The sequence below is a fragment of the Eleginops maclovinus genome, chromosome 11, assembly GCF_036324505.1.
Source record: "Eleginops maclovinus isolate JMC-PN-2008 ecotype Puerto Natales chromosome 11, JC_Emac_rtc_rv5, whole genome shotgun sequence".
In the NCBI taxonomy this organism is placed as follows: Eukaryota; Metazoa; Chordata; class Actinopteri; order Perciformes; family Eleginopidae; genus Eleginops; species Eleginops maclovinus.
The window spans coordinates 24,661,546-24,728,645 of record NC_086359.1 but is presented as its reverse complement, the minus strand read 5'-3'; the positions used below and the strand labels follow the sequence as shown (position 1 = coordinate 24,728,645).

The window sequence follows — 67,100 nt, the reverse complement described above, 5'->3', positions numbered from 1 at the left end:
AAAACAAAAAAATCTGACTAGTATATAGCCTATAGTCAAAGCTTTACAATGATATTTGACTAACTATTCTGCACAGGTTACACTAAAGCAGTCAAGTGGTGAACGTAAGGGTGAAAAATATGGAAGCCCATTTCCGCCAGAAAAAAAAAGTAAAAAAGTCGAAATTATGAGATAAAAAGTCATAATTATGAGATAAAAAAGTCGAAATTATGAGATAAAAAGTCATAATTATGAGATAAAAATTATGAGATAAAAAGTCATAATTATGAGATAAAAAGTCGAAATTATGAGATACGAAGTGCGCATGCGCCTCAATGGCAGTGTTCAATGGTCCCTTCATTCATCATCTCGCTGCCTAACCACGCTATATGCAATCCTAAATGAGGTAACTATAGGTGACTTTAGTTAGATCGGATGTTAGACGTAATCGTTAAGTCTTTTAGTCTGTCGTTGCTGTTAATTTAGCTTCGGATATGTGAATATGTCATTGAACCCATAAAGTTTCGTTGTAACGTTCACGCCACTAAATGGTGTCCCTGAAATGACAAGTGTGTGTTAACCGTGTGTTTACTGCGGCAGTGAGTAGCTTTATTTTACTCGAAGGCGGTTACAATACCATATCAGCCTAAACATATCTCTGTAACCAAGAGTTGGTAAGTCAAATATTGTCATAGCTATATCCTACTGTTAATTAAACGTGACGCTGTGAAGACCTAAAGCATGCGGCAATACAGATATTTTAACGTTACGTGTGCACCGAGTTGTCCGTCGCTTTGGATGAAAGCGTCTGCTAAATGACTGTAATGTAATATAATGTAATGTAATGTCCCCTGTTGCACCCACAACACTTAAGCATATACTGGTCCTACTCAAGCACACAAGTGCACTGTTCAACATTAGCTGCACTGCAGAAAAATACATTTAACAGGTATTAATATTGTGTGCCAACCTACCATATTACAACAAGAAGACAAAGCTTAAAATGAAGCAAATCATGTGCCAGGATTAATTAACAATCCCCAATATTTTTACACACTCTGTCTGACTGAATATTATTTACCTCCTAGGTAGAACTTAATGAGGTTGTATTGACTTGGAACAACCACCGAGTCCGCCAGGTCGACAACTCACGATCACCTCATGGACGTCCCTCCATATTGCATGCAGTCCCTCAACTGTACGGAGGCAGGGATTGTTTGCACCATGTGGACCTGGAGAAGGTTAATGTATGCCTTGAAGAGTGTGTGTTCAAGGACTTCCCATGTGATGAAGATGTGTTCCATATCTGCGTGGACCTAATGTCAGAGCATAATCTGATACTAACAAATGATGTGTTTGAAACAGTTAACCTGTATATTGAACTCAGACAGCTGATATCCAATGAACTAGACGTAGATCCTTAACTTACCTGGGCCTGTCACATTTTCTATTTGTTTCATTCCAGGACAAACTGAAACTTGTGCACTGACTGAAATTTGTCATATATTCACACATATTTTAACCTGTGATTGAGAAAAATATAATTGTAGCTATTTTAGAGACATTAAAGATGTACCAAAGATGTTCAGTTCTGTCTAACAAAATGTATGTACACACAAAAGTACTGTGTTGTTTTTACATTGACTATAAAAAAATGCAAAATTCTCACGTGTTAAATGAACTTTTTATTCAAATACTTAAACAATCACAGCATACAAAACTGCACTTGCTTTTGGTTTAAATGCATTCAACTTGCTTAAGTAGGGAGCCTTAAATAATAATCCATCTAAAAGTCTTGTGGAAAGGTTGACAGTGCCAAGCTGTCTTTTGGTACATAACATCAGCACCTGAACAGAGCATGGTGTGCTTGAAATATGAAATTTGAAAAAGAAAACGGAAATTATAACAAGATAGGATTACTATGTGATGTGAGAGAAGAGGGAACTTTGTGAACACAAAGTTCTAAATCTATCAAGTAAACATAGACTCAAATTAATTAAATTTTCTCTCATCCCAAATTAACCTTTGACATCACAATATTTGATTCCTTGAATAACCATAACACTATGTTCTCTGAAATAGCAATGCCCTGCTAGATTCAGACTTGATAGTTGTAAATAAATTCCCTCAATTTTTCTCTCCCAAATTACCCTCAGCATTACCAGATGTGATTCTTAATAACCACAACACTTTGTTGTCTGAAATAACTCATTGGTTGTTTGTGAGGTCTAACAATATAAGCCATCAATCTTACTGCTTAAAAGAATGTGCTCTGTAACAGAAAACAATGTTTAACAAAACATAAGTGAAAAAGAAAAATCCTAAACATGAACCTGTGATGGCAGTCCAAGTTCCAGTTGGCTGAAATCTTTGCATCTTAGACTATGTCCATTACCCACACGTTGCTTTCCAAGACTTGGTTCATTTCATGTCGAAAATCTGGGTAGTTGTCATAACTGACTGGCAACTCCAAGTAACAGCCAAATGTATGAGCAACAGGTCTTCTCTGAAATTCCTGAATTTGTGTGAAGCTGACAGTGATGCTCTTTCCTGTGAACAAGTCTGATCCAGTGCAAAATCTGAGGAAAAAGGAGAGGTGCTGGGTGTCTGACTCTCTAAGGTATGCACTTACATACTTGACTATTTGTTTCTCCTGGGCATTCTGGGTACTGGGGTAAATAATACACCTCATAATCTTCCTTGATGTTGGTTGTAGCTCTTCATAGACTGCTGAGATCCCTTTCAGCTCTGATCTAACAGGTGCAAGTGTGTTGGTCCACTGTTCAATCACAAAAGCGGGCTCTTGAATCAGTTTTTGGTGAGCAAGCTCCCTCAAGATTTGCTCAATGTTATCAGCTGTTGGAAGTCTCCGGCAGTTGTGAATGTCCATGATTTCCAACAATTCTTCCTGGTCAACACTTTCAAAATCTGAGCGACAAGATTCAAAAATCACTCGCTCAGACTCTGATACATACTTGAAAAAGCAGTCCACAAGATTACTCTCCACAAAGCCCAAAACAGCTTGCTCCAGAAGTACAGGTGCAAGTTTTACAGGAAGGTACTTCTCCTTTTGCCAGCCAAATGTGATTATTCGGCCTACACTTTCCCATTCTTGTTTACCGAAATCGTGACGTAGGTATGGCACTTTGAATCCATTTCCCATGGTGCACTGCTCATAGAAGTCATTCCAAAATTCTGACAGTACATCCCTCAAAACACCTCCATCATCTACAGCGTTTTCAAGCTTTCCATCAGGAAGAATAACTTGAAAGTGAACATGACCCTCCATGATACTTTCTTCAGAAAACACTTGAATAAGTTCTTTGAGAATCTGTCCACGATGAAGGGCAACAATTTTTTTCTGTCTTTCTCTCTGATTGGCTTGTTCCTGCAACATATCTGTGGGAAGAGGCAAAGGTGATTCAAAAGGTAGTTCCTGAGAGAAAGGCAAGGTATCCTCAAGACTTGAGTACTCCATCCCAGCGATGCTTTCTGTGTGGAAAGTTACAATGCCACTATCCTCTAAAGCATCCATGTGAAGTAACGTTTCATGTTCAGTAGACCCACATGTATCAGTTGGGTCGACTATGGTGTAAAGAAGGGAAACACTGTCACTGCTTGCATTTGCAAATACTGTGCTGCTTCCAACATAAATTACATCTGAGGTATTAATCTCCACAGTGTTTGTTGCAGTGCCTGGAGTGTGGTGATCGGTATCTTGTCTGTCATGTGTCTTGTCACCTTCTTGTGCAGTTGCATCACTATTCTCCTCCTCCACATTTATGTCACTGGTGATGTCTCGCTTCTTGGTTGTCAAATAGAAACGTAACAGAGGTAACTTTGTCTTTTCATACAGTTCCCCAACTGTGACGCCCTCCACTAATGGATGCTGCTGAAAGTCAGTTAAATCTATGTCAAAATCAGAAAGACTCCCCTCTGCACTTTTCCCATCTGGAAAAAACAACTGCACAGCCTTTTCAATCAAGTTCTGTTTTTTACTGTCCTTTGGCACACTCTCTTTTCTGGTCCCCCCACCCTTTCTTGTGCGTACCTGCACAAATTCCCCCTCTCTGGAATGCAGCCATCCCAATTCTATTTTTCTCTGGTTCTTCTGAGCATTCTTTGAAATGGTTTGATGCTCTATCTCAGGCACATGATCCCCTTTGTTTCTTGAGAACTTTCCTCGAAGTCGCTCAAAGATTTTTGACTTGCGATTACTGGGTTCTTTTTCCTTCCGTCTGCAGTATCCAAAAACAGCCAGTCGATCACCATAAGATGGCAGATACTCTCTTAGCTGGTCATCTGTCATGAGGTGTATGACACTGGAGTCAATCTAAAATTAAGAAATATTTCATGAATTCTGAGGTCAAGTGCCTTAAATTATAACAATGCATATACAGCACGAGATATTATATACAAAGCTCTTTCAAACTTTGTTTTTTTTAATTCCTGATTTGTCAAAATTAAGCATTTCCTATACTAACTACCTTCTCCTGCTCCATTCGCTGTATGTCTTCCTGAGGCACATGTCGTGACCTTAAGTAATCACTTAGCTCATCCATCTTGTGACATTTCAGGAAACCTCTGCAACTCTGTAGAATAAAATTAAAACTTAAATGTGACCTCAAATAAATAAATAATCATCTATTGATTTTCAAAGTCTTTGATGTTTATGGATTTGGTATCCAAGCATCTTCAGTTATTTCATGTTTAAATAAGACACAACCTTTCATTATGGTCTAAATGTTCAACTAAGAAGAAAAGGAGCATTGTTTCAATTTATTTTTTCTTTAAATATCTAAAATCAGTCTCTTGGTTTTCAGATGTAACTTTCGATACTTAGTAAGTTCATAAATAATCACTCCATTTGATGTAATTGTGAAGAAGCTTATGACAACACTGGATGATCTAGTACCGGTAGCAACTGTAGTTTATAATAAATTGTTCGGCTTGATGCTGACTCAGTTATCAGCCTGATTACTAGATTCAGCAATTAGCCAAGATAACCGTGCAATAATCAAAACTATCCACACGAGCTGAGCGAGCCACCTATTCATTCATACGGGATGTTTTTACTGAGTAATAATCGGTATGGCTTTAGCATGTGCCCCATAAGAGCTAGCTAAATTGGAAAGCAACAGGGGACATTACATTACATTATATTACATTACAGTCATTTAGCAGACGCTTTCATCCAAAGCGACGGACAACTCGGTGCACACGTAACGTTAAAATATCTGTATTGCCGCATGCTTTAGGTCTTCACAGCGTCACGTTTAATTAACAGTAGGATATAGCTATGACAATATTTGACTTACCAACTCTTGGTTACAGAGATATGTTTAGGCTGCTATGGTATAGTAACCGCCTTCGAGTAAAATAAAGCTACTCACTGCCGCAGTAAACACACGGTTAACACACACTTGTCATTTCAGGGACACCATTTAGTGGCGTGAACGTTACAACGAAACTTTATGGGTTCAATGACATATTCACATATCCGAAGCTAAATGAACAGCAACGACAGACTAAAAGACTTAACGATTACGTCTAACATCCGATCTAACTAAAGTCACCTATAGTTACCTCATTTAGGATTGCATATTGTGAGCGTGGTTAGGCAGCGAGATGATGAATGAAGGGACCATTGAACACTGCCATTGAGGCGCATGCGCACTTCGTATCTCATAATTTCGACTTTTTATCTCATAATTTCGACTTTTTTATCTCATAATTATGACTTTTTATCTCATAATTATGACTTTTTATCTCATAATTTCGACTTTTTATCTCATAATTATGACTTTTTATCTCATAATTTTGACTTTTTTATCTCATAATTATGACTTTTTATCTCATAATTTCGACTTTTTATCTCATAATTATGACTTTTTATCTCATAATTTCGACTTTTTTATCTCATAATTATGACTTTTTATCTCATAATTTCGACTTTTTATCTCATAATTATGACTTTTTATCTCATAATTTCGACTTTTTTATCTCATAATTATGACTTTTATCTCATAATTATGACTTTTTATCTCATAATTTCGACTTTTTATCTCATAATTTCGACTTTTTTATCTCATAATTATGACTTTTATCTCATAATTTCGACTTTTTTATCTCATAATTATGACTTTTATCTCATAATTATGACTTTTTATCTCATAATTTCGATGTTGCAAAACGTCAGCAATGAAGTGAAGTATTGATGTGTAGCCTTTTATAGCTAGTTCACATAAAGGTCTGAGCTTTATGAAGTGCACTTGAACGCACCATGTGTGAGCTAGCGTTTCTCTGGAGCAGCTCTTCAAAGCTGTGAAGTGTATACGTGAATGATTGGCATACCCCTGCTTAAAAGATAAAGATCTGCTGTTGGTTTGTTGCAATTTTACTAGGCCCGCTGCCATCTGCCCCGCTACAGATGATCTGGTCACCTACTGTATTTTTGCCGTGAAGGAAAGTAGTTTCCATGACGTGGTTTTTGAAGTAATTTAAAAAGGTCTGAGCTTTTATAAAGTCACATGAACGCACCATGTGTGCGTCTGCGTTTCCATGGTTACTGTTGTGGAGTTGTGGCAGGAAAACAGGTGAGTTCACTCCTCTCCTCTCTAGATGTTTAGCACTGTTAATAGCATATGTTTGTATGATATGTTAGTTTGATCTGAATTCCTTTAGTTTGAATCTAAATGCTATAAGATAGCTGCTCAGCTAGCAGACGGCTGGTGGTTTTATCCGAGCCGCTATCGGTATTAAATATTTGACAGCGACAGACATAACGCTAACATGTTCTACAAACACCATGCTTCAGTTAATGATACACACCTGTTTGTCTCCGCTCCACTCTCCCCTCTGAAAAACCGTGTTTGCTTGAATCCAGCCCCTTTAAAATAATGTATGACATACCCAAAGAGTTTTAATGATCTACCTCATAGGAAGAGAGGAGGTTGGTGTAATGCATAAACAATGGGTGTATCAGAGGAAAACACAAATCCAGGCCTATATCTTATAAGCAGCAGACATTTTGCTGGTCTAATCACAATGCTGATGGCTGCAACCCAGTGTTCTCTGCAGGCCATCAGCATTTATATTATCCATGTCTTAACTGAAAGCTCTGACAGAACGGAGCCATGGTTACTGTTACAACTGCATGTGAATATGAAACGTTGTGCAATTTATACACAAGTGCAAAAGTAATTCATGCATTCGAGACAATGCTGTCACAAGGTAAGTGCAGACATTCAGGGACGTGGTCAAATGCCCTTTGTGAGCTCCGCTTCTTTCTGACTTTTCCTTGGAGGTGTCATACAGATGCATACTGCAATATCTGAGACATGAATGCTCAACATCTCGTTTTACAACTTTACAACTACTGTTCATGTTGTACAATCAAGATATTTTTGTATTTGTCTTTAGTTGCAGTGTTACCAAGCTGCTGCCATTATCACCAATATAGATGATCCATACTCCACAAAGCACACGTTCCATCTACAAAAAGGCATGGATAAAGACCTAAAAAATGAAAAGACATCTCAAGAGTGGAAGACTGAGCAAGATAAGCATCCTTCCCTGAGACACCAGTGGGACTCAGTGGCGTCGGACACAGAGAGCCTGGCCCAGGAGAGAGCCTACCAGCAGCAGCTACACATGCATATGATCCGCCACAACCAAAACAAATACACACTGCCTCAAAAGCAAAATGCAGACAGCTCACAGCAGGGATATCAAGAGGATGAAGATGCAAGTGATGATGAAGCTGAAGGTGTTCAAGTCGTTGATAGTCTTAATGTAGCAGAACACCACCATGCCGAAAGGAGCCCTGCCCTGACACAGACTGAGTATTTGGACACGCAAACGAATGAAAAAGAAGGAACTAGGTAAGTTACTCAAGTTCTGTTTGTCGGGCCAATTGCAACTCATTTGATGTTGCATTGAGTAATGGTATTCAAAGTAACATCAGGTAATGTACACACACTCTACATCAGTTAGTTGTGAATAGTGTCTGTCAGAATCAGAATTGGTTTTATTACCAGGTAAGTTTACACAGACAAGGAGTTTTCTTTAGTATGAGTGGTGCATACAATGACACAGAAAGAAGAATACGTAACCCAAAAATACAAATAAAAATAGTACAATTACAAAAACTATTTAAAAAATAAAAAAGTAATAATAATAATAATACTCAAAGTATAATTATGTAGGAAACTGAGCTCTTTAGCCTGGCATGTTACATATCATCACTACATTGACATTCATTTATGACGGGTGTTATAAACTGAAAACAGGACAGTATATTGCACATCCCAGTTTATTAATCGACCACTCTTTTTACTCTTACTTAATGATGAACCATTTTTTCTTGAAGGAAATAGCCTTGAAGATGTTTACATCAGGCCAAAAACATGAACAAAGCACGTTGTGTCCTTAACAGGGGACATGATATGTCTCCACTGCCCCATTTGTCCTTACACCATCTAAATCCTTTCATTGTCACACTCAAACATCTACCAGGTCATCTTAATTGGACCAATGTAGCCGGTCCCCTAAAAGCTAACGTTGGATAAAGCTAACACCGGACTACATTGATCCATCACAGAACACAGATAAATCCAGTTTAACAAAGCAGACTGTGTTGTTGTCTCAAGTTACATGCATCTTTAAAGAGGCTGCATCCTATGGCCCACTGTGGTGTGAGCCTACGTTCTGTGCCTGCTTTGTGCATTTGCTCGGCTCGGCTGTAGATCCAGCATGTTTAATTGGCTGTTTAATTGGTCGGGATTGGCTTGTGTCTGCTCCAGGGTCACGTTCACTCTTGCCTGGACTGGAAAATAAAGTGTATTTTTGGAGAAAAGATGTTACAACAGTATTCCATCCATTATATTTGTATTTGAGTGGTGCCAGATCTAGTGTGAGTGTTATTATGTATTTGGTGTTTTCAACCCTGTTAAAATAGCCATTATTGAGGGAAAGAAATAGAGCATCAGTATAGATACTTCCACACTTTTGAAAGGTAGAGTACATTTAAAATAGATGTTATTAAATACTTGGTTTTGGCCTTTTGCTGAAATGATTTGATGTAAGAGAAATAAATAATTATCTTTAATTAACTCTTGAATGACTATCAGTTTAGCAGTATGGCCTGTAGATGGCAGAAATGTATGTCATTGCACAATTGTTTATCAAACCTAAAACAACAAACAAAAAACAACAACCTCAGACTTGAATTGTTGGTAAAAAAATATCTATAAAATAGGCTTTTGTTGTGTTTCGATCACATGTGGCCTTGTCTATCACAACGTTCTATTAACGTGCCATTATCAGCTATTTACCACGATGAGATTTGTTCCTGACCTTGTTAAATTTGCCCATTGAACTGGACCGTCACTTTCACTGCCTGTGACAAATTAATTGAAATTAAGCAGATAATAGTGCTGCTGGAATACTGCAAGGAGAACGGAGGCGGCAATCAAAGCTTTTACTTTCCAACAGTACATGGATGATAAAGGATAAATAACCCTCATTCTTCACTTAACAATGAAGTGGTGTCAGTTATTTAATGAGATGCAGCCATCAATGGCACATTGTACTGAGAACGGCCTAATTCAGGGGCTTTCAGAATAACACCTTTCATGTGAGCTAAATTAGATTTTTGTTTTGTTTGGGTGGATCACAATAAGTGGTCACTCGTGGTCCATTAACAGGGATCATTGTTGCTGAAAAGGAGATCTCTCATTCTCTCTTCTGAAGGAGCAGAGGGAGAACAACACCACATCTGTTTCTACACTCTTGTTAAACCGTACTGCTGTTTCCACTTCTCTCTCCTGCAGACACAAAATGATAGTCGTTTCCCTCTCACATAGAAAAGGGGCATTCTCCATTTTCCCGTCATTTACCCACGCAGCCTGATGTCCACCAAGTGTGGGTCCGCTTCAAAAGTACATTGTTTCAGGTTAAAATGAGCATGACGCATTCTCACAAAAGCTCCATTTCCCAGAGCCTGTGCAGGGGACACAATCCTATTTGCATCAGTGTGTTCTCATAGCCCTCGCTGCTGCCTGCTCAAAGCGGGTAAGCCTTCTCGCACATTGCCATTGCATAGTTTACACAGCCAATGGAAATGTCTTTTTGAAGTAAAAGATATCCTATTAAAGCAACTCCATTCATCCGTCTTAACTATAGTCTACACCTACATCCTTCCAAATATTGCGAAAGGATGTTTGAGTATAGTCCGTATGGCTAGTTTTTTCATTTTACTATTCAGTGTTTGTCACAATATTTCAATGGCTTTTGTATTTAGGTGTCAGTATCTTGGGCGAGAAATATCAGGCTGTGGTGGTCCGCCAGTGTGTGAGGCATCGCGTCCAGCTGGATGTTGTCAATAATACGTTCTCCAACTTGTTTGAGTCATTAGAGAGACATCCCTTACCCTTTTGGCCTCATCGATGTGAAGGGCCCTACACCTAGGCAACCCTCCCCCCGACGCACAACATAACGGCAGGAGAATTAGGCTCCCCTCGTCCTCCCAGTAAGCACAACAAAGAGGCTCTCTGCTATTTATTTTAATGAGATCTCTTCATCACCATCAGAAAGAGCATTTTAGTCTGCAATTTTCAAGCCATTTCATAAGCTGAAAATTGCCGTTTGTGAACCATTCCCCCGCTAGTAGCTCTCAAACACACTGTCATTAGTGAGTCCGGAGGTGAAAACATGAGAATTATCTGTAAATACAGGCACATAATCCCCCTCATCTGTTTCAATTTCACAAGTCTCTAATAAGGCGTAGCGCTCTTTGTTTGAGGACATCATCATTCTAATAATGGTCTAATGCCTCTTGTTCCTTTGACCTCTGCTGTAAGTAAAGGCCTACGTGAATGTGTAACACTTCCTTTGGATATGGAGATGCCAATAATAAAGCTGCGTAACAAGAAATAAATCAATTATTAATGATATGGTTGAATCTTTCCTATACATACAGTATATTCCATTTAGTTTGATATCTCCTATATGCCTATTTAATTGAGCTCAGCAATAAAGTTTTTACGTTTGATACAAATATCAGTTTCAGGGTTGTTGAAATGAGATCATTTTTAATATTGTCTTTCTTCAACCCTGCAGCCAGCGGTTCACCCAGGATTCCTATTCCGACCTACGCTATGACCCTAACTGGAGGACCAACCTGAGGGGAGCCAGCCGCTTCGATGACAGTTCACATATTTCTTTTGAGGAATATCATCAAGCCCCTAAAGAGAAATCCAGTCAGTCATGTGGTGACAGACAGGGACTTGTAATTAAAGGAGGATACAGATACATCAACTCATGTCAAGCTGTTGCAGTGATTCTTCAAATGGCTGGTGATGAGTCTGAGCCATACTGCCTACACCCACAAAACGGTCAGACTGGCTCAGTTACAACTCCCCACCATAACAACCATGACCTGGAACCTCCATCACCTGAGGCTGACCATTCAAAGCCACCCTGTGGCAAAGATGTACTGAAAGGATTCAGAAGGACAAGTGTAAATAGTTGTGACAATGCAGGGGAAAATAGGAGACGGTCTACTGAGCGCAGCGAGGATGCTACGTATATCCAAAGTAAGTCCTACTTCCTGCAGGAACTGAAAAGCAGACAAGGAGGAACAACTCAAATACAGCAAATGAGCACTTCCAAATACCACAAGGCTTCATTGAACAAAAAGCTAGAAAGTCTTGCAGAGGACATTGTGGAACGCAACAAAGTGACCCTGGGGTGCAATCCCTCCAAACGTGGCTCCTATGTGAGTGTTTATGCACTGAAGCAGGAGATGCCTCATAAAGTCAATAAGGTTTGTATAATTCCATCCAATAATATCTGCTTATGGTAAAAGTCACTGAATGAAAGACAGACCTTTGATATGTGATAAAAACCCAGCAATAATGTGTGTGCTGTCAGCCTGACCCAGCTGCAGTTACAGCGGCCGACACCAGGAGCTGCACTAACACTGACAATGGTTATTGGGCGGCCCAGCTATTGTTACACTAACATGATTTAAGATTGACTCTCACTGGGGATAGACTACTGAAAAATATTGGACTAAACTCTATTTTGCATCCTAGTTTAAACTGTGTCCTAACCAGTTTGCATTTGTCCGTGTGTGGGGCTTGTTTGCTGACAGACAGATCCACTCTCTGTTGGATCTACTGTTTGTCTCCAGCGTAGGTTGTTTGTTTTGGAACTGAAGGAAGCAGATTCTGGGTGTAGTAATTATTGAGGTATTATGCCTGAACAGCTTTTGGCAAGTGTGTGGCGTTTCCTATTTTTAAGACATGTATTGCTTTGTATTAGCAAATGAACGTAGTGATGATTGTGATTTTTATGGCATTGACTTAATCCATTGAACTCGGGCTACCTCCACTAACAGTGCTGTTTTAAACACAGAGGTCAGGGTTATGGCTTATTAGTGCTCATGCGCAAGTGCTATTGTGTATTTATATCTGTCAGACGTCTGTATTTACTGTGCACTTAGGTGATCAGAAAAGTAGTCAAGTGTCAGTAAATTTTCTCTTTGAAGCTTTTTCTGAAATGAGACCATATCAATGGGCAATTACTTGAACGCATCTCTTTTTCCTGAGCTGAATATAGAGCAATATTGTTTGCTTCTTTGTTTTTTCCCTTCTGCATGAACCAATCTTACGCTCATTTAGTATTATTATTGCTTTCTATATGCCTTTTATTGTCATCTCAGACAACTAAGAGAATATTGTATGATGTTTGCCCTGACCCAGTCTGGAAAATTAATTTGGCAGAGGAGCATAGCTGTTTTTATCTGCCTTCTTCTTCACCATATGAAAAGAACCATGTCTGGCTATGCAGCGCTTATTATGAGTTGATGTGTACAACATCAGAGACGCATGGTTACCAATAGGCTCTTAGACATCCCTGCACCTGGCACAGTGGCATAATTGGTCGGGATGGCTTGCATTCCCCATTTGTTGGGCCACAAGACTGTTTGCTGGCTATAATACCCCCAACCATCTGAGCCCCAGCCCTTCACAATGTCTCATATCATCACCATTTACATAGTCAAGAGCCGTTAGCTTTGTGCAATGGTAAACAGAGCCAGAGCCTTTCCCTCTCTGGAACCCTTGTGTTTTGTCATTTCCCTCTGAATTCGCTTATTAGTTTTCCATCGCCCTGTCTCCCCAAAGACGTGTCTTACTTAATGGGGGACATAGGGGCACAAAAGAAGGGGCATTCATTTACATGTGTCTATTTCCTGTTTCAAGATAGGATTCATCATTGTATTGGTTTTTTACTGCAACATTATTTTGCATAAACAAAACTGAAAACTAACATTGAAACTATATTTCACAGGCAGAGTTAAGAAAATATAATAATATCAGTAAAAGCTGCAGCTCATTGAAGCATTGAGATGACATACAATCCAATAGGGCTACAGAGTCACGGTTTCCACTCTGCTCCTGGATTGGAGTTTTGAATACATGTTATATTTATTTTCACACACACTAAATGAAATATTAAAAATGAAATTAGACAAATATGATTTATTTTTCTTCAGTATTGGGAAATTAAATATTAAAGGTCAGGCAGACGTGCAGAAACACTTTTGTATCACCACACATCTTCTATCACAAAGCCTGTTGTGCCTCCTCCCTCTCTGTCCGAAGCTCCTCACAAAAGAAAGCAACAGTCAGGACACAAATGGCATCAGTCTCACAAATCAAGCTTTTCACAAATCAGTCCAGAAAAGTCTGTCGTTACGTGGGCCTTTAAAAACACCCCATTTGGCTGTCTAAAGGCAACTGATAATTAGACGTGTTATTAAATGTACACAATTTCCTAATGCAGCAAATGTTTAGCTGGGCCAAGTGGGAGAGTGGCAGCAGCAATGATTGGCTTCATCGGGGCCCGGGCCTCCTTTGATAAAGACAGAAGTAGCAGATCAATCTTCTGCTATTGCACTCACCCCTTAGAGTCCCTACTCCTCTCGCAGGCCCTCACTTCAAAGCCAGGGCAACATAATGTACAATCTTTTAATAGCTTTAGAGCAAAGCTCTGGGGAGCTCTCTGCCACTGTATACCCTGCCTCAGTCTAAACACCTAATCAAGATTACCTGGGCCGGCCACAATAGCAGCTAAATGCAATTCAAGATCTACAGCCCCTTTGAAGTTTTCATTTGGAAAAGCAGATGTTTCCCGGGTACAGGAGGTAATACAGCTTGCCGCAATTGCCAGACTTTGTTGTGACATCGTCTCACAGAGAGGCAATTACGAGCCTCCCAATTTAGTAAAAAAGGTATTACACAGCTTACCATGCTCAAAATGCAATACAGTCTTGATCATTTGCTCCAACTGATTGGGATGTTTATAATGGGGGACTAAAGGCAATGGCAAGAGGAATAGTTGAAGGTGAGAGGCGCAGAGTGTGTGTGTGTGTGTGTGTGTGTGTGTGTGTGTGTGTGTGTGTGTGTGTGTGTGTGTGTGTGTGTGTGTGTGTGTGTGTGTGTGTGTGTGTGTGTGTGTGTGTGTGTGTGTGTGTGTGTGTGTGTGTGTGTGTGTACACTGCTGGACATACAGTAGTCAATGAACCCTATTTCTGATCTTCCAACACTGCCTATTCTTACTGATGAACCTGTAACAGCACCCAGTGTCTGACCGTATTTCTGTCATTTCAGACACATTCTCCTGTCCTGTTGCTCAGTTCGTGTGTGGTTCAGTTAATACCCAAAAGCAAACAAGTGTACCTGAAAGCTAGAGAAAAGAGCCATACAGCTTACATGATGAAAAAGAATATGGTCAAGGAGGGTTGTCTGACATTGTCCTGAATTCTTCCCATTTTAACAGGGACATCGCAGCGTATTATACACAATCACAAACACACTTATTGACGATATGGTACAACTGGATCCTCTCACTCCTTGTGACCTTCACCTATTCAAGCTCACAGAATTGGTGGCATTCAGTGAAAAAGTCTTCAGCCTGTCAATACCATTGATACACTCAGATGGTCCTCTGCCGCTGAGGGGAGTCCTGAAGTTAACTAAATGATTTTCATTACAGCATTAGCAGAACACATTCTCATGGCTCAAACAGGTACATTAGGAACAACTGAAACAGGAAAATCGACGGAATATGATGTGGTGGAGTAAGACAGGCACTGATAGTAATGGATGCAGTATTGATACCCCTGAGTAGCTGTTGGTGTGTCTTTTAATTGGCTTTCCAAAAGGCTTTAGTTTCTGGTGTATATATTTTTGCTCAACATTTTCAGTATCAGTATGTTGTGTTCTGTCTAAAAGTGCTTAACAGAGTACGCTAGCAGAGTGAATCAGGTTTAGAGCCCAGGCGGTTGAGGGTAGGAACCTCTTGGTCCTCTCCCTTGGTTAACAGCCCAGAGTAATGTGAACATGTAGTAAAACCTACTTTTGTTTGTGTGTATGGAATCTCCGTTGCCTAAGTTCCAGCAAGGGCCACGAAGCTGCTGCACAGCTGAGACACGATCACTTATGCTTTTAATTTCCTTCAGGGAATGTGCACACAATCACTGCTGGTGTCTCTGCACCAGGGCTTGCCAGAGATGATTTTTTTTTTTTTAAGAAAAAAGAGGAGTCTGAGTAAAAAAGCAGAAGATTGGAGGAGCGTTATTATTTTGAGCACTTGAGCATCCACCTTGAAGCTGCCAAGCAGATGAAAATAAACATTTTCCCTCTGGAATGGGCAAAGCTGATGTTTGCTAAATCAGTGGCATTAGATGCATGAGACACTCGCTCACAGACCTCCTGCTAAATAATTTGGTGAGATCATGCGAAGAACAGCTTCAGCCCTCCAGTCACTCTGGTAGAGAATTCAGCCTCTTATCCAGAGCTCATATGTGTCTGCTGTTTGTGGTGTGAGTGGTTGGTTCATGCTTTGTGCTCAACATCACTTTAAAGCGAGAAACAAAACACCTAAGATTTAGACAAAGCTACACTTTGCATGTTGGCATATCTTACAGAAATGCAGAGGATTAAAAACATCTAGATTCACAGCAGCAGTCTTTGAATATGAAAAGGCAGATTTAGTGTGTAGTTATGATACGCTTCTCTTTGCCCTTTACAGCTCAGCACTCAGCGAAGTCTGGCTGGGATTTTGCAGTTTTCTATAGAACCGCTGATCCAAATAACATTTCACTCAGCACTGCACTCCTCCTGGTCCACGGAAACACACATGCCAAGTGTGTATTAATCAAAACTCAGATAAACACAAGTACACAGACATCTGGGTTATTATATTTACAGTTTGTTTGCTGTTGTTAAAACATCTGTGATTTTCTGTTCAGAATGGAGGTAAATTGTGCTGTATGCTGGGCCATGCTAAGTCTCTACGTCTTTGAATCAGTCTTGTCTATCAGTCTCCTCTTTGCTCTGACATTCTACATCAATGAAAAAATGTTATTCTCATTCTAATCCTATTATAACCCCAGTTCACCCGGATCAGTGAAGAAAAGAAAACCCAGTGGAAAGAATACCCCAACTGCCCTCAGCAGCAGCAGCAGCAGCAGCAGCTCCCACCTTCCCCGGGGGTCAAGGCTGAGTGGGGAGACTGTCTGAGCTCCGCATTTGCAACACCAGCCGCTGAAACTCAGACAAATCCTCTGAGGACATCTTCCCCACATCTTCTGCTGCCCAGCATCCACCGCAACATTAACCTCAACACTTCCCATCTCTGTGCTTTCATCCAGCGGAGGGGCCAGGATGACATCATCAATTTAACATCTCCTCACTGGAGCCCCCCATCTGAAGTTGAACTTGCCTTTTTCCCTGGATGTCGACAAACTAATCACCAGCGAAACCTTAAGAGCAGCCCTGAACAATGGCAAAGGTGAGCCCTTTATATAAGTCTTTTTTCTGACCAAAGATGAGAAAGACTTGCATTTTAAGGATCCTATTGGGGAAACAGATCAATGCTGCACCAAATAATAGCCTGCTAGCGCTGAGGAAAGCTAACAAGTGTTATCCATGTAAATGAATAAGAATGTGCAATACATCAAGTAATATATTAGGAAAAATACATTGTCTATTACAATGGAAACTTAGTTTGTATCCACCAATAACTTATGTGTGTTCCAGGACAACTGCACTCAAGTGGCCACTATCCTGTGAAGGGGAGCAGAAGAAGGCTCCAACTGAGGTCCACACTAACCTTCCCAGGACCCCCAGCACCACTTTGTCCCTGGGCTCGGGCTCAGGCCTCACAGTTCTGCCCCCTATAAGAGAGTCAGAGGCAGGAAGAGAGTCTGAGCCGAGCCCTGGGAACACAGAGTCCCCCTTCCACACTGACGGATACCTACTGCAGCTGGATAGACAGAAGCAGCTCAGGACCAGAGCCACATACAAGGTGTGTGTGTGTGTGTGTGTGTGTGTGTGTGTGTGTGTGTGTGTGTGTGTGTGTGTGTGTGTGTGTGTGTGTGTGTGTGTGTGTGTGTGTGTGTGTGTGTGTGTGTGTGTGTGCATGCATGCGTGTGTGTGTGAGAGATCTTATTTTGTATCCTGAAAGGAGGGATAATGACTGTTCACAGGTTTTATTGCTTGTGTTTATTTATGCCATCTAATCTGGCGTGTCACCTATAAAAAGGATTAGTCTGAAATACATGCATTTTTAAACAGTGTTCAAAAAGGGCTCAAGATCCATATAACTTACTGAATAATTGCGTTCCAGTTAGAAAAATAAGATCTCATTATGCAGTTAACAAAAGTGACCCATGAATTCTTCAATTGAGTGGTATTCCCCTTTAATCCTACGTACACAAGAGGTTACACAAATAAATGCCCCTTTGAAGTCCTGAATAATCCCCTCAGCTGTCTCCATGCAGGGACAGCTTAATCCAGCAGGAGTGTTCTGGTGACTAAGGCACAAAACATCAGGTTAATTGTCTAGCTCCACTAAGCTACACTTAATTGCTATAAGATGATGACTATATAAACCAGAGAGCTGCAGGCTCTGAAAAGCCATTTAAAGATGTGTTAGAGGATAAGGTGATTAGTAGCAGAGAGTCTGAGGCACAGGGCCACTAAACATGCCCAATTGCATTTAATGATTTGGCTGTTTGTATGTTTCCCCCTCTCTCGTGTGCCATGCTGAGATATTTAAATATTGAAATACAGGTGACTGTCATTGTCATAAAAACTATTATCCACTGGTAAAACTCACCTCAGCATTGTTGCTAACTGACTAAAAATGTCAAACCTAGCTTTTTTTGCTTTCATGTTTTCCGTGTCTTCATACAAGTACTGATCTGTGTGAAGAGATAGGACCAGGTTTGCACATGGCTGGATATTCTTTCAGGGAATGATATACATCAGGCATGAACACAGACGATTGATTATGTATGATGTATAGTGTGTCATATTTATTGTTACAATAACTAACAATTGAGATAAGTAGACCCCAGTGAGGCCGCAGAGTGCTCACAGTATTCATACTGGAGCCTTCACATGTTCATCCTGTGGTGCCCAACACCACTCATCCACTGACCTCCCCTCTCTCCCACCATGTTAGCCATCATGTCTGACGAGATTACTGACTCAATTTGTAAAGCAGTCTTGCTGTAGTGCCCCGGCATGAAAGCAGATGAGCATGACTTAGGGGTTCTAGAAGGGAAGGGGGCCCGGAAAGAAAGAGACCCTGTTGTGCCCCTGGCTGACGGAGAGCAAATTGAAATCCCCCTTCTGAAAAGCAGCCAGTAAAATCTGGAATGATTAGCTCTCTTTTGTCTGGGACAGCTTGTGGATTGCGCACACACACACACACACACACACACACACACACACACACACACACACACACACACACACACACACACACACACACACACACACACACACACACACACACACACACACACACACATACTCTTCGTGCCTCCCCTATCACCCACACACTAATGTGAAGTAGTAATATGTTTCTGGTTTGTTTGAAATAATATGCGAGTTCTGCAGAAAAAATCATCAATACATTTAAATTGATTAAGTGCTGATCTTGCTGAACTGCCATCACTTTAACGTAAAAATAAAATTAAACAAGTCTAAAAAAGGGTTCTGAAGAGCATGTCTCTGCAGGGCTCTGAGCTAAATGCTAACATCCTCACTGCAAAGCTCACAGTAATGGCAGCAGTTATTAGGTCATGACGGTGTATGACGTTGTGTGGATTTTGATTTGTATGTTTTACACTTTTACAGCCCAGAACAGGCGTTAACCAAAGCCTGACTGTTTTTTTTCTGTTTTCTACAGAATGAATCAAATAACTCTCTCAGCTACACACACCCGACTTTATATAAGTCCTATACGTGTATATACATATTCACACACACAGACCTGTGGAAGAAAAGACAAAGTGACAAAGTAGTTATGATTCATTGGAGATATTTCACCAGATATGTGCTTTGGTCTGTTGTTGGCTCTAGATGGATTAGTCAGAGGTTGTCAGAAGTAGTGTCACAAGTCATTAGGATTGTCTTCTGGAAACCATCTGTACTATGACCCCAATCCAACAGCTGTTAAGACATTTCAACTAAAATGTCATCTGCATGGTGGCAGGAGATCAGTATTGTGGGCTTCCTCATCTGGGGATTTTGAATCTCTGTACCAAATATCAAGGCAATCCATCCAATATTTCAGTCTGGACCGTAATCGTGATGTCACAAGTGTGGCTGAAAGCATAAACACAGTCTCCGGGCCTGATATGTATGGCTTAGCATGAAACGATCAGTCTCGATCACTTCGTGTTCTTCTAAACGCATCATGAACCCAATGACAGGATTTTATTTGTTGTGCTTTTGTGCCGTTTTGATTGCTATATAAGCAAATGGGGTTCAGTTTAACAAAGGTCATCTCCAAAGGAAGTATTTAAAGCTTCACTGTGTGTTTGACACACAGATTCAAACTGTACTCTCTCTCCCCCCCCCCCTCTCTCAGGCATACAGTCTCAAAGACTACAAGCAGCTGAAGTCAGATGTAAATCTGCGGGGCCTGGGCCCTGACTACAAAGCAGTTGAACAGACAGTGAGTATTGGCACTGATGCACCAGTTTGAAGGGGTTCATTTTCATCGTCTCTAAACCTGCGGTATCTGCAGTAAAATTTCCCTACACTTTTCCATATGTGATATATGGAAAAGTGTAGGGAAATTTTACCGCAGATATATTTCTTTTGACAATCTTAAATATGTTCAAAACATTGCTCTAAAATAAAATAGAATTGACAGAGCGAGAGAAACAGTCATCTGTCCGAAGGTAGCTGACAAGCAGGGAGATCTGCCTCTGGAGCTCCATTTCAGATGTCTGCTTTGTCATTATATGCATGAATCCATTTTGTGAGAGCCTTTCAACAATATGAGGCCAACAAAATACAAAAGCTCTTCTATACGTACCATGATGGTATCATTTGCACTTAAGCCATATTACCTTAAGGAGTGACTCACAGATAGAAATGAGTTTTGACAAACATGTTCAGCTGTGCCCAAACTCAGATGTCCAATAGTGTCATTGTGTATCCACTAACCCTCTTCCAATGGTCCGAGTTCATCATCTAAGAGCTCCCATGCTGTTCCAAAGATAAAATGACATTTACAAAGCAAGTGAGAGCACCCCTAAGAAGGTAAGTGCTCTGGGCTGTGATGTCTCTGTGGTTAATCCCCAGTTGTAAAAAGTGAGCATGTTTGACCAATTTACACCAGATTGAGCCCTGGGCATCTCCAGGTCCGAGCCTATTAGTGAGTGATATGTGTAAATGTTGATCGGCCCGCTGAAAGGCCTGCTGTGTTTGGTATTGTTGGGCTACATGGAGAGGCTCTGCCGGGGGGGAGGCACAAAGACAAGAGCCTTAAGAAAGAACTGACTGAGTTAATTAAACCTCTCTCTCTCTCTCTTACCATCATCATGCTGAGAAAATGAAACGACAGAAGCTGTATTCAAATGTGATCCGCGAGCAGAACAAAAACACAAGTAGGATCCCCTTTCTACTGGCCAAGGACCCGGAAGGCAGCGACAAGAAAGTTCCCAGGATGAAGGTGTGTGTGTTAATCGTTCTGAGTGTGTCTGTACTCATGTGAAAACCACATCCCTTCTTCAAAACAGTCCGTTTTTTAACTGAGACAAATTGTTACATAGCAAGATGCAAAGAAAGAGTGTAGGAGATTAGGGAGAATGTCTCTGCAGGGTTCCTCTCTGACCCAGCTGTCAGGGAGCTATCCGGACTAGCTCGGCAGGAATAGCTGGTGTCAGACTGCTTAGCAGTTATTCATAAAACACTGTGAACTAAATACTATATAACCTTTAAATTACAGTTGTGTTTTAACCCTTGTGTTGTGTTCAAAAGCTGTTTCCGTTCATGGTGTTCACGGGTCAATTTTGACCCATGATTTAACTCGGTCCAAAACAATGAAAAATTACGACTTTCATCCAATATTGTTTTTATTACATCATAACTGACTAATTATGCATTCATAAGCGTACAATCCTGTTGTAATTTAATTGCATGCCCCCAAAACAAATAGCACATTTTTTAAAGTAAAATATTGGATTAAATTCACTCATTATATTCCCTATAGTGAAGACAGTGGATGATTATGTTAACTGACTATAATAGACTAATATTAGAATACAATTACAAGAAAAAGTCTCAAGTCAAAGATCAATCTTGATTGGGCCAAATTTGACCCAGAGTCACCCACAACGATGCGCTGCTGGTCTTCCTAGACGAAAACCAAATTATACACTATTCCTTTGGGAAACCTTCTGACATAAATTGTCATTATCAGTTTGTAGTGTTTATGTAGCTAAAGTGGAGGTTATCATGAAGTCTTGTTCCGATAAAAAAAACTAGAGAGCAATTATGATACCATTTTAACTTGAAACGGGTCACGGGACCTGAACACAACATAAGGATCCTGTCATATACACTGAAAACACTGAAACGTTGACTTTAATTAAAAAGCATAATACATTTAATTAAAGTCAATGTTTCAGCTTTTTTTGTGAGGTAAAAGGTGGTCAAATGACATGCATTTATCATGCGTGATACTGAAACACAACCAAGAACAACTCTCTGAGCTCTCTAGGGCTGCTTGTGTTTAACTGCATGTCAGGATCCTGTGGGAGTGTTCCTATCTTTCCACACAGATGCTAGGCTGAATACACTATTTTTTGAGTTTTGAAATGTTTCATACCCTGAAAACAACTAACAGTTAAGCTATAATAAAAGTCATGTTCTGTGATATACTGTAATGTATCAGGAGGGGAACACAACCATGACATTGTTTGAGGTCACAGTGAACAGTTTACAGACATTCCTGGAGGACTAGTCGCATTTCTGACTGTTGTCATACAGTACACAATAATTAGTAACCAACATCTGTTGATCTCTCACTCCCTCTCTCTCTGAATCTTAGGCATTGGAATATGCCAAGACAATAGCCAAACCTGTTCCGTCTCAGCCCAAACAGAGAGAGCAGCAGTCCGAAGGCTCCACTGAGCGCGCTCCGTACCCGCAGCTGGCCACACTGGAAGTCCTTCGAAAGCGGCATGAAGAAGAAAAGCAGGCTGTGGCCCTCTTCAGAAGAGTTCATGCTATCTGAAGCAAGGTGCATTCCAAATAAACAGGAGGCCCTGCTGCCACTGATATATGATAGATGAGACACCTTTTTCAAAATATTTATCAAAAGATAGATAAATATCATTTCTGAAAAGATTGGCTGCCTTAGTTTTTACATTTTACAGAGCTTACATTTTGGAAGTCAATGTAGCCATTTGTAACCATTTTTGGAACTAGGCAAAGACAAAGCACAACATAGAATCAACTACTGACACCTTAAGTTCTAGAAGTGTTCTCTATAAAAAGGAAGGAGCCGTTTATTTGGAACTGTGTCTACTGACTGTCAGAGGAGCTGCAGTGTAAAGCACTCTGATATTACCTCTCTCCAGCGTAGTAATGTGTACAGTTAAAGTTCGGTTCAGCCTGGGGACTGTTGCATGGTGACACGTTATTCATGGTAGAGCAGATTACTCTTTAATGACATTTCCCTGACAGTGACACAGTCACAGGGAGGACTTAAAATGGCGATGCTTTGTTGCAAAATGCTAAATAAAACCTATCTTTATATTATTTTCTTTGTACCAAAACATGTGTAGCACCCGGGACACATACTGTATGTTCCAGTTACGGCAGTCTCTGCAACCCGTGGTGGTTGAAACAGTTGATATTTTATAAAGCTGCACGTCAATGATAATACATTTTTGGCACTCATTATATTTATCAAATACCCCCAAAGAGCAGCAGTGCACAAATAAATGTTCATACTATGGGATGAACACTGTCTGACATATACAACCTGCTACAGTTCTTCTTCAGTGTGCTGAGACGATTGAATATGCAAAATGATCAGACACGTAGGGGTTTGTGGGTACCTGCACAGCAGACTCTGTCTTATTGCTGAAGAAGAGCTAAATGTCTCATCTCTTTAATGACATTAAGGGATTGTAGAATGTCAGCATGATCATTGAACAGTCATATACCCACAGCACTGAGCTCTCCATTTCCACTATACAGTCCACGTCTAACCATCCCAGACTCCTGATGCCCACACTATATCTTTCATGAAAGAGACAGGTGATAAAATATAGATATTAAACCCCATTACACCTGCATTACACCGTATAATCCAGAATACTGCACACACACATTGTTGCTGCTCTCACTTTAACAATGTAGAACGTCCTGCTCAAATCACAGAGGACACTTTGAAAGTCCCCTCATGCGGTATTAGTCCTGGTTCTGTAGCCATGTTCCAAGTAGTAACTCCACCCCAACACAAAACACTCAAGCAGCTCATTTTACTAATTGAACCCTCAGATCATTATCAAAGCACTATTTACCTCTGTGCAATATTTTAATTAGATTATAGTCTCTATTTAACCCATCATGGGCTCTTTGAAGCTCTGTGTTTTTAGTGTTAAGTCCTCAGATGCGCGGTTGGAAACAAATGACAGAGCCCTTTTTCATTTAATGAGAAACGCTGCCTATCCAGACTGAGTCACTGCATCTTTTTTAAGTCCCACCTACTCATTTTTCGCCATTGAAATCCAGTTAATTGAAGGAGTCTTTCGCTGCTATACATGAAGGGGGCCAAATTAGCATCCCTTTTTGCCCATTGGGAAGCCCGGGGAGACGAGGTTCTTTGATGTGAGGAGCACGCTTTCAGCCGGCGGCAGGCTTCCTGTGAATGAGCTGATGGCCCTGCTATTAAGGCCAAATGCAGATGCGTCCATGTGTTGCAAAACGCTTAATCTTTTAATTGATCACCTTCTGCATGGCCTATTCTCCACGTTTTTTCCTCACTGACCTAATCACATTTTGAAGAAGGCATGAATTGCTTTCCAAAAACCCATGAACGAACGGCTAGTCCTGTATGAAGGAGAAGAGAGGGTAGCATGATGTTGTGCAAATGCCTCAGAGATATCTCTTATCACAATATTGATTAGACAGTATAAATTGACAATAAATAGTTGATTATACACTCAGAGATTGCTCATTCATGCCTCTCACAGCAGTGTGGGTCTGTGGACCGAAGGGAACCCACTCTAATGAGGCAAAGTGAATGTTATGTTTGTTGATATGTTGGACATCTGTTGAACAAGATTATTTTAATGAAATATTCTGGACCATTGGTAAACTACTCAGTGAACTAATGAAATCTCACGGAAAGGTGTCAACGCTTTCTTTCCCTGCACCATATTGATGAGGACAGGCCATACTGATGCAGGGACTCTCACAACCAAATCATAACCTTACTAAATCAAATAGATAATACAAATAAATGTTCACTGACAGTAAATTGCCAAAATCGGATTCAATATTTCTTAGATATTTATTTTTGTTCCAATCCGTCTTCAAAAACTGTAGCAGAATTCAATGTCTACAAAAATATGATTTTTGCAAAAATCATTTCTGCATGTCAACATTGTGCACAAACACGGATTAATGTTGTTGCAGTGAATTCATTTAATGTTTATGCCCTGTTTCTTTTTAAACTTTATTTTAATGTATTTATTCTTTATCATAATAAATTCTCATATTGGTTGACTTGTTGACTTTAATTTGAGTAGATATCATTGTTTAAAATACACCTGGAAATAAACTTGATTCTGATTCGGATAAATGTATTTACCATATTGACTGAAATGTGATCAAAATAACCTTTCCACGGGATGGTGGGGCACATATGTTCCCCCCTCGGTTCCTAAGCAGAGCTGAGCTGGACTAATCTTTTTTTTTTGTATATTGTAAATAAATAATCATTTGTACATCTGAATATGTTAACCGTTCTTACAAGTGATTTTTTTAGAACATCTACCATCAAGATTTTATCACTGCGAAAGGCAATTATTTCCCCTGCTCTTTATTAAAGTTCATTTAACTTAACCAAAGAAACTGCTGCTTTGTATGCATTCATCCTAATAAGCATCGTTTGATTAGAAATATCCGTGTAAATAGACTTGTGTTCAGTCTGGAAATGAACATCGCAGAGCTTTATCTCAGGGAGGAATATAAATACACATGCGGGAACACATGTGGAATAATAATAATGCTACATTAATTATATGTGGCTCTATTATTTATTAGACCTTTCCGCATGATTCCTTGTTAATTGCTGTATAAAAATATTTACAACAAAGACATATGAGCTTTAAAAAAAAATCTATAGCAGAAGCTGTTAACCGATGTAGCATTTATATACTATATATATACATGTCAATTCACACACACACACACACACACACACACACACACACACACACACACACACACACACACACACACACACACACACACACACACACACACACACACACACTATAAATCACTGAATTGTCATCGACCAAATATGGATTTACAAAATGTTCAACAATATGGTAACGGCAAATTATATATGAAAAGTAGACTGATTGAAGAGCAAAATGATAACTATAAAAGAGAAGCTTCGACAACTCTTGTTTGCGATAAAAGTGCAAAGCGATGGGGTAGCATGAGGCTCGATCATAATCATCTGTAGCATATGTCCGTCCGGAAATTTAAAAACACATTGGTTTGACATTTTAAAATACACACGTGTACATCTTTAAATAATAATAATAATAATAATAACAATAGTAACATAATAATAATAATAACAGTTATATTGTAATTATAGATATATTCCGTGTTTTGTCAGACGTAAAAACACGAAAATGATCATAAAAATCTAAGAAAAAATGAACCCACATATGGGTTTAAATACATATTAACATTGTGTCGCCCCCCCCCCCCCCCCCCCCGTTAAACAGTAAGGCGTATATCAAATTAGAGGGGAACCGCCCAGTGTTATCTACAGTGATTTACAGTGAGAGCGTTGCCCGGTAGCCTACAAACCGACCCTGCAGCTACTATAGTAGATGTTCCGGGGAGCATATGTCCTCCTCAATGTCCACATCGTCCTCGTCCTCGTGCAGCAGGTAGTCCGGTTGCAGCGCGTGCTCCTCCGCGCTCCTCTCCTCGCTCTCGCTGGAGTTCTCCGCGGATCTCTCCCCGGGGCTCTTCCGCTCATCCTGCACCTTCCTCAGCTGCTTCTTGTGCTTCATCCGCCGGTTCTGGAACCAGGTTTTTACCTGCAGGGGGAAATGTCAGAGAGATTTGAGTCAGAAAATAAATCCCATATTTATCCCTTTATCGTTCTGCAATCTAAAGAAATACCAAAAAGCATCAATAAAAATTACCTTTTAGTTTTTTTTTAATAACATTTACGGTTAAAGAGGTGCTGCTGAATGTATTCTCTTGTTTTAATTTTTAAGGTCTAGTATAACCCATTGAAATTGAAATATCCTGTATTGCCTGGTTGTAGCTATTTTATTTTTGTAACCTAATATAAAATATACCCCATTACTCAGAATTACACAATAGCAATTCTTGGAAAAGAAAAAGACAGTTAACTGGATGGTGTGTAGTCTATTTATTATCTAATACTAAATAGACTACACACTTATGTCTATCGTCGTTCTCTGTCATTTGTTTACTAGACAGCCTATAATTGATCTGATACGATTATATAATTCATGTGTTCCCATTTATCACTGCTGTGTGTTTTCTTTTTTTGTGTTGCCTGTATTTTGGCTATAATCCGAAATAATAGACAAAAAGAGCCTACACTGCTCTCTCTTCATCTCCTGCAGTTACTGGTGCTTCAGGTGTGTGTGTGTGTGTGTGTGTTTGTGTGCGCGCGCGCGCGTGTACCTGTGTCTCGGACAGGCTGAGCGCAGTAGCCAGCTCCACTCTCTCCGGGGTGGACAGGTACCGCTGGATCTCGAACCTCTTCTCCAGGCCGGACAGCTGGGAGTCGGAGAACACGGTGCGGGCCTTCCGGCGCCGGCAGTGTTTCCCCGGTAACTCCGCGTGGTGCTGGAACAGTGCCGGCATCTGCATCCCTGCAGGAAAAGATCAGGGGTTAGAGGTCTAGCATTTCATCCAAAATAAATGTGTAGTCTGAAAAATAAGTTCACCGTAACGAAATGAATTTGCAACGGGTTCTAGTTTGTTAATGGAGTTTAGACAAAATGTTCACAAATATAAGCAAACATCAGTTTGATACATTTTTACTGCATGAAAAAAAATAAAAATAACAACGATCCTTGAAAAAAATGATATTGAATAAGTGTTAATACATCTGAATACAAGCTTCAGAGGCTGCACCAGTGAGGCCAGAGCTCAGCCAACCTTCAGAATACATAGGTTCTCAGTATTGACTATACATTTCTATACTCATACATGATTAATTTAATTGAATGAGCAGATAAGGCGTTTATACATATAGGAAGGCTAAATAGACTCTAGAAGCTTTGCTGGTCCATGCCGGCCTATATCTCACAGAAGTCTTCTATCTGCCGGGCCTCTCACAGCCGTGGATGCTTACCGGAAGTGAAGAAGTACTGGTGATGCTCCGGCTTGTGGAGATGGTGGTGCGGATGTGGTGCCAGTATTGGGGTTGGCATCAGGGGGTACCCATACTCCAGGATGGGCATCCGGGAGGCCAGGGAGCTGCAGAAGGGCGAGGGGATGACCTCTCTTAGCGGCTTGGGTTTGTGCAGCAGGATGTCCTCAATGAAAAACGACGTGGACCTCTGCGCTGGCACCGCGGACACGTAATTCATACTCATGGTGTTAATGTGTTCCTAAAGCTGCCTCTGAAGCTGCAACATCTGCCTTGCTCCTCAGCTCTCTGGCGTCAGCTCCTGTGTGACCAGAACTCACACAGATATCAGTGGGAGGGCAGATTTCCAACAGGCATTTATTCAGACAGATAGCGGATTGGGGAAATTGATTTACGCACCAGCCAATAACATGTCTGGATGGGCGGAGGGGAGATGTGAGGGGCCGGTGCCTCCTTCTGATTGGCTGAGACGTGTTCTTGCTATATGAATCTGGTCGGTCACCGTTGTGCTGAAACCCTCTATGTATTGGTCTCGTGTTGCTGTCGCTGTTTTACTTTTTTGGAAGAAACATCTAGTTTTCCTCTCAGTGTTATACGCCATGGTTAAACATTTGAAAAACTATATTCCGAGCAGTGATGAAAAGCTACATTCTGCCGGAACACGCAGCTTTTGTGTTATTCTGTTGTCTGCTACAGCTACGCTCCGACCTGTCTGGTGCTATTTGCAAATATTTAGGCTATTTCACAAACAAACAAAAAAATGTGTTTTTATCGGTGTAATATTTCTTGAATATCCCTATAAGCTGATAGCTGAACCATTCAATGTAACATATCATTCATATCTTTCTATAATAATACCCAAGGGACCTGGACACAAAACTTTGGAATTACTAGTGACCACACAGTGTTTTTTAATTGTCTGGGAAATTAACTCGGGTAACTACATCACTTTTCCTTCATGTTAGTTTTTGAATTAAGTCATGTCGCCTGTGTCACAGGAGGATTGTTCTGATACAGGTCTGCCTAGTAATACCACCCAAATTGGCTGTAATTGTCGGTATTAAAATCTGGGAGAGTACAAGTGCCGCTCCTGTGCCCATTTGCGAAAGAAAGCTGCGCTATAATTTGTTGATATGGTGTTGTCATCACATTTCCAATCAGGCCGCTTAATGTGAAAGTGTCTTAATGTAGGCAGAATTCACGCTGCAATGCTATTAGGCAATTAAGGGAGATGTTAGAGCGGAAGTTGTAATCCTTGGGCTGGAGGACAGGATTTCCATTTGATCAGATAGAGGGAGAACAAATTAATTATTGGGAATCAGTTGCTGTGGAAAAGTGCTCTGCTGCATTAGTTTGCATAGGTTTGTGTTAAATTGACGTGTGTGCTCAGTATGTAAATTGACATAGTTGGCTGCGTTGCAATAAAACACCATTTGGGATGGTGTGAGTGAAGTAACGAAATGTGAACGCAAAATGTGCACCATTTAAAAAAAGGTTTGAGACATCCTTCCTCTCCAAAATACATGTTGTATAATTTCCTTTTTTTATTTTGAATTTAAGGTGAAAATCGGAGTAGAGATAAGCCATTTAAAGAACCCGGCCGCAGCAGATGGAGGTAACGCGGCGCACCTGGCTGTGCGTGAATCCCTTTATGGAGCACACCAGGATAACAAGTTGCTTTTAGGGGAAAATTAGAAAGTAAATGGAACAAATGGTGATGAAATCGTCTTAAGAAGCCGTTCTCGGGGCGCAGGTAAGCGGCTTTCTGTGGCCATTTCATTAAGTAAAATGTTGAGCCGGTCAGTGCGTCACTGCCTTAAGTGGCACGTTTGGATAAGAGGACTGCAGCAGTGCAGGGTATACTGAGCTGACTGTGAGAGACGGAGAGGAGGTTACTTCACCGTAGGCTACTAAATATTTGGGGCTTTCATAAAAAATAATATAAATCCATTATACATTCAGTGTGCCTACAAATCAATGTCCTCTGGTCCTTTTTTATTCTGATAGTATTTATATATTAGAATAGAGTTTAAGACATAAAACAACGACTTTGTGGCAACGAAATCATGCTTTTTGATATTTTATATGTTCAGTATTTGATATTTAAAAAATGGTTACGTTGCTGTAAAATGTATTCAAGATAATTGTAATATTTATGTTCAGAATAATGCAGCATGCTCTTTGTAATTTGTAATTTTTATAGAAAAACACGCATATGATTTTCGTTTTTTCTGTGACTCCATTGCATTGGTCCACAAGGGTTTTGAAAAAAAAAAAGTTTTTGTACTGCAAAATGATTATATTGAATAACCTCTGTGGTTGTAGACACCCCTTATTATAAAGCTAAAGGAGGGAACACGGATCGGACTCTCAGTGAAATATTTCCAGCTTTCCAAGCTTCCAAAATTTGTCTCAGATACATAAAAAAGAATAGAAAGAAATCTGTAACCAGTTAAAAAAAAAACCCACGAATATTATACAGAGAGTGAACTAAAGATGCACAGCGCTTGTGGATGATATAAAGAGTCATTTTCTCCCAAATCTTTTTATTGAACTGGTTAAACTTTGATCCTTCATGGTAAAGATGTAAGCTCTGCACCCGTGTTGATGGTGGGGGTCCACACACATCCTGGTTGCAGATCCAATGATCAGGATGCAAGGCTTATTTCTGGTGATGGAATAAGAAGTCTTCTAATGAGAGTTGGAGCTCCTGGGGCATTCATGCATCCGGTAGGCACACAAATAGAATATACCTGAAAAGAAAGAGAGGGTAGGTCTTTGTTATCCATCAGGAAATGTAAATGACATGCAGTGACTTATTTTAATCGTATTTCGAATACAGTAGCTCAAATGTGTGGGAATTCTATCAAGTGTGGGGGAGTCTGTTTCAGGCCACTGACCATCTGAGAAGAGCTTTAATGTCATCAAATATATTAAAGGTCCTGGTACATTATCCATGGGCTGTGTATTTGGTATCTTTACTTCATGCAAGTTATATGAATAAACAAAAACGTATAATCATTCTACATTTTATTGATGTATTTCCATCCCTTACTCATTAGTTACTATATACCTTGTGATTCTAATAATATCCTTAGTCTTAAAAAAACAGATTAACATAATGGTATTTGCATCATATGGATGCTGCTTATATCTCTTCACATTGAGTAAATAGAAAAGCCATGCTGGGGGATTCAGAGAGCAGCACTGACCGCAGCATGTCAGTCACTGCTTCAGCTGCAGGAGGACCCACAGCTTCCCAGTGTTTAGCTCAGGTAGTGACTCTCTGAGGTGTTGTCTTTATTACAAACAGTAAATATAGAAGGAATATTATCAGCTGACTTGCAGGTAGTAGTTGATTCCAATATGTGGAAATAAATTCACTGCTTTATTGAAGTTTTGAAAAATTCCTACATGATAAAATCTAAGAATAATCAAACATCTATAAAGTATTTTGAGTCTGTTGCCTGCCCGGACTGATTCTCCAAGCAATGCGTCTATACTCACTGAGTGCAGTAATGCTTATCCAGCAGCTCTCAAGGTTATAACTTTAAAAGACGCCAACATTTAGTAGTAAAGGATCACAGCTTAATGTTGTTAAATTTAAAGTGAGCACACCATCAGTGGAACCCTGGGAAATGAAGGAATTTGACGGGACTGCTTTGAAAACCTAATGCAGATAGGTTTTTTGGGTTGCATATTTACCTGAAAAAAAGGTGAGCACCACGGACACCCAGCCTATAATATATGACCAGGAGAACCTCCAGTTCCCATATCGCTTCCCATAGTAGTTAATAGTCACTCCAGTGTACACTGCCATTGCTAGAAACACTAAAAAGCCTGTGCAGAAAGAAAGAGACAAAGAAAGACTGAATAGAGAGGAAACCATACCGCTGCTCATTCTCAGTTAAAAAGATACAAATAATGCTTTTTAAAAAAAGTATTTCAGTCAAAACAAATGCCAATTACAGCTCAAAGCACACATCACGAGGGTTGAACTTACATGAGATGAAAAACAATATGCCTGCAGCAAAGGTTTTGTCAAACCTGTCGAAGGAGGAGTAGTGGATGAAGGCCATGATGCCAATGATGATGCCAATGAAACAGGCCAACAAAGAGAGGATCATGAGGGCACGGGTAGCGTCTAAGTGGGCTATGGACAGGGTCAAAGGTCAATAGAAGTCACTGGTGGCGTCAGTGCAAGTCAACAGGGAGGTGTGATCTCAGCTGTGACTCAGAGCGAGCCAACATGATGAAGAACAATAAACATCCTCAAGAAACAAAACACACCACATTTCTAATTTTACCATCCTTCAGTTGGAATTCAACTTATATCTATAACCTTTATACCTTTATTTATAATATCAAAGTATTAGAGGGATGTTTTTCTTGTTAAACACAAGTTAGTAATCTGTGTGATACACACTGTCATGACACGTTAGCCTGCCAACATTGTCAAGTAAAAGTGGGCCTTGCCTCCACCAATGAGAGGACTGGAAGGGCTGCACCTGTAGTGTGTGTGTGTGTGTGTGTGTGTGTTTGTGTGGAGCGGGCAGTGATCTACAGGAACACTCACCGATGCTGTCGTTGTGGGGGAAGCATTTCCCCGGCATGCAGTACCGCCACAGGCCCTGGTGCATGTAGTTGCTGGACTGCCGATACTGCATCCAGTAATCGGTTGCTGTGGAAACTATCAGGAGGATGTTCCCCACGCCCGCACAGAACAAACCTCCACCCATAAAGCTGTACATCCTGCACCTGTAGACACACACACACACACACACACACACACACACACACACACACACACACACACACACACACACACACACACACACACACACACACACACACACACACACACACACACACACACACACACACACACACACACACACACACACACACACAGGAACATAAGGTCACTTAGCTGCACGGGTCAAAGAAACTCACACACGCATGCGCGCACACACGTGCGCGCACACACACACACACACACACACACACACACACACACACACACACACACACACACTTGAGCGAGAGAGGGTCTAAGTGTCAGTAATTGTGTTGTAATGAACATATTATTTCCGATGGATTGAGCTGCGGGGTCGCCTGTGTGTATTCTCCACTTTGTTCTCTATGACATCAGTCCCTGAAGATGAGCTTTGTGTACATACACACACACACACACACACAACGATGCTTTGATACTTGATACATCTATTGCTCATTGTTCCATCTGAATGCAATATCCTGCAGCCATCCCCTCTACGCATGGAGAGTTGTGGATTTCTTTTAGGGGGAAAGGATGATAGATAGATAGATAGACGGACGGACGGACGGACGGACGGACGGACGGACGGACAGACAGACAGACAGACAGACAGACAGACAGACAGACAGACAGACAGACAGACAGACAGACAGACAGACAGACAGACAGACAGACAGACAGACAGACAGACAGACAGACAGACAGATAGATCTTGTTATGTCTGAAAACCTGAACGGGGTGCTCATTGAAGAGCTCTGTATTTCCGCAGGATCACATTTCCCTCTCAGCTGCCTCAGTCTAAACCAGAGCACTTACTAAATCCATTTCATTCCCATCATGTACAGCAAACAATATCCGAGAATTTTATGTGGCATATTTAACATTGCAATTATTTAATTTTGCCGACAGTATGTTGTCAGCCAGTTGGGTTTAATACTTTTTTAGGAATTCTTCAATGCATTGGGAATCCCCCCCACAAAAAAACCAAAACCTAAACATAACAGTGTGTTTGCTTGGAGAGGCGTTGGTTGTCTGCACTGACCTCCAGGCCCAATGTTTCATCACACAACATTTTCCACTAATTCTGCAACTCTCACTATCATGTGTTGTATCCCTTCAAAACATCTGAGAAAACTGACCTGTCGGAAAAAAACTAAAATATCTCTAAGGTTTGCAGTTGTCCATCTGTAGGTTACATTAGTTTTAGCCTCTGGAGGAGACTGTGTTTTAATGACTTTACTCTATTCACTGCACTGAAGTTACTTACAGTATAAGCCATACATATCTGTACATTTTTAACCAAAAGGCATTTTAGCTTCTGATACAGCAATGAATATTTGCAACATTCTCAGTGGAGTTCTTGGAACTGCATCTGTGTCCCCAATTCCACAACAAAAAAAAAGTGAACACCAACAGTTAGTGGACACAATCAGTATGACCTTACCTTAAGCAGAACCTTTTAAGAAGATGTGAATGAAGACAGGTTTACCTGCAAAATACAGCAAGGTCCTATAATGCCAAGACTGGCAGATTCCAGCGGGCTATTAGCACTAGCGTTAGACGGGGTGAAAAGAGAAACTGGGGCTACAACAAACACAGCGCTCAGACAAAAGGCCAGGCCCAGCACTGGCCAATCAGCACACACCAGTTTTGTGGTTTGAGAATCTGCTGAAAAAACAGAAATGTTCAAAGCTTGGCAAGCTGAAGTAATACTGATGACTTCATGCTTTTATTGAAGGTAGAGGCTGAACTGGCTTTAGTGGAGACCAGCCAGGCGTCACATGTTCGGCTGCTCCGCTTCTGATTTACCCATTCTAAAAGCAACAGTGCCACACTGTTAGAAGTCAGATTATTCATAATCTGCTTATTGGGTTGGAACTCTTTGACTTGACACAATAAAAACATTTGGAGTTTTGAAAATTCTTACTGAATTATCGTTACAATTAGTTTAGTTGACCAAACACTAATATTAGGATCCATGTTGTCCTTTGAAATTTGGTCAACAAGCCTATTGAATACATTTAGATACAAGTTGTTGTTTTTAAAGTGTATTTGAGAACATTTACGCTTATAAAATAAAAATACTCACTGTTAAATAAAATAGAAATACCCCTTGTTTAAAATGTTATCCACTCAAACACTGCATGCTTTACTGTTTGTTTGGTTTAGGATTATTGTCCTCTGCTGCATTTCCCCAAATAAGGGTAGTATGTGTTAAAAGAGCAACCTTTCAACCACTGTTGATACAATATAGAGTGAAACTTTTCAAACGTTTAAAGGTAAAAGTCATGATTGTATCATTGACACCAAATGAAACCAAAATGATGTGGTTCTATTGAACAAAAATATGATGACTATTGTGAAATGACTGCAGCTCAGCTCAGCGCTACTACTACTGTTATTTTAGTTTAAACTAACCCACAGAGCCATTGTACACTGTCGGCCTGGTCCCTGTTGGAAGCAAGAGAGCAGCTCTGGTACACGAGGCAGTGGAGACGCTTCCCTTTGAATTGAAGAGGAGAGTTTGTGTGGACATTTGTTCATCAGGTGTTTTCCAACACAACCATCATAAAAACAATTAAAGGTGATTATAAATATTGTGCTGACAGTTTGTAGAGCTGCAGCAAAGAGGATACCACGCTGCCTCGCAGCTGGAGCGAGCTGGATGTGTGGGGGGTCATCAGACGTCAGCTCTGAATAGGAACTGTATTTCTCTTACACACATTTCATTGGGTATTAAAATAACCGCTGTTTATTTCATATGCTCAAGATACCAACATTTCTCTCACAGATAAATATCAATAGCTTAATAAAAACAATGTTCTAGATAGGATGGATTTCTGGTTGAAAGGCAAAAGTGTTTCCCTTCATGTTACATGAGCACTAGAACAGATCATCTTGGCCCCATTCTCACAGCTGACAAGAACAATAATAATAATACATTTTATTATAGAGCGCTTTCCTAAAAACTCAGACACTTTACAGAGATACAGTTCATCAAAACATAATTCAAACAACACACTTAATATATTTAAAACACAACATTAATTTACAGATTAAAAGCAGTTTTGAAAAGCTGAGTTTTGATCTGGGATTTAAACATTGTGAGTTCGGGCCAGTCATGGATGTTTTTAGGGAGTGCAGTTCCGGAGGGAGGGGGCAGCAACAGAGAAGGCTCTGTCCCCCCAGGTCCGGAGTTTGGTCCTGGGAGGAAGTGAGAGGAGATTTGCGTCTGACGAGCGGAGGCTGCGGGAAGGAGTGTGGTGCTGGAGCAGGTCTGTGATGTAGGAGGGGGCCTGGTGATGGAGGGCTTTGTGGGTGAGGAGAAGGATCTTGAAGTGGATGCGTTGTGGGACGGGGAGCCAGTGGAGGTTCTGCAGGACAGGGGTGATGTGATCACGGGAGCGGGTGTGGGTGAGGACACGGGTGGCTGAGTTCTGGATGTACTGAAGTTTATTGAGGAGTCTGGATGGTGTACCATAGAGGATGCTGTTGCAGTAGGCTAGTCTGGATGAGATGAAGGCATGGATCAGGGTTTCGGCAGCAGAGAAGGAGAGTGACGGGCGGAGACGGGATATATTTTTGAGGTGGAAGAAGGCAGTTTTGGTGATGTGCTTGATGTGGTTCTCAAAGGAGAGGTTGCTGTCGAAGATGACTCCAAGGTTTTGGATGTGAGTGGAGGCAGTCAGCGTGGTATTGTCGATGGAGAAGGATAGGTTGTTTTTGTTTTTGGTGAGGGATTTGGGACCGATGATGACCATGTCAGATTTATCACAGTTGAGTTTGAGGAAGTTGTTTGCATCCAGGATTTGAGGTCAGTGAGGCAGTTGGTGCACTTTACGTCTCTGAGTATAGATAATATATACATCAAACTCATCATGTGTCCAACAAAGTTGGAAACTATATTGTGAAAGAAATGTTTTTGCATTTAAACCATGCCAATATATATTCTTAATATCTTAAGGGAATATACTCTGAGCAAGCTCATGTGAAGCCCGTTTCATCTTTATATTGAATAAAAATGTAAGAAGCCTCTCTGACTGAATCTCCAATGGGGAATGCTCACACATTTCAAACTCTGGAATAATTAAACAAATCATCAATAACCCTTAGATCCTTTTTGTATTTCAAATTTCCTAACAACTCACTTCATTTTTCGTTCAATTTATTAGTCACTAGGTTTAAGATGCAATTTATTACAACAAATGTGTGCCTCTTGCAGTTCAGGGACAGGGTCATGGTTATCAGGAACCGCTGCTTCAGTCACTCTTCATTTCTGATAAAAACAAGAAACAAAACCTTAAACAGATTCTCTGGACAGTGTACAGTACATGAGGTATGATACAGTGTTTGTCATCTTTCTTTTCATTTTTTCCTCTGATCATTGGAAATTGCATTCTTTCAGATATTAAGAGAGATATTTGATGTCTGTTTGCAATCCAGTGGAAAGCGTTTGGCTGTATTTCAATAAAAGTGGGTTCCTCTAGAATCCCTATGTGTTCTTTCTAACCACCTGTTTATTTTGTAATATCATTGCAATATGCATATGCAATAATAAAAAAACGTTGTTTGTGGTTGTTTCCTATTCTTTGAAGAAAGGATTTGAAGTGTTATTAATGGAAGGAAGAATGTGGACATTGTTAAAGAGGACACTGGCTTTCTCAATTATTACATGACATAGAGAAGTTCATTCTTGTGTAACAAAGCGGTTTAATGCTGAAATATTTATTTTAATGCATTTTAAATTCCACATTAATACTGGTATCAGTGAAGGAAAAGAGTCAGATGATTTTTGGAGAAGCAGCTCACACCAGATGATCCCATCACTGCTCCATCTGACCATCATCCTATGCTGTGCCTCTCTCTCTCTCTCTCTCTTTCTCTCTCTCTCTCTCACACACACACACACACACACACACACACACACACACACACACACACACACACACACACACACACACACACACACACACACACACACACACACACACGCACACACAGCCAAAGATGAAAGGAGTAGAGTAGCTCCATTACCTACATTACAGCAAGTTGCTCAGACCAATTGACAACAACAAAATGCCCCAGAAAAAGCATTTTTTCTCCCTGAGATTTGAGTGCTGTACTTACATCTAACTTCATTTTTATAGACCACAGGCTATTTTCTTCCATCTGGAGAGTGGCAGCCAGGAGGGCATTTGATATCCTCCCATGCACCATCAAAGTGGACAATATGCCTCTGTGACAGAACAGCAAATCCATGTTTTCTTGAATCCATCCAGCTTTTCAGAGATTAATTTTGTTATGAAAAGTCTACATTTATGTGGTATCATCAGTAGGTAAGGAGCTCATGCAGCTCTTGGGAAGGTAATGTGACAAGAGTAATTACAATGAGTGTGTGGCTGGCGTGGCTGCATTGTTGTGGCCGTCACTAAGCTCACATCTGAAACCCTGCAGCACACGGGCCTGGACATGTTCCCTGCAGCACGCTCCACACTCACTGCTTCACTTCATATTACTATCATTACCAGATTACAGGCTGCACTGGCTGAGGAAACTCAAATGACTTGTGTGTTGTTGTGCTGGTTAGCATCTGAATTTCTTTTCATGAATGATCATTTATGTCTCACCTAAGTTGTGGTGGAAAATAACCAGACTTTTGAGGTAGGCTGCTTTACTTTGATATCATCAGTTAATTCTGCTAGTATTTCATTTTGTGATTCCACAGCAAAAAGCTAGGGTCAGATTCTACACACAAATCATATAAAGCATTTATAAACGATCATGTGTTAGATGCACTGAAAAAACAGATACATTGACTTTAATTAAATATATTATGTCAACAAATGTCCCATACTTGGATTAGGTTAGTTGAAAGCATGATATTACATTTAAATAAAAGATCTGAGGCTCAACGTAATATTATTGCTTTCAAATAACCTAATACAGATAGGTGAAATCTGTTGACAAAATACATTTAATTAAAGTCAACGTTTCAGCAGTGTAGATTAAAGGCCCTGTATGCCAACACATGCTTTTAAAAAATTGTATAGCATTTTGGGATTACTTTTAGCAATGAAAGGTGGTTTACAAATTAAATGTATTATTATTCTTTTTTAATTTTTACTTTATGTTAACTGGGGTTAATATGAGCTCACCAAATATACATAGCCTTTTCTGAATAATAATAATACTAATAATAACAATAACAACAATTATAATTTACCATTAATTTGTTATATTTAACACATTTCACATTAGTTTAACTCTTATGTTTTCAGCACAATTTGCAGATAATACTCAAACACAATACACAACAATAGAATCCTTAATACAATTTCCACAAATCCATTGGAACAAGGACCAACGAAGGCAAATGTCATAGGAAAAAAGCAATAGCAATATTCATGATAAATAAGGTGGCAGACCGAAGGAGACATGACACACTATAACATGTTGTAGGTTTAATAGAAAAGAGTTATTCTAAAAATCTAAACAACTGCCATTCCACTGAGTGCAGTGCACAGTGTTGAAGCAGTAAATGAAGCTTCACAACATAAAAAGATGTTCATGAAGAGTCCAACCCTGGCTGGCCTCCCGTTTTATAGAAATCACTGGGATTTTGGGTTCCTTAAGGATTTTTTTCCTATCAATTGCATACATTTACAATCATGACATGTGGAAAAAACCCTATGATTCATGACCACATGGGACTGCGTTAATGAAAAGAGGTATCTTTTATTACATTTTCACATTTTTGTTTGAATATAAAATCTCAATGTGTCCTTGAGTACGTTAAAAAAGGCTCTATAAGTCAAATGTGTTATTATTATATTATTATTACATGTGGTTTTTGCTTGAAATCCGTCCCTGGAGTACATGCATATTTTTCTATTCTTTGTTTTTATTTGTTTCTATTACTTATATACAATATCTTTCAGTATCCTTCATGTATCATTCAGTTCAGTGCCATTCTTCATTTCTCTTCATTTCAGCACCTAAATATAACCCGCTAACAGATGCTCTCCTATCAATCAGAAGCTTCGATCCATCTCGGTGCTAATGGAACAAGTGGCTGAGCATCCGATGACCTTTCATTATGGACCAATGTCCGAATTATAACAACAACAAGGCTGTTCAACAGGAAAACTGCCTATAGACCGTGTGAGAATGGAGGTGTGAAGGTGATGGAAATGAGCCATAAAGTGTGTAAAGTGTGTGTTTGTAGTATTTTCCAGCTGTGCCGTGCACAAGGCACAAGGCCACAAAACCTATAATGGCCTCTGAAAGTTATCGACATTAGCAGGGAAAATGCTTCTCAAACTTTACGTTCCAGCCCCGCTTTGCCTAAATACTTAAATCAACTCCTCGGAATTGAATTTTCAAGCCTTCAAATGGCTAATTTGTGCAGCAAGTGCTTTCAGCGTTTTCTCAGCAAATGAACGGCAGCTCTAATCATAAGAGCATGTGGATGCCGCTGCCTCTCCACACCCCCCCATGAGACAGCTGCGTGAACGGGGAGAGAAACATTTCCACTTAACCACTTAAATGAATATATCAAGAAACTAATTTGGCATTTTAATTGCGTGATTTAGAAGACGCTACTTCACTTGCCCCTCTTCCATCTTGGTTGATTTCCAATGTGAGCGCACATTAGATTGATCTATGAAAGACTTCAGAAATCACAACACTTAAGTCTTTTCATTTTCCCTCCCTAATGAAATAATTGAAATTCCTGTCAGTGTCTGCACTTAAGCCACACACAGGCATGGCAGGCCTTCTGCGTGGCTGACTGAATCATGAAAGGCATGTTTTATTCTCCCTTGTTTGCACCCTGTTCTTTCTTCACCCTCTACCTTTTCATTTTTGTCTTCCAGGAGCCACGGATTCATTCCATCTGTCAAGCCCAGAAATAGATCAGTACATCCATTTTGTTGAGATTTGCCCGTCCCATTAAGTGATTGCTTTCAGAAATGGCAGGGGACATTTCTTCTGATACGTTCCCTGAAACAGCGCTGGCAGACATTAAGGACACATTATTGAGTCCCATTTTCTCCCAGCCACAAGGATATCCATTAGAGTGGCACACAGCCCTAAATTTTTCCATTTTCTCCCTCACCAAACTTGACTTTACACATTATTTCTGCCTCTGTTTTGTAATTTGCAGCCACAAATTATATCAGGAAAAGCCATCTCGTAGCATGTGGCTCCTCTTCCCAGGGCTATTTGCCAAGACTTGATTCTGAAGTGTCAAAATGGGCCCATCGTTACGGCTAATAATGACTGACAGCAGGCTGCTTTAAAGTCCATACAAGTCGGCCCACACTGGAAACTTTCTGAGAGTGTCAGACCTGAGGCCTTTACTCCTGCACAAACAAGACATGCAGTGTTGCTTTCTGATCTTATTCCTTATCTGTTTGATATTTGTGCAAATAGTATTTCTGAAGGAAAAGGTCTATTTTGTCTTATGCTTTATCAGTTGGTCAGTCAGTGTGTATGTGAAGAAGTATTATTTTGTAATCCAATGAAATTAGAACAAAGCCACACTGAAAAAACAGTGCAGTAATTGAGGCAAGATAGGTCTGCGAGTTAGGAATTGAATTATTTGAATTAGTATCATTAGCCATCCTATTACTAACATCCTATCATTAACATTTTCAGAACTACTCCAGTCTTTAATATGTTGTATTTTGTTAATGAAAGGATCTATGTTTGTCTCAAGTAATGGTTTCTTCATATTTAATGTTGCTTATCTTTCTCTGGAGCCAATCCTTTGTTGGTTCCTAGCAGCAGGTTATATTCCCCTCTATTGGAGAGAGTCCCAGTGTTTCTGTCAGGTTTGTTAACTTGTCTCCTCCTTTACCCTTACCCTAAGAGCATTTCACCAGTCCTATTTTGACATATAACAAAATGTCATTAACTGACCATGTATGTACGCATTAGCAACATGATGTTCACTTGATCATGACCTCACTGCGTTTCAGAGAGAACTCCAGCGTTATGATAAGCACAACAGCTTGTTAAAAAACACATTCACGACCAGATCCAGCAACAAACAGGTCAAGGCTTTTCACAAAGTTGTGTGGAGCGTCAGAAGGCAGCTCAAAGGCCACAGCAGCCCCCCACTGAGCTGACATTCTCATCGTGCCTTGCCCATTAATTCTGTCATTGTTGCTGCCCTGGCCTCCTGGAGTCCTATCAAAGACTCAATAACCACTGCTTAACCAAAGTCCATTGCCAATTCCCCCCATCCCTCTCTACCCTCTCTGTCCCTCGCTCTCCGCTATAAATCATCTGACAGCATGCGGGTGTGCGGAGCAACTGCCTTTCATTTCGACATGGCCGGGTTGAAAAGGCCATTATTACCCTGTAATTGTGGGAGTCAAACCCAATTAAGCAAATCTGTATGGGGGCAGATGCCGCTTCCCCCCCACACACACACTTCGTTTACCCTTTTCGCTCGCTTGCGCTCACTTCACTTAGGCCGACTTGATCTCTGATCAGGGCTGAACAAGCAGCGGCTCGGACCCCCGGCTGGGAGGGACATGTTACTAATTGAGTTCTTGCTGGTCATTTGCTCCTTCCAAGTGAGCAAGAAGAAACACAGGAAACTGCTGCCTCATCTGCTGAGGCCATGGGAAGAAGAAGTGAAATGCCACTCCTTTCGGCAGCAAGCGGAGGAAAAAGAGGCGAGCGAAAGCCATTTAATCCGCAGGGAAGCCGGGAGAACAGAGGGGCTTAGGCCTGTGCGGCTGCTGCAGCGGGGAACCGGCCGCAGAGAGGGACTCCGGCTCACAGTGCAAGCGCTCCCATTCAGTCAGCACACCCCCCCCTGAGTCAACACTTCCTGTCTCTGGGAGGCTTGGCTCTGAAATTAGGAGAGTAAAGCTAAGGCAATGTTCACGCTCACATGGAGACATCTCAAAGTGCTTTTGACCCAGGCAGGTGTTTCTGACAAATGGACATATAGCATTTCAAAAGATTTGGAAAGCTCCTCTTTGGTTAAAGTGGTGTTATTGTTAGATGACTTAATATTTAAAATTCTAAATTATTTATAATTCAAAAAGGATCAGGGCTATGTGCAGGGATCACAATGTTGGCCTTCGTACATGCTTCGCCAACAACCAGCACGTTATATTCAAATACACAGCTGTAAACAAATATTCAGAAATTGTGGGCCCTCACTTATTTGACATATTGTTAAGTTGAAGCTGTTTGCTCAGACCTCCAGATGGATGAAGAATATGGATGGCTGGATCAGAATCACTATCAGAAACAGATTCAATGATAAGTAGGTTCACACATAGAGGAATTTGTCGTGGAGTTATTTGTGCATACATAAACATAAAAAATAAAACAAACATTAAAACACTGATTAAAAAAACTATAATAACATTAAGATAATAGCAATATTAACATTGAATACGGTTGACATATAGGTTTGATACAATGTGCAGAGTTCAGAGGGATGTGCAGCACTGACAGTATTTGGATGAACAAGATATTCGTAACATTGTGTGTATTAATGTAATGCATAGAGTCTATGATGTGGCTGATGGTCAATGGGGGGTCCTTGGCCTTGTTGATGATATCATAGGATAATATCAAAATGATCAGCCTTGCCATTTAGGCAGCAATTACCCTTTTTACACCATTATTCAAAAATAGAGTTTTGATTTGAAAGATGTGAGGAGCAAAACAGAGAGAGGCTTTTGAGCTAACACTGCTAGCACTGAGCTCTTCTCTGACGCTCAGTGATCCTGAAGCTCACATTCAGGCAGGCCCAGATAATAGGCTTTGGGCAGTAGCATGTTAAACTGAATTAAAAACAAGCGATGTCAGTGTCGTTCTCTTTCTTCAAAGAAAAACTCAATGAGCCTGTGTCCATATTTAATGATTTCTGAAAATTATAATTTATTTTATAAAAAATATCATACACTCATACATTTATATCTTATTGTAGCCTACCTCCTGTACATAAAACCAAAACGTGCTACTTTTGATATTGTGGTTTGAATGGAGCGGGCCGGTAATCAATCAGTCAATCATTTCAGTCCACACAACAGGTATTGAGGGATTACACACTGGGAATGCCCTCATTGTAAAAACAATGATTGAGAGTAATGAGCGGTGCAGCAGTGGCTGCTGGACTGTCAGAGAGCTATCACATGAATAAGAGCACTCATCCAGCTGATTTAAATGTGTGTGATCTCACGCCTCCTTCACTCCCACCTTTGTTGCCTTCAGAAAGGACAGGTCATAACGGGTCAGTGGACAGACACACACACACACACACACACTAACAGGCTGCATATGTGTGTGTGATTTGCTCACTGCAAGGAGGAGGGGTCGGCTGTTTTTGAGTTCCCCCCTGTTGAGCGTAAGCCGGTGTCCCCTTCTTCTGGGCCAGCAGGCTGTACACAATGCCCAGACCCGGACCCCAGAGGGGCAGGGGCTGAATAACCCTGGCCTCTCTCCACACACACACACACACACACACACACACACACACACACACACACACACACACACACACACACACACACACACACACACACACACACACACACACACACACACACACACACACACACACACACACACACACACACACACACACGCTGAACCTGGGAGTGGTTTTCCTCCCTGACTCTCATATGCTTTAACCCCCTTTAACCCTCCGAGTCTCACTTCTTGTTCTCCATCCTTCCTGGGTATTAAGCAAATGATCCAACAATGAGACAAATGTGTGTCCACATGATCTCTCTCTCTGTATGTGTGTGTGTGTGTGTGTGTGTGTGAGTGTATGTGTGTGTGTGTGTGTGTGTGTGTGTGTGTGTGTGTGTGTGTGTGTGTGTGTGTGTGTGTGTGTGTGTGTGTGTGTGTGTGTGTTACTGTGTTCATTGCACTGGGGTGAAATACTGCTGTCACAGTATATTAATATTAATATGAATAATAATAATAATAATAATAATAATAATAAGAACAGAAGAAACTTGTAGTATGACTTAACAACATTCACTTGCCCCTTCGCATTATTATTGCTATTTAGTTTCATGTTTATGACAATGTGTTCTGGTCTTATCTAATTTCATCTCATCTTAGCTTTGCTTTAAAATTCCAGACAATATTAAATAATAATAATACATATGATTTAAATAGCGCTTTTCCTAATGCTCAAAGACGCTTGTGACGTAAATGACGGTGCATAAGCAGACATGTACATGCAGCATATGTCTTACAACATTCACTCCTGTATTTAAATGCAACATTTGACATTTTGTGTAACACAGTATCATCTATCACAAATGTGTGTTATGAAATGCCTCATCATTGTTGACTACCACAGATCATGTTTAGCTGCAGCCTGACCTCTCCTCTTCACACATATTAATCACTGGTAATTGACAGCCTGGTTTCCATGTGTAAATAGCCAATTAATACCCCCTCAGATGTCCGGATTCTCTCCTGCGGTTGCCAACTCTGTCAATCAGAGCATAATGGCAACTAGGGAACAAATGCAGCACTTGGAAGGACAATTGAGGAGGCCAGCAGTCAGTAATTAAGCAGTTCATAAGGCAATCTCATTAATTATCCTCTTCACTGGCTGCTACATTCTGTGGACGTCCTGATTACATGCTTATTGACTCTGAATCCTATGACGAAATGTTCCTTGCTCCACTTCCTAATGGAGTCTAAAAGAGGAGTCATTTACAAATGGCTTTATTAAGCAGAGTGCCCACACGGACCTTTAAAATGTTACTTGAAAATGCAATTTCATCTGTCGTTTGCAGGAGGCTTTCATGCACTTAAGCAGAGGTCATACAAACAGCAATGTAATTAGCGCTCTCCCTTTTACAGACTCGGCTGATTTGAAAAGCGTTACACACCTTTTCTCCTTCATTCAGCATTAATCATTCATTTTCTGGGGGAAATTGGTAGGCTTATAAAAAGACAAAATTGCAATCTGGCCTCTGCATTTGGCTCTTTCTTGGGGCGGGTTTTTCAGACATACATGGGGAGGGTTGAACCGCTTTGTGTAGGAGAGGGTAGACTGAGGAAGTGAGGGGATAAACAAACACTTTTAAAGTCACCAGTGTCATTTATCTTTTTCAGAGTTAAAGAAACTTGATAAATATAGAATCACTCACCAAACAAGTTATTCTCTGCTTAAAAGCATAGGCAGCGATAAGGAACACATTAATGAGCAGCATAGTAGTGCAATGTTGTTTTCCTTTCCCTGTAATAAATATAAGTACAGATATCCATACAGTATATTTACAGGACCATTTTGCGAGGTCAGAACAATCAACGTCTTTGAAAACCTCACAGCACAGCAAACTCTATTAGCAGATTTCTAGTGCAATGCAAGAACCTCTTAAATGCGAGTAAATGGTAAAATTTGCCAAACCTCCTCAAAGCCCATCCCAGCTCACGTAGAGCCTCTCAGCGTGACTCTAAATGCAGATAACGAAGAAATGGAAAATGGAGGCCAAATTGACCCTTTCACAGCGTGTTATGTCAGTTTGTATGGGTACCTGGAGTGGCTCTCCCCCTCCCATCAATAACATAATTTAAGAACACATTATACTCCTTTAAAAGGGCCCATTTGTCAGACCAGGTGACTCTTAAAAGAGCCTGCGGATTAGAGACGCCCTGCATCAGGTACTTTTAATTCAGCCACAATCGATATGACTTAGGCTGCCGTTGTGTTGTGAGTGAATATTAAAAAAGGGTATTTCCGTTAAAATGTCTCTTGTGCATGAAGTCAATAAAAATGGATGGGGGGTAGACAGAGGTGGAGACCCCATACACTCTGTGCTGGAGTTCTAGGTGTAGGCTGCTTTACAGAATCTGCATGGGTTTCCTTGAAAATGCTCGTAATAATCATAATAATGTATTATGAATAATGTCAGGCATGGAACAAAATCAGAAAAACATGTTCCATGATATGCTGTCAACATGCTGTGATGTGCCCCCCCCCCCTCGTCCCCCACAACCTTTTCTAACACTTCTTTTCTCTCTTTGTTTCCAGAACACCACTGTTTTTTTGTTTGTGTTTGTTTTTGCACACAAAAGCAGATTCAGCATGGATCATTTAAAATGTGCATCCTGTCAACACGCCGCACATGCCTCACTGATATGATGATATATGTAGTAAATGATGAATAGAAACATTTTACTGAAGTTATAAGACAGTGTTTTATAAATCAATTGTTTCTTAGTTTAAACAATGTATTCACTGGTGGTTCCTAATAAATAATTACTTGCTAAAGTAAATCCTATTTAAAATAGTATAAATATCGACCTACATTTTCACCAACTAAAACTTGGTTTATACAGTAAACTATATGCAATATCTTCAAAGATATATATATATTGTTGTTAATGCCTTATCTTTAAATCTTTATTAACCTGTCCAAGTGATGTAATGGGGGAGACAGAAAATTGAATGACAAAAATAGCATAAAAATGAAGTTTCAAACCATTCATTATCCTCAAATACCAAATATACAGCCCTGTGGGATTCTCCCGATGACATTGTATTAATATCTCTAAATATCCTTGGGAAGACATGGTAATTATAATCCCATGTAAATAGACGTTTGGTGTGGAACAGAGCTGCAACATTCTGTTTTCTGCTTTTAAGGCAGCACACCCACACTGCCTCCCTGTGTCCTCCGTCTTTTTGTCAGGGAAGGTTTGTGGCTCCGAGTGAGCCAGTGATTTGGCATGTTAGTGAGTGTGTTGGGGCTAATCAGACAGAGGGGCCACAGTAATGGACAGAATCTGGGCAGAATCACAGCTAGACCTGCCGCAGTATGGAACGGGTAATACAACTAATTTCTCCACTGTCTCAGCAACCGCACAGACGGAAATGGGGTCAACAAAGGTGCAGGCAGCATCAAATGAACAGCTGTTGCCTTTCTCAGTGTAGAACTGCCAAATCGGAAAATCTTAGCAAAGCCAGCCCGCACCCCCCTCCTGCTTTTTGTGTAAATGCAGAAGAATGTATGTACAAATTAAGGGCAGGACCTGTGCATATTACTTCCACTCTTCATCTCTGCAGCCTGCCTATCAGTGAGGGTATACTATGGGAACACTCTGCAGCGGTGTGATGAAATGTGCAGAGGGTTACTCGTAGATTCCTTTATTGGCTGAGGTTTTTGCGTTTGTTATGATGGAGAAACAATTGGCTATTATAAAAAAGCCTCTCGTAGGGAAATGAGGTGCTGGTGTGTACATTGGAAAAGCCGGAGGTATGAAGAGTGAGTCTTTGTGATAACAACTGTGTATGTATGCAGATGTTGAGGTACAATGAGTAGATGTCTGATAGTTGGTTGTCCCATTTGCCTGTGATTGGACTTGCCCTGTTATAATCAAAAAGAACATATGTACGATACTTCATTTCATCAGGAAGCTGGCAGCTGTGTAAAGTAAGTTTTTGCTGAAAGATGTGGACATCACTCCTCAGTAAATATAATAACCATATTTATCTAGTGTTGTAGATGTATTTAATCATTGCATTGCCTGTGTTTTAAATTGGTGTATCACCTGAGTTAATTATGGATCATTACACTACATTTAATTTAGCTGACGCTTTTATCAAAAGCGACTTACAATAAGTGATTGTGAATTTGTTACAAGTTTTTTTTTTTTTTTTGCAAGAATTTTATTGCCAAAATACAATCGAACCAGATGTGTTTCCAGTTTACAATGGACTAGTATAGATTATGGGATGTTGACTTTTTATACGCATATTAACAGTGACTAAACCCGAGGCACAGTATAGCTCAGTTAGTAGAGCTGGCCCATGCCCCGGGGCTTGGTCCCCATGCGGTGCACCCAGGTTCAAATCCAGCCCCCCCCAAAAAAACAAAGACAAAGAATAAACCCTGACAGCAATAACATGTTAAGTTTGATAGTGTGATGCCAAAATGGAGGCTATGTTTGAAAATAACTGGTGGAGAAAGTATTCATCGGGACAAAAGGACACTGTCATTTGAAGGTGCTGGGTCTAATTCTGTTTCATACATTAGAAATCATCATTTTGAATTAAGCGTATTCCACATCTTGTTACTAAGATTATCACAACGTGATGATGGAGTTGACATGTTAAAGCTGAGACAGATTGTTTGTTTCAAATATCATAAAATTGAAAACTATGTCCCATTGTTGCAATCACATAAAGCAATAAGTGGGAAGGGGTCCTCCAGGTTTCACCTGAACATGACATTTCAGGATTTATTCAGGATTTTAAAAAATGATGACAGAGTTGACAGAAACGGAGGACGCAGCATTGAGAAGCAGTGTTTTATGAAAGATATAATTAAAAGTTTACTTTTTGTATGGTGTTATTCAACCCTTACCTTCATTTTATATTTATATTTATGCATTTGCTGCATATATAAACCTTTTTATATGGAAATGGATATATATGGAATATCTGAAGATTTTCCTGTAGAGTAGCAGTAGAACAGGTAGCATTGGAGTACTATACAAATACTCCATTAGAAGAATACCTGCATTTCACTGAAGTTAAAGTACATTGCTGGATTTCTGCCTCATTGGGTTATTATTACTGATAGTCAATGACATTAATGTCGTGCATGGTCACTGCTCAGTAATACTGCTGGATAACCTTCGGAGGGCATCAACTATTGTTCTACTCTGGGGGAAAGGGACCATTTTTGTGGGGTTCTGGTGAAAACAGAAGATAACTTGAAGGGGGTTGAGTATGATAAATTGTGTTTACATCAAAACTTTGTGACATGATAGCTGATGTTTTTTTTATTTTGGGCAGTGTGTTCCTCCTCTTTAACACTCAGTGTTAACAAACCAGATTCAGCTCAAACTCAATAATCAATGCCACTCAGACTATAATCTGGAACCAGAAAGCCCCTGATACCACAATCATGTGCTGTTGACTATAGATTATGCATTCATATGCAGATATCTGTTAAAGCAAATACAAAGTATATAACACTATAATACACTGTAGTAGTATGAAGTAGCAGTGGACATGACACTGTTTTGTATTGCAAAAGCACCTAATTTAGATCTTGTTGTATTCTAGCCGCTTCTGTATGTTACAGAATGACTGACAGAAGTATTAGGTTTCTAATTTAAACGTCTGCACCCTGGGAGTCTCGTTTCTGTCCAAATGTGCAACAAAAAGGTGAAGTAGAAATGATCACTGTGTGTGTCCTGGTTGAGATGACCCGGCCAGCAGGAGGATACGGAGCAGACAGATGGCAGCTGCTTTAGCAGTTATGACCAAAAACACCTTTGAGGGTGGCTGGGAGATAAGAAGCCTTTGGAGAGGTATGAATCACTTCAAATGATTCCCTCCCCACAAAACAAAACACCAGCCACCAAACGTGCGGTGAACCAAGGAGCTGGGAAGATCCTGGCCTCAGTTAGTCTTGGTGAGAACAAATAAATCTCCTTCCATATATCACTGGGTGGGGATTTAGACAGTTCTTTATAAGGAGGAACCAAAAGGGTGACAAGCACTGTTACCTATCAGAACACGGTGCAGTGGATAACACTGTGGCTGAGTGGAGCTGATAGAAGGGGCAGTCTGTGAGGCAAGAATCAGTATTTGTTTGTAATCAAGATTTAAGAATGTTGTAACCTGTTATAAAAATGATGTTCCTGTGAGAAACATAAATACAGCCCCGGAAAAAAATGAAGAGACCACTCCACATGTTTCTTAAATCTTTCTCTCTACATGTATGGCAGCCTTTTCAGTGTCTGTTGAATTCCAACACAGAGAAATGTTGTCAGTAGTTTATAGAATACAAAAAAAAAAACGTTTTAACTGATACACTTATCTATAAATAATAAAACAAGAGAAAAATGATAATGCTGAAGTGGTCTCTTCATTTTTCCGCGGCTGTATGTGACTATATAAGCCGTGCGGTGCTGATAACAAGCTTCCCAGACTCGCTGCCGGAACGCATGGTGTATGAGCTAACTACTGTCATTTAATAAAGCAAAGCAAAAAAATATTGATAAGTTTGATTTCATAATGCTCACAGTGCAGGCTATAGACCACTCGCAGTAACAGGCCTACACACAGCTGGGTGGTTTGCAGAGAAGAAGAACATAACTGAATGGTTTGAAGAGAGGTGGTGTGAGGAGGTCTGCAGGTTCAGTTTAGCTTGTTAACTGTAGGGTGTAACATGGTCATGTTGTATTTCATTTTTTGTTTTGTTATTTTCATGCAAACATCATTCTTTCTCCTATTTCATTGTATTTCAAGAACATTGTCATATTGAAATGAATAAATAATACATCCGGCAGCAGCTGCATCTGTCCAGGCTCCAGCATGACTTTTTCTTCCTTCCTTTTTTTACATATTGCAACTCTGCTTATGATGTTGCATTCTTCACCTGGCAAACAGTCTTAGAGTCTCATTCTAGCAGTTCTTGAAAAAGTATGTTTTATGTTTTTTTGTGAAACAATTCACTTGTTTAAATACTGAGGGGGTCAAACCTCTGCTGAAAGTAACGGAAATGTTGACTTTAAATAAATGTATTACATCAACAGATTTCATATAACTGTATTAGGTTAGTTGAAAGCAATATTTCCTAATATCTTTTATTATAACGTTATATTTCAACTAACCTCATACAATGATGGGAAATCTGTTGACACAATGCATTTAATTAAAGTCAATGTTCCAGTGTTTTCAGTGTAGGCCTACACATCACACCGAGGTGTCGCTCTGACGGCGGCTGAGCCAGAGAGAGTCAGATGGACATGCACATGCTATCTGCGCCTGAGATGCAGTAAAGCTTCCCCATCAGGAGCAGTAATGGATTAAAGGCCGCTGTGGCTCTGCAGTTTGCCAGTCAATGTTCTTTCGCTCTCTTCCAACCCGAGCCCCCCCTACCCTGTTGCCTTCCCGCTGGAAGAAGTTGATTTGCCATCAATTGCCATCTTGCCTGGCACCATTAATGCACGCCCACAAAAGGATGACACATCGCATTATCACCTCACTCCCTTTCAAATTAGAGCTGAGCGAGGCCTCGGCGCAGCTTGTGACTGGTTAACACTATCAGCTATTTGTAGGGATTGTCCTCTAATACGCAGCGTCTAAAGATTTCATCAGGCATTTGATGACGGAAATAAACCACTGCCCACAGGGAAATTGAACTGATTAATGGAGTTATGCGTTGGAGGGGAGTCGATACAGGCATCAGACCCTCAGATGGGGATGAGCAGAGCTGTCCATCATGAAGCAGGAGAGGACAGGAACAATCTGCTGGGCCGGGATCTGGGATTAAACCCTCACTGTGGCTGCGTGCTCAGGTCTGAGTGCATGAGTCCACCATACGGGCCCTGCTGAATGCAGATGTTATCATGTCATCCTCCTCACAGCACAATATGTCTTACCATAGGAGCAGCACTGAGCTTCTTCTGCTTTTGTGCTCCTATTCTGAGCCAGTTTTGCACCCTCACTCAGACCAGCCCCCCCTTCACAGCATTAAGTGCTCTCTTAGTCCGCCCTAATGCACAGCTACCCCGACAAGCGGTAGACAAACCCCCTTCGACCAGCATAGCCCCATCTGCCTCTGCACCACATTAACAAATCTTGCTGCTGAATTGTTTCTAGCTCTCAGGAGGACGCACACAGGTTGCTATGGTTCTGCATCCATCAGCCACAGGGAAGACGCTGTGGAGAACACTTTTATCATCAGCTCTTATGGGCGTTTTATGTGAGCTATAACAATAATGGAAACCTTTTTCATTGCGACACATCTAAGCTCTAACTCATTCAGGGTGAAAAAGAGGCATCGTGCTGTATGTTTAAACACACTCAGCCAGTTGACAGGGACACAACTGCTAAAATAATAAGTGGTATGATCACATGGACTAACAAAGCAACTTTTATATTTGTGATTATTAAAAAGTGTTTGTGTTATTCTAAAGATAAGTTTTAAATTAAATATTGAAGTCAAGGGAAAATAACACAGAGAGCGCATCAAGAATGGAATACAAATAATCAGTAGTTAAAGTATATTTGATATTTTTCTTAGCAGTTTCCTTTACATTGTGTGTGAGCTGTTCCCATCTTTATTGAATCATCCTCTGCCAAAGAAAATATTTCATATTGATTTGACTGATACTGATACAGTTGAATAAGTCAATTACAAAGTTATTTTTGCAAATTAGATTTGAACAAAACCTGCAACCAATTCAATATCCTCTATCCTGCCGTAATTGCAAAGAAATGTATCTTGGTACTTTCAATATTTTGGACATTTTACATACATCATGAAACTAACTGCATACTTGTACCAGTATAGGAAGAGTCTTGGACATAATGAGCAAGGTATAACATAATTGGACATGTCATATTATTGTATACTCCTCCACAGAGGAGTTTGGACCATACAGAGTCAAAAGTGAAGGATTTAGAAACCATCAAACATTGGGTTTAAAATTGAGAAGAAATATAGCAAATGTTACTGCCTTAATTTTGTTCGTATGTCAGGATCATCAGGTAAAAATGTTTTGGGTATTTTTGGAAAGAATAAGGTTACGCAGTGATTTCCAAATGCTGCAGTTTATTCCTTAAAGTAAATTCTCACCAACATTAATACTAACATAACCTTTATTACGCAGCTGAGATGGATTCTCTTCCTCTGAGCGATGTGGCCGATGCACAGATATCACATCTGAGCAGTGTTCTGTCCGGGGGATATGTCCATGCTGATCATAACCAGGATTTTTAGAGAGATTATAAATCTGCCAATTTTCATCTTCCCTGAGTACAAATATAAATCAACAGAAAGAGAAAAATCCACACACACTCACATACCGTTGGACATGACACCAGGAGACATTTCGGGGATCAGTATCTTGGACACACTGACCATGAGGGAATTGAACTACCGACCTTCGGATTGGGAAACTCCTGTTGCTATAAGCCCCAGCTGCCGTCTGCAATATACTCCCTCTGTCTGAATGTTACTAATTCAAATATCTGATAGATTTGGAGGTTCAGCGACCTGAGATGCACATTAGAGGCTTGAGAGGTGTATCATCTGATAAGAGCGTCGCAGGGAGAACACACTATTATGTATTTATGCAGGGACAAAATCACAGCATGATCAACAGCAGAACTGGCTCTGGGGAGGAAACCAGAAGGAAAGGTTTGACTTCTGTTGCAAACCTGCTTTATTTATCCTCAAAGCTTAAACCGGAGCGCCCTCTGCTGCATCATCAGTGAAACTACAACGCGTCCAATCAAAATACACTGAGCAGCGGAAGTAGAAAGAGTTCAAACACTCTCCGCACACACAGGCACATCCAAATGTACACAGTGACTTCTATACTCTGAAAAGCCAGTCATTTAGAAAAATTACTACGAGATGCAACAGTTGTCCTTCAGTAGGGATAAAAATCCTATTTTTTATTGTATTTTATATTATTGAAGGCCTGATGATGTGTTATTACCGCTATAACATTGTATTGTATTTATGATCATCAGATTAAGCACGGTGGGACAGTTATTAGCAAAGAATGCTCTATGGCCTCTGAAACTTTGTTAAACAGATCAGTATTAATATTCTGTGTAACTTCCGTGTTTTATTTCAGAGCTTAATTCTCTACTCTTCTAGGATACCCAAAACATCAGATTTCATTTGACATTCCCAGGAAGTGCCCTTTTCTATGTTGAAGTTCCCCCAAAATAAACATAAAACCCATGACTACCTGGGAACTTCCTCTGGAAAGAGTTTGCAAAACCTCCAACCTGTTTATGGGCTGTGCCTCGATGACTGATGTTGGTACTTTTAAAAGTAATTGTTCACATTTCCACCATCTGTAAGAACATGGTGAGACCACAAATGCATGATAGAAATCACAGACGGGCCAATTAGGCATCCAGTTTAAAAGCAGAGGGATAATATATTCATGCAGGGTTCTCCTTCAAATCCCCTTAGTCAAGGCTTCTCTGCAGTGATCTGCTTTACTGCAGATCTGGCTGAGACTGGAATCTGAGGGTCATGTCTGGAAACAACGAAACCTTTCATCCGTTACCTATAAACCGACACACACTCTCTAATGAACCTGGAGTTCATCCTGCAGGAAGGGCATCCACAGGAAGTTGCGTTCTTTCATTCCTCTATTGTGCCATCAATATTGAAAACCTCTGAGCAGAACAGAGCGGTATCATGGGAGACGCTGGCAGGTTCCCCGAAAGGGGACAAACTGACTATGAGTTAATCACTTCAAATGTCTTTCCACAGGTTTTATTCGTCATCCTGATGACTTGCTGCTGGCAGCCTCAGCTCTGTCAGTGATGGGAGTCACAGGCTCAGCTTTTAGATTGGAACGGTTTAGGGTAACAATGCAAAGAAGCAGACAACCTGAACCCCCGGAGACAGTGTTTTTAAGCTCCTGGTAGTTGGTTCCTCAAATACATTAAATAAATCCCTCTTCCACTGGCAAGTCCATAATGAGATTACACACAGAGGCTGTGTGGAAAGTGGGTCGTGGAGAACAGCGGACTGAGTCAGGCTGCATGAGGAGAGGTGCAGGACAGTGTAAATCAGGAGAGGGCGGAGGAAAGGGCCGGGTGCAGAAATAAACTGAAAAGTATACATATAAACATTACATTACATTACATACAGTATACATGCTGCCTTGCTACAATAAAATAGCAAAAGAGGAAGTTGAAGAGAGCTTTCTCAGTGCTCAGATTTTGACTTGTAAAACTAAGCTTGACTCATAACTGCATCGCTTCTGTGAGAAATAATCAACATATTGAAACGGAATATTAAATGAGATAATTCACTATTTCCGGTCGCACCAGATGTTATTGTTTTCAGCCTCAGTTAGCATGTAGCCCATAGTATATCGTATATATGAGTGGAGGGAGAATGACGTGTACATTTACATCCTAAACACACCGCCTCTAACTCTCACTCATTGATGCTGCAATAACACTATTACGTGTTTAATAACCAATAAACCTCAGAAGGATTGCATACTAAGATATCATAAATCGAGGCGTCATGACTACTAGAGATTGGTCGTTTACAAACGAATCAGTTCGAACGAACGACTCTTTGAAACAAACGAACTGACCTGATTCGTCGATTCACCTTCCTCTCCTTCGTTCGTTCTCCCACGGACTAGTCCCTGTGCCTATCGTATGCTGTTGTCTGTTGAGCCTAGGATGCCTTCGTTGAATTTTAGCCAATGAGAGACAGGAATGGTTCTCGTTTATTCCTCTCTAGTCGTTCTCGTTCAGTCAGTCAGTCAGTCAGTCAGTAGCGCTAGCCGAGTAGGCTAAATGGGGACTTGAAACCTTTTCATCAATATAATCTTTCTGCCAAGCTTTTAAACATGTTTGTCGGCATATTGAGTCGTTATTTCTTTATTTAGTAGCCCTTGCTGAGAGAACTAAAAAAAGTAAGACAATAAATTCGCGGATCAAGCCGTAGTCTACTCTACTACTACTATTAGTATTTAACTTCAATACATGTCAAGGTGAATATACACATTAGCCACTGTTGTGTTGTCCAAAAGTACACATAACCATGAAGTTGCAGCTATGTATTTGCCTTGAACTAGGCTACGGTGTTGTGTTGACGGTTTCCACGATCGTTTGCGAACGAGGAGCTGAGAACCGTGCATTCCATAATTCCCCGAAGACGTTGTACCGGAAACGCAACTGAACGAACGAACGAATGATTCTGAACGATTCTTCTTGGCGAACTGACCGACGCGAACTGAATCCCGGAAAATAATCGTGAAATCCATCTCTAATGACTACATCATCAGATGGCGACGGTGACTTCATAAGAGGGCTAAGCAGAACGTGCCCTGGACCAGCCTCCGCCGACGTCAGCCAATAGAAGAAGACAGGCCCATGTGACGACAAGGGGCCAATAGGATCCGGTCCCTGCCGCCAACCAATGGGAGAAGATGAGACCGGAAGGACCAGAGATAAGAAATGCCTGATGTAAACAGAAGATCGAGGCCATTTCCATGCAGTGTAGACAGATTAACTACTACAATGCGGACTGTGGTCAGTGACATCGAGAAAGACAACTGCTGTGTTTCCTTTGTGGACTTATTATATCATCCATCCATCCATCTTCTCCTGCTCAGTGGGAGAGCCCCAAACTTTCCTTTCCCTTGCCACATCAACCAGCTCTGACTGGGGGATTCCAAGGCGCTCCCAGGCCAGCGAAGAGATATAATCCCTCCACCTGGTCCTAGGTCTACCCCTCGGTCTCTTCCCAGCTGGACGTGCCTGGAATACCTCCCCTAGGGAGGCTCCCAGGTGGCATCCTCACTAGGTGCCCGAACCACCTCAACTGGCTCCTTTCAACGCGAAGGAGCAGTGGTTCTACTCCGAGTCCCTCCCGGATGACTGAACTTCTCACCTTATCCCTAAGGAAGATGCCAGCCACCCTGCGGAGAAATCCCATTTTGGCCGCTTGTATCCGCAATCTCGTTCTTTCGGTCATGACCTTATTATATCATTGTATTAATAAATGCTGTTAAAACTTGACGAGAATCTCCTTGGATTCTTTTTGCCTATTCCTTTCTTGAAGATTTAGAACCAAACACTTCCTTACACTGCAGCACTTCCTGGAATGGACCCATCCTGGTTAATGTGATCCCTCTGTGCTACTGCTGCTTTGACCATTCAAAATGATACAAAAATATGGATGAAAAAATACAAAAGTAAGACTGTGCTCATACTAGCAAGACAATTCAGGTCTTCAGGGAATGGTGGGAAAGGATTGAGACATGTGGACTTCCACTGGCTGCTGTGGTCAAGGCTCCTCTGAAGAGAAAACCTTCTTTTAAACCAACTTTCATGGAAACACCTTGCTACATTTTTTCATATATGATATTTTAGCTTGGCCAGGAGTTGCATGAGAAGATCGATACCACATTTGTAGCTATGAAGATAAGAGTCAGAACTAGGACATAGCTTGTTAGCCCCTATTGGCTTTTCTACACAAACCTGTAAAGTTTAGAATGTCATTTCAGATTTTTAACCCTTCGCAGACAAAGCCCTAAATGAACAGACATGAGGCATCCTCCTGAATCCTTTTTCTTAAATATATGTTGACTCATTTTGTTGTTTTGAATGTCAATGTTGTAATTGTATTATGTCTTATCCTACACATGCCTGTCTCTGGAGTGGGAACCCTCCTCAGTTGCTTTCCAAAAATGTCAAAACTAAAAGCCAGTCTTGTCAGGCAACAAGTAATGTGTCCATCAAGACACTGACTGGATATATCCTCTTGGCAAAGTTTTAAATATGTACGATTGTAACACGGAGAGAAGGCTGTTGAAAACAATGGCCCGAAGATGGTATCTTAGACTTACTCAGTTCACGATGGAAAAGACGTTTTTGCTTTTCTCACAACTAGCTCCTGTAAGATTTTGATTGAAATTTGGTTCTTCCAATACCCTGCCAAGTTCCCAATTAAGGCTCCTCAGATGGGTAAAACAGACATTCTGGGGCGTCATGTCAGTAGTGTTTATCGCTGAGGGAAATCAAAGAGGTGAGCCATTTCTGTTTTTTATAACTTATTTTGTGAGGACAGGAACCAACAGCTCTGTGAGATTTTCACTAAAACAATGAAACATGGGCTAACTGTGAAAATAGAGGGCTAGAGCAGGGCGTCATCAGAAAGCCTTCAAGACCTTGAAAATAAATCGCTTTCCATTAAATCAGCTGATTAAAACTGGTTGCATACTGAGAGCCCTGTGCTCCAAACGTTTGTCTTTGAGAACATTTCATTTCTTCCTTTCATTCCTTTTGCTCTAAGTCTACATTTTTCACCAAACGTGGAGCAACAATTCTAATTAAATTATTCAAGTATTAAAACTTGCCTTGAGTTGTTCACATGCTATGTTATATCTTTATTTTGATTTAGGAAAAGTAACACATGTCATGATCTTTAAAGGGCACTTCTCCACTTCTCTGGTGGTCAGGAGCTTTATGATTGCTTTTGTTTTGAAACTTGTTTTTATTTTGGATCGTTTTCTGAATTTTACAATTCCTTTATTGTTTCTCAGTAGATTTAGAATGTTTTATGATACTTCAGTCAGTGTCATCTAATCTTAGTGTTTCATATAGTTTATCTTGATATTGGCTTTAAGTTGGGAAAAGAAGACTATGCGATGGCAAATAACAATCTTTTGAAGCGAGAAAGCAGTGGGTATTTTTAGGGTAATGGGAGGAGCGTTGATTGAAGTCGGGAGAAAAGAGCAATCACAAAATGAGAAATATTGTTCGGTATACATCTCTTACTTGTTTTTCTTTCCTATTTTTTCTACTGTGTTGTGCCGATCTCAGCCAAAGCATACAAACACACACATAACTTCATCCTGAGTGTAGCGGGTATTTCATCAATAATTTCCCCAGAGAATCAGAGAGCATCATTCTGTTGTTACAAAGCTTTTAGCTCATCTCATCATGTCTCTCTGTCTACTTTCATTTGATAGACTGTTTACTATTTCAACCCATTTGCGAGTCATTATTCTAGGTAATGCCTGCCTTACAGTTCCCATTAGCTCCAAGTTGCTTCTAAAGTGCATGAAAAATACCATGGAGAAGCTTCACATAAATGTATGCACATGTTCATTTCACCCTCACAATATTTTGCTGCTGCTGTTTCTCATCAAATGTAACCATGAAATGTGGTTACAGAGGAAAGGTGAGGACCAGCCTGCAGATCATGTGCAACACAACTTGGCACTCTGAGATTCCCTTGGAATGAAGAGTGCATTACAAATTAAATATATTATTATTATTATTTAACTTCATTTCAATGACAAATAACCTCCTGCCATCCTTCTGAGTTCTCAACAGCACATTTGACAATTTACCAACATGCACATATTGCAAACAAGGACAACCTTATGCAAGCATTGGAAGGAAAGACTGATTCCTGCCAAGTGAAACTGGAACAGGTGTGATCCGTGTTTGCTGAGATAAAGCTTTTTCGGAGGCGCCATTTCCAGAAGAGGCAGCAGAGGGCGCAAAGCTCAAATCTTTGAAAATGTCTGTTGCCTCCTTCCTGGTGTAATGGGGTGCTTGGGAATGCAGCTCAGGGCCTGACTCCTCCACCCAACCACTCCCATAATTAGGGCAGAGTATAAATTGAACCTGCTGCAATTGTTCTTTCCTTTGGCTCTGCCTTCATGGTCAGTGGTGCAGGTAGGCTGTCTCTCAAAATATGTCTGTTACTTCTAGTTTTTGTTAAGCTCACTTGCTGTTTCCTTGCAGTTTGTCCGGTGACTCTTTCTTCCTGTGGTGAGTAGAGCAAAGAACCTCAAATGTTTGTGCTTCATGGTAGTCAATTTTTAACCAGATTGTTTTTACCATTGCTTTTAGGTTCACCTGCTGCTGTTTCTGTGCATGCCAGTTGCTGTTTTTGGTTAGTTCAGTTTAGTTTCAGTTTGTTTAGCCAACTGGAATTACCCTTTGTTTGTTTAACCTTGTTTTTAGTTATTTCTTTTTTCCATTAGTAAAGGTGAGTGCCGGTCATTGGGGGGGCTAGTCACCCTCACTATTTGTTGTGGTGAAGATCACGGGGAGCACGAGTGAGGTTTGCTGTGGCTGCACCTGGTGAGTATTTGGTTCCACCCTAGTGTCACGAAAAGTAACCTGCCAGCCCACTAACTGGCCTCAACTCACTTTAGATTTAGTTTCTTTTCTTATATAGACTTTTAAACGTTACATTTTAGATAACGATTTTAATCCCATTATATAGTAAAGATCAAGTAATTCTTGTTGTTTAATAACCCACTATTTTGTCTTCCAACACCGTTTTCCTGAGTTTCTTTTGATTTACAATTAATAAAAGTGACTTTATTCTGAAACGCGTCCCTGAACCTGTGTGCTACTCTTATGTTTATATCCTGGGGTGCAAGTCCCCAGGTGGCGTTGTCTGTCCTCCATCCTACTACATTATAATTTAAATGTAACCACACCACCCCGCCACACTGGCAATAAAGAGTGACAACAGATCCAGTGAGGGGAAAGGGTTAGATCATATGAACAGATGTTGTTGTGAAATGAGGCATGTCACAAAGACTAGAGAAGAAAAAGTAACTTGCAGTGTTAAACCACTATATAAAAACACTTAACAAATATTAAACACTAATAAAATATGACTACAGAGAGAATGAACTGCTCAGCTCACTTTTAGAGGTTAAACTGGATTTTGAATAATAAAGTAAATCTTATCTTGTATATGTTTGATGTAAGACTTGCTATGTTCCAATGACAGTCAATGAAAATAACCTGCAGAGCTTCAGACCAGCGAGATATAAATATATAACAACATAAACAGACACTCTTGCCTCATTATGTTAAAAAATAGAGAAGACTGAAATTTGTCATTGCAGGCAGAAAGATCATATTCCACTCCTTCCAGACACGGACAAGTGAAATGAGGCATCTCATTAGGCTTTTGAAAGTCTTTCAAACATACCGCGACAACAGCTCTGGCAGAGCTTTCAGCAAAACACAATGGAAACCCAGAGTGAGGGAAATAAGTTGAGAGAAATGTTGCTATTAACAAAGAGAATATGGCACTTCCACGACATATGCATTTGGACTTTAGTCTCTTGGACAAATGCATGTCAACATGCCACACTCAGACTGCAGCTGGGGTAGATCCAGGATCTCCGACAGATCAGGCAGTTCAGTTCAAACTGTCTCAACACCATGGTGTATGCTTTCTCCCTCCTCTGCTTCCACAAACACCAATGCCTGAACTAAAGCCAGCTAAAAACTGCAGGTAAGTGGAAAATAACACCCTTAAGGTAACATCGCTGATAATGAAAAGCTTATGAAGACAGACTTCAAGCTGGAAATCGATATGTATCCAAACTGGCGTGAAATGGCGTGAGTGGACTTCAGCAGAAACTCATTAGCTCATCGTCCCACAGAGGTTACATTTTTTTAAAAAAGTTGAGTCTCAATCACAGGGTAGATTCAGAGTAGCACTTCTAAGGCTGATAGATGTTAGGTTTTCCCTCATAGCCTAAATCACGTTCAATGATGATCTCCAGCAGAAAGACACAAATAACACAGCAGTGAGCACTGGACTACTGCTAGTAGCTGCTTAGGATGCCTCATATTTTTAATATACTACTCAGCATGCTTTTTTGAAACGGCTATCTTCAAGTCTAGGTCTTTTCTAGCTCCTCTCATGGAAAGGAGGAACTTTCATGAGGGGGCTGACGAGTAGAGAAACTGGAGAACATCATCTGTAGGGGAACATATAGTCTCATAAGTTTGACCAACCAGAAAAACTAAGCATCCACAGCTTCTCAGTGCTCTGTGACCTGTGTTTGAAAGAAACATGTTTATGTACACAATTCCCGAAAGATTATTTAGGAATAGGAATGTTTTTATCAAGTATTGGCATTATGACCATACCAGAGCTTATTGGATCATCAGATTTATAACTGCACTGCTTCAGCTTAATGCTACAATTTAAGCACCACATTTCAGAAAAGAGCATACAACAAATCAGTGTGGAGGATAACTTTGGTCTGTCTGTCCACCACAAAGGCTGAAATATCTCTGGTGAAACCCTGACTTTTCCTCTAGTCAGGGCCGGTTCTAGCCCATTGGCTGCCCTAGGCGATATTGAGATTTCTTGTACGGTATTGTCCTTGTTCAATTTCTCCCGATTTGGAAGAAGAACATGAGACCAACTTAAAAAATGGACTGTATAACACGTGGAAATTTTGACAATAAAGTGGACTTTGACTTTGACATCATTTTACCATTCCAACTGATTTATGGGATATCAAATGTCACACCTGTTTAACAAAGAACATTTTAATATCTACTTTCATAATTAATACAGTCATTTTACAAAATAGGAAACCTACATTTTGTGTATTCAGCATGAAACCAAACATTGACTAACAAGGTTTTTATCAGGAGGATTTTGTGGGGACATTGGAAACCAGCTAATGTGATAAGAGAACACTTTGCAAACTTCCCTCGGTCACATTCTCTCAGCTTTGGTCTCTCTCAGCTTTGGTCTATTTGAACCACATTCTGGTTCTTTGCATTACTCTTGTTTTGTGCTGCCCAAAGCTAACTTATTAGCCCATAAACTAATAACTCACATATGATTCTGATGGAAGAACTTCCTGTTTTCAGAAAACAAGACAAATCTGGGTAAAAAGCGTTCACTTAAAGTAAGATAAGATAAGGTAAAACAAGATAAGATAAAATAAAATAAGATGTACCTTTATTAATCCCCGTGGGGAAATTCAGTAGTTAAAGCAGCAACAGAATAAGAATGAAAAACAGGACATTGTGGTTCACACAGGATAATAAAACAAACATAAAATGATGTACAGGTAACTATCTGTTAAGACGAAAAACGGAATTAAGGACTTCAATGAACATATATACATTTTGTGACCGGATTGTTAGATATATTTACATAGATCCTGGCTAGCCAACTGGAAGAACACCGGAATGCTATCTCTGCGGTTTTCAAGGCTACTATATCTACGCTTGAAGTCAAACTAGACTGCATTCAAACCACAGTCTCCGACCATACCCACTCAATTAATTCGCTTGAATCCAACGCTAACGAACAAGACGGACGCATACAAAGTTTGGAATCGATGTGTGCAAAGCTAGCTGAGCATAATACCAAGCTACAAGCTAAGCTCACAGACCTCGAGTCTCGAAGCCGCCGTAACAATATCAGGATCGTTGGCCTACCCGAGTCCATCGAAGGGCCTCAACCCTCCATCTGAGGTCCTTGGTCCTTGGTGACGGCGTTTCTTGAGTCACCACCGGAGTGCGACAGAGCACACCGTACACTCTCCAACAAGCCACAACCGGGTCAGAGACCGAGACCCGTGGTCATCAGGCTCCACAGATTCCAGCAGAAAGACAGGATCATCCGTGAGGCAAGGGCTAAGAGAGGCAAGCGAGGCTTAACATCACACTGAAGGATGGAGCCAGGAACAGACTATCCTCCGTTTCTGAGGCAAAGGATTTTATTGCAGCCAACTGTTCTGGTATCGGCTCTCATGCATCCTCTTCCGTCTGACTGCTGTGGTAACGTTGGCATAATACTGTAGCTTGGTAAAGCCAGCCCAGTTTACTAGCCCGCCGTGGCTACTTCAGTAACTTGTCTGACCTATTAGTTCAGTGGGTTTTAAGTACGGCGTGGAAAAGCAGACAGTGATGTGTTTTTGTTCATGGCTAATAGTTATTTTCTTGGCCTGTTTTCATTGACTTCTTATATTTTCCTTTTTTGTTCCTTGCCGTTATGAATACCTGTTGACAGGTCGCGTGACATGTTGTCCGCGGAGTATCGCTTTTGCCTCTAGGACGCAACGGCTCCATCGATGTGGGGCTGTTTTCTTGTCCACCTGTGCCTTTACCGTTCAGAGACTTTTTTTTGCACTTTGTTTTATTTCCTATTATTTCTCATTTAAGGTATCTGAATGGATAAAATACATTGTATTTACTTGTTGGACCGGCTGTTCATGCATATTTTACTGCACTAAATTGTATGTGTGTCTTGCTCTCTGTTCTCAATGGTTTGGCATTGACAAAGATTTATCTGCATAATATTTGACAATTTCCTGTTCACTTACCGATCCACTTGTTTTGTATGGGATAATATGGGGGTGGTTTACTGTTTAGATAGGGAATCCCATCCCAAGCGTTAGTGTAATTACATAGATCTGAGCCAGAGTGCTTGATTATGTTGTGTATTTTGGGTTTAGCTCTAGGTATGGCCACTTGGGTTTTTCTTTTCTTTTTTGTTATTATCATTAGCATTTTTCATCGTGCTCTCCTCTTTCTCCTGTGTATGCAAGACAGTGTTTGTCCAGGTCAACTTCTCTTCGAGGAACTTCATAGCTGGTTTCCGCCATGAAAACAACAGGTAGAGGAGTGCGCCTGGTTTCCTGGAATACTAAGGGCATGAACAACGTTACTAAAATTGGTAAGGTATTGACAGGGCTGCAACATCTTAACGGAGATATCATATTCCTACAGGAAACTCATCTTAAATCCTCTGATGGATGAGCCACTTGTTCCACTCAAAATTCTCTGGCAAAGCCAGAGGGGCAGCAATTATTATTCACAAGAATGTCAGATTTGAATTGACAAATTCAATATCAGATCCTAATGGTCGCTATGTCATAGTTTCGGGCATGCTACAGAACACACCAGTAATACTAGCTTCTATCTACGCTCCCAACTGGGATGATGATAATTTTTTTGTGAACCTCTTCGCTCGAATTCCCAGTGCCGACAACCATCGTATTATTATGGCCGGGGACTGGAATTTGGTCCAGAACGTGAGTCTCGACAGGTCATCGCTCACACAATCTACTCTCTCCAAATCGGCCTAGGTAGTATTGCACAATGCATCACAATTAGGACTCTCAGACCCCTGGAGACTTATTAACCCACACAGTAGAGCATTTTCCTTCTTCTCCCACAGGCACCACACTTTTTCATGAATTGATTTCTTTTTACTCGATAACAATTTCATTCATCTGGTCAATTCATGCGAATACCATCCTAAAGCCATCTCAGATCATTCTCCCACCTCGTTTGACATTAATTTCCCTCTTGGTATGTCCTCCCCTCCATTATGGAAATTCAGGTTCTCCCCTGCTGTCAGACAGTGAATTTAGAGACTATGTTTCCACTCAGATTTCTTCCTACATTGAAATTAATGACACTTCCGACCTTAGTTGCGGTATTCTTTGGGAGGCTCTTAAGGCCACTGTGCGGGGACAGGTCATTTCGTACACTGCACGTAAAAGAAAGGTGAAAAGGCTAGGTTTTCAGAAATCTGTGATGAGCTTCGCTTACTCGATGAACCATACTCATCCTTTCCCTCTCCTTCTCTCTATACGAAACGCCTCCTGCTATATTCAGAACACGATCTTCTGATGACAGGCATTGTTGAGAGACAACTGAGACAGTGTAGGCAGCGTTACTTTGAGCAGGGCGACAAGGCTGTTATACTCCTAGCTCAACAGGCTCGTGCGGCCAGTGCGTCCAGATTGATTCCCCAAATCAGATTGTTTGACGGCGACCTTACTTCTAACCCAGCTGATATTAACAGGTCTTTCTTGGAATTTACACCAATCTCTACACTTTGGAATGTCCCCCGATCCCAGCCATGACCCCCAATCCTGTCGACTCCTTAACATACCCCAAAATCAACGAGAATATCATTAGCGAATTGGGCAGCCCCATCTCCACCCTTCAGATACATGATGCAATAAAATCAATGCAAAGTGGGAAGTCTCCTGGCCCCGATGGCTATACAGTCAAATTTTACAAGGCATATTCTTCCAAGTTAGCACCAATTTTGGCTAGAATGTACAATGACTCTCTCCAGTCTGGCCGATTGCCAGAAACTTTGTCCATTGCCTCTATATCCTTGCTTCTCAAGAAAGACAAAGATCCTACTTCATGTGGCAGTTACAGACCAATCTCACTGTTAAATGTGGACTGTAAGATACTGGTCAAAATACTGGCTATCCGCCTCCAACGTGTACTGCCAGATATAATTTCATTCGACCAAACAGGCTTTATGGTGGGGAGACACTCATTTTTTAACACAAGGAGGTACCTCAATATAATTTTCTCTCCTTCCTCTAACATCCCCGAAGTCATTCAGTCAGGGTTGAGTGGAATTACTTATTTTTTATTCTTGATAAATTTGGTTTTGATTCCCAATTTTTTACCTTTATTAAACTCCTATATGCCTCTCCATCTGCCTCTGTACACACTAATGGCATTCGATCTCCCCCTTTCTCTCTCCAACTTGGTACGCGCCAGGGCTGTCCTCTTTCGCCGCTGTTGTTCAATATAGCCATTGAACCTCTCGCTATCTGGCTCAGAAGCCATGATAGGTTTGAGGGCATTACGCGTCACGGCATGGTTCATAAACTGTCTCTTTACGCTGATGACCTTCTTCTTATGATCTCAAACCCCTTATCCTCTCTCCCCCCCATACTGTCGATTTTAGATCAATTTAGCCGTGTATCAGGTTACAAACTAAACATTCAAAAGAGCGAAGTATTTTTTGTAAATAAAATGGCAAAGGCACTTCCCCAATCCATGTTCCCCTTTAAAAGGGTTGTGGAGGGGTTCACATACCTGGGGGTGTTTGTTGCAAGCTCTTTAAAGACCTGTTCCCTAAAAACTTTCAGCCACTAATAGATAAATGCAAAGCTGATATGTCTAGGTGGGCCTCCCTTCCCCTTTATCTTGCGGGTCACGTCAACCTTATAAAGGTGGTCATCCTGCCAAAGTTTCTTTAACTTTTCCAAC

General features: G+C 40.6%; 3 protein-coding genes across 5 annotated transcripts; 1 reads left to right on the top strand and 2 right to left on the bottom strand.

Annotated features, from left to right (window-relative positions):
* Positions 1–6,538: 6,538 nt before the first annotated feature.
* Positions 6,539–23,387, top strand: jhy (junctional cadherin complex regulator). Its single transcript, XM_063895378.1, has 8 exons — positions 6,539–6,575; positions 7,402–7,862; positions 11,101–11,806; positions 16,445–16,842; positions 17,091–17,358; positions 19,936–20,023; positions 20,900–21,027; positions 22,408–23,387. The coding sequence occupies exons 2-8, from the start codon at positions 7,486–7,488 to the stop codon at positions 22,591–22,593; spliced, it is 2,151 nt and encodes a 716-aa protein (XP_063751448.1). The 5' UTR covers positions 6,539–6,575; positions 7,402–7,485; the 3' UTR covers positions 22,594–23,387.
* Positions 23,388–26,437: 3,050 nt separating this feature from the next.
* Positions 26,438–28,201, bottom strand: bsx (brain-specific homeobox). The gene is made up of 3 exons (XM_063894882.1): positions 27,958–28,201; positions 27,282–27,472; positions 26,438–26,659 (listed from the first exon to the last, which is right to left on the bottom strand). The coding sequence occupies exons 1-3, from the start codon at positions 28,199–28,201 to the stop codon at positions 26,438–26,440; spliced, it is 657 nt and encodes a 218-aa protein (XP_063750952.1).
* Positions 28,202–30,510: 2,309 nt separating this feature from the next.
* Positions 30,511–34,470, bottom strand: lim2.1 (lens intrinsic membrane protein 2.1). 3 transcript variants are annotated; one of them, XM_063894885.1, is made up of 5 exons: positions 34,242–34,470; positions 32,552–32,733; positions 31,979–32,128; positions 31,681–31,815; positions 30,511–30,728 (listed from the first exon to the last, which is right to left on the bottom strand). In XM_063894885.1, the coding sequence occupies exons 2-5, from the start codon at positions 32,724–32,726 to the stop codon at positions 30,667–30,669; spliced, it is 522 nt and encodes a 173-aa protein (XP_063750955.1). In that variant the 5' UTR covers positions 32,727–32,733; positions 34,242–34,470; the 3' UTR covers positions 30,511–30,666. The 3 variants fall into 3 exon arrangements, with proteins under 3 accessions (XP_063750955.1, XP_063750954.1, XP_063750957.1); XM_063894884.1 differs by having other exon boundaries at positions 34,197–34,438; XM_063894887.1 differs by having other exon boundaries at positions 30,511–30,735; positions 31,687–31,815; positions 34,197–34,438.
* Positions 34,471–67,100: the final 32,630 nt, after the last annotated feature.

What these genes read in the sequence shown, in the direction of transcription:
- jhy (XM_063895378.1), top strand. Translation starts at nt 7,486, where the DNA reads ATGGATAAAGACCTAAAAAATGAAAAGACATCTCAAGAGTGGAAGACT. An exon ending in AATGAAAAAGAAGGAACTAG is followed by an intron (nt 7,863 to 11,100) that starts GTAAGTTACTCA and finishes TCAACCCTGCAG; the next exon opens with CCAGCGGTTCACCCAGGATT. An exon ending in TGCCTCATAAAGTCAATAAG is followed by an intron (nt 11,807 to 16,444) that starts GTTTGTATAATT and finishes TTATAACCCCAG; the next exon opens with TTCACCCGGATCAGTGAAGA.
- lim2.1 (XM_063894885.1), bottom strand. Translation starts at nt 32,726, where the DNA reads ATGTACAGCTTTATGGGTGGAGGTTTGTTCTGTGCGGGCGTGGGGAAC. An exon ending in CCCCCACAACGACAGCATCG is followed by an intron (nt 32,129 to 32,551) that starts GTGAGTGTTCCT and finishes CCCTGTCCATAG; the next exon opens with CCCACTTAGACGCTACCCGT. An exon ending in CATATTGTTTTTCATCTCAT is followed by an intron (nt 31,816 to 31,978) that starts GTAAGTTCAACC and finishes CTTTCTGCACAG; the next exon opens with GCTTTTTAGTGTTTCTAGCA.
- bsx (XM_063894882.1), bottom strand. Translation starts at nt 28,201, where the DNA reads ATGAGTATGAATTACGTGTCCGCGGTGCCAGCGCAGAGGTCCACGTCG. An exon ending in CCAGTACTTCTTCACTTCCG is followed by an intron (nt 27,473 to 27,957) that starts GTAAGCATCCAC and finishes CTTTTCCTGCAG; the next exon opens with GGATGCAGATGCCGGCACTG. An exon ending in TCAGCCTGTCCGAGACACAG is followed by an intron (nt 26,660 to 27,281) that starts GTACACGCGCGC and finishes TTCCCCCTGCAG; the next exon opens with GTAAAAACCTGGTTCCAGAA.